The sequence below is a fragment of the Setaria viridis genome, chromosome 7 (genome assembly GCF_005286985.2).
Source record: "Setaria viridis chromosome 7, Setaria_viridis_v4.0, whole genome shotgun sequence".
NCBI lineage: Eukaryota > Viridiplantae > Streptophyta > Magnoliopsida > Poales > Poaceae > Setaria > Setaria viridis.
The window spans coordinates 13,307,926-13,380,014 of NC_048269.2; the positions used below are offsets into that span (position 1 = coordinate 13,307,926).

Consider the following 72,089-nt stretch of genomic DNA (forward strand, 5'->3'; position numbering starts at 1 on the left):
GTCCTGATTGTTTTTTTCAAGCATATTCGTAACTTAATGACTGGAAAATTAAAATGTCTTCGTTTAGAATCTTTAAAAGATTAAAGCCAAGATTAAAATACAAAACTGGCAGCACCCTGTGGATTACAGGGATGTTAAGGAAATTCCCACGCGTTAGGGTCACTACTAAAAAAGTCAACTTATAAGACGATTCATTTTTGTCATAGTAAAGGCCAATAACGTCATGGAAACATATCTGTGACGAAGCTATGACGAAATTCTGTTCGTTACCTATGTAGCGTCATAGCTGTTGCATAGTGACGATTTGGTGTATTTCATCATTAGTTGATCTTATAGTTGATCCCTGGTAGCATGATGCAACTTTTATCTTAGTTGATCTTCTATACATACAAGACATGGGTAGACATCATTGGGACATCATTTTTGTGCATGGAAAATATACATGCAACATACACTTTCCACAATGTTACACAAAATAATTAAGTACATAAAAGGGTCCATGTTTAAGCTGGCGTGCTACATGTGGTACCTTGTGTTTCCTCCTAACCTTGACCACATCTCCGCACTGCGGTTACTACGGCTGGAGACGTGCCAGCTCCTCAGCGAACACCTTCCTGAACTCCGGCATGGACTCAGGCTCCAGCGACAGGGCGAGCGTGACGGCGTTGTCCTTCCCTGCCGCGTTGAGCACATGCAGGAATCCACTGTAATACATGAGCGCCGGCCCCATGAACGCCGGAGCGCCGAAACCGAAGTCGGCGTCATGCAGCGACATGCCCATCCAGCTGATGGCACGGAGATGCGCCCGCGAGATGCCGCTCCTCGGCAGGTTCATCGTGTCCACGCCCTCCAGGTAGTCTACCAGTGACCGCGCGTACTCGTCACCTTGGCTGGTCGCCGCGCGCAGGCGGCGTGCGGCGTGGCCGACGGGGTTGCACACCACCTCCTCCACGGTGGCCGCCGCCGACGTGCGGATCACGGCGTTGCCGAAGTATCCTGGAGGGAGGGGTGGAGATAGGCGCGGGCGCATGTCGACCATGGAGTAGAGCCTCGTCTCCGCGTCTGGCGGCAGCGACCGTGCCCGGCACGCGCACTGCCACACGAGCGCGACCACTGCGCGGAACGTCGACGCGGCCTCGCACCGCGCCTTGAGCGCGCTCACCTGTGCTTTTGTCACCGTGATCAGCGTGCTCGCGTAGGTGGACGCGGTGGTGACGGCGTGAGGCGGCGGCGTTGGCTCCGGCTTGTACTCCGGGTGGTCGTAGAGCACCGTGGGCACCGGCCGCGCGCTGAGAAGTTTGTGATCGAAGCACGGCGGCGCAGGCGCATCGCCGGTGGAGCCGCGCGCGATGCTCGCCCACGTCTCGACGAAGTGCGCCGCGCTCCTGGCGTCGACGAGTGAGTGGTGCACCGCCAACCCGAGAACCATGCCGCCGCAGCGCAGGGACGTGACCTGAACTAGCAGGAGCACGCATGGCGGGGTCGGCGACAGCTCCCGGGGCACGAACAGGTCGCGCATCTCGGTGCACGGTACGAAGTCGTTGATCAGGTCGTTGAGAACGTAGTCGGAGCGTGCGGTCACGAAGACGACGCCCTCACCGGTGCAGTCGACCTGGAGGCGGCCGGTGGCGTCCAGCCCAAGGCGTCCTGCAAGCGGGTAGAACGGCACGAGCGCTTTGGCGAGGCTGTCCTTGATGATGTCGACCGCGAACACGCCAGGCTCGCCGTCCGGCCGGTAGAAGTAGACCGTGGGCGTGTAACCGCGGCGCGCCGCCAGGTCGAGGTTGGACAGCCAGACGGCTCCGGCCGGCGTCTCGTCAGCCGGAGCAACAAGCTCCGACGTCAACACCTCCACTGCGGCCATGGAAGGTCGTGGAAGTGCTGTGTGCTTCGTCTTCAGCTGTGTTGCGGTGTGTGCTGTGGTCTCTCTGAGCTTTTCGGACGTCCTTAATATATAGAAAATGTGAATGGAAGCATGGGTGAGCGAGGCACATTGCGCGCCGGGCGGTTGGTGGCGCTTGGCACCTTGCGGAAACTCTTAAAATTTGAGCTCGAGAAATTCATGCGTGGCACGCCCTGTTGTTGACTGTCGCAGGTTCTGTAGAGACACAAGTCATCCACGAGGTGATGCGGTATCAGCATCTCCTACTTGTAAACATTATTAAAAGGAATGAAATTGGTATCGGTATTATCCGTCCGTTGTTCGCCGAAGGAATTTAGACATTCAGATGGATAGTTTGTATTCGAATCCCCACATTTAATATATATTCGTGTCGTATCGTATACTCAAAGTTAGATATCTAAGATGTGAATAGAACGAATATCAATATTCGACACATCTTAGCACTATTCGTATCCAAATTCGATTCGAGAAACATAACTATCTATATTCATATCTATATATATCCATTCTATCCAATCCATTTTTATCCCTAATTATTACTGCTACAATTGGATATTTCTTATTATTACGTGCGAACACACGTATTTTACACAATTCAGAGGGTACTGGCGTATCTAATGGCAGCAATTGTCTACGTGTGGATCCATGGGTCTCGACAGACATACAGATGGAGAAAGGAGCCCAATAGCAAGATAGAGTTCGATGTAGCTCAGTTGTTGGAGTGTGCCTAGGCCGGCGGTGGCTTGTCGTATCTTTCTTCACTTCTAACGGGTAACGGCTACCTAATTGTATACATACAACATCAATAATATCATGCTATAACACTGACACCTAAAATTTAACATCTTCTCAGATCAGGCAATCCTTGTGAACTGTTCGATTTGAATCTGACGTTGCTCGTGTCATCTTCTTCATCAGTTCAAGCACTTCTTGAGTTGCAACAGTACCACACCGCACCCCTGCCTCCCACACTCATTCGGCCATCCTAAGTGGCATCCTCGCCTGCCGGAGCTGCCAGAGCTGCACCCGCCACTCTAACAACTTGTTTTTAACCACCTCAACCCCACCTCCCCAACCCAAAAAAATGGCAGCCACTGGACATTCTCCACCGCCCACGGCGTGCTGACAGTGCCCCACCTCGCAACTTCGCCCACAACCCGTCTCCTCTGAAAGTCTGCGGGCCTTCCACAAACTTCATTCTAAGCTCAGAGCACCCAACAACCAAAAAAACCTGAAACCCTAACACCCCTTTCGGCTACTTAGCCATTGCCGAGCTGAAATTTCGCAAAATCTCAGGCCTCTAATGTTTAGGAAATGTGACGTCAATATCACCCAAGCATCCCTCCTAAGAGACTATAATAATACAATTGTCATTCCTATTCGACTTTTAAGTTCAGATAAAATAAGCTTAAGAGGTCCTGCTCAGAGTTCCAGGTTTCATCAAGGATATTTGGTAGGATACAGTGGTTGTACCAAACTTCATGGCAACGGCGTAAAAGTAGAAAACATAAAAATAACAAGAGATGTGTAGATTCCTTAGCCGTGCACAGCCTCGATGATTTGATCACGTTATCTGTACAGAAGCAAGGTACGGGAATAAGGTTTATTCTTAATGACTCGTCTTCTTCATTGTCAATACTAGTCACCTCTATAATTAACTTATGAGTCCAAAAAAACAAAAAAGAATACTTCGTGTCAATACTTCCTAACTACTATTACCAACTCTCCGTGTATTGTCCTTCCGGTCCATGACATTGCATGTGCTATGCTTTTGTAGTCATCTCATCAAGTTTTAGCATCCACCTAACAAAGGTTAGACAGTATGTATAACCTACATCTGCAATATAGGTTCAGAAGAATGCTTTTGGTGGAATAGAGTGGCTACAAAACTGGGTGTAGCTGAGCGCCCTTTTTGTGTCATTTGATTTGATTATCAATGGAGTCAAATTTGCTTGGATAGTTTAAAGCATAGTCACTATCAGAGAACGGACTTTTATGGAACGGGATCTTCTTGCAGATTCAGCTTCCATGGTAGCTAAAACCGTAGAGATTCTTGTAATATTAGTTTGGCATTTTTTTCCCATCATAGTCGTCGTCAACTTTTTCTTCTTCAATCATCGAAACTAATTTTTGAATTTATATTCTTCTCAGGGGCAGAGTACGAATCTAATTCTTCCGAGGAGCATTTTTAAATTATTCAATCTAATGCCTTGCGAGGCCATAGAAATATTCTAGTGCTAATAATTGGCAGCTGCAGTTCCTTATTAAGTCTAGGCCCTTATGGTACATTGCAGGGTTGCATGAATAGTAATATTCTTGTTCTTGGCAAATGGGAACAATTCTGGGAAAGATTGACATGGCACTCTACCATTCCAGAGATCTTTCCGGAGCAGACAAGAATGCCCATCCTACAGTACCACACATGCTAACCCTTTGAAAGAATTCAGCAACTTGAGTATATCTTGTCACCAAAAGGAACCCTTCTTTGTATGATTTGGTAGCCTTCCATTACTGTAATGTTTTTTCCAAACCAGGTGCACCCAAGGAGTATCAACTTTATTGATGAAGAATTTATGGAGATGTTTATAAGCAGGGCCTCATTTTGGGTTTATAGCTTAATAACCCCTAGACCTCCCTCCGATTTGGGTAGACAGACCATTTCCCATGCGTGCTGTCTTTGGAGGGTTTTTGGCATTGACATCAGCTCCTCTCCACAGAGGCAATGGTTTCGGTACTTAACATGTTTGATGACAGTTTCATGCGTGAGAAAAGTGCACATGTAGAAGATGGCAAGGAGGTGAATACTGAGTTTGTTAGCTGGAGTCTACCCGCTTGGGACAGGAATGTTGAAGTGCTGAGTAATCTTCTTTCACATCGTGTGACCACAGGGAGAGAGTATTCAATTCTTGGTTTGGTGATGTTTGGGATTGTTAGTGACCATTTATAAGAGAGTTAAGAGAGTTGAGCTGTGCACGCTTAGAGAAATACTTTCTGAGGGGAAAACAGTAAATTAGTTTCCGTGGGTGAAACTTGTCCACTTGCAAGCACAATGTATATACTGTAGTTTCTACAAAGCACAATAAAAACATTGCATACACTACATACGGACCAACGTTCAATACCACGGGATTCAGATTCGGGTTCTGCATTATTGTTTTGGCTAGCTAGGTGCACTTCTTATTTTTGAAACAAAATCTTGTATATTTATGGCGAAAAGTTTCCGCGCGAAACATTTTTTAGAAGAATCATACCCACGAAACTCTCTCCCTCGCTGAAAGCTCTACTTTTATATGGAAGTATATATATGTACACACCATATATTATCTAATATATCTGCCTAACCCACTAACCTAGGTTAACAATAAATTACCTACATGTGGACCACATCATGTAGCTACGTTCAAGCCGGCCTCCACGACCAACCCCTGCACTGATCCGTGTAGCTCGGTACAAGCCGGCCTCCAGGACCAACCCCTGCACTGATCCGTGATGCATGTAAGTTCAAACCTCTTAGAAAATTTGGAACGCGCAAATGCAACTTTTGTCTTAATTGATCTTATATTCTATGTATACAAGACTTATGTAGACATCATTGAGACCCCCTCATCATCTATGTGAAAGAATCTTAATCGTATATATTTAGCTCGGAGAGTTGTTGTACTACTCCAGATAGGATGTGTCTGCATGATATTGTGGATCTGGTATTAAAATCCTCGTCACGTGACCCATCAGCAAGCTGATGAGGAATAACCTAATTCCGGCCATTTACCTTGCACACTACTACAAAAACGGTTTCAGGTGCGGATAGGTCACCCGCTCCTAGCTTTCGCAGCTATAAATAGCTGTTTGCAGGAGCGGGTAAGGTGTTCGCCCCTGCAAACCATTTCCGAAGGCAGGTGCCATTTGCAGGGGCGGGTCACCCCATTCACCCACCCCTAGTAATCGATTAAAAAATAAAAAAATGAACCGCTAGCCCCACGTGGAGCCTCGTCGCTGGGCCCTGCTAGAGAGCCGCATGCTGCCGGGGAGCCCGCACGGCACTAGAGGCCGCGCCGCTAGCCCTGTTGCCCGCTCCGCCAGAGATCGAGTCCTCATGGCTGGGGAGGTCGGGGAGGCCCCCACGCATCACCACTAGGGAGGTGGGCCCTGCGTGCTGCCTTTGGCATAGGAGGACGGGCCCCCACAAGCCGCCAGAGGCTGGGGAGGCTGCCACCACCGCTGGAGGTCGTCCTGCTACCGCCGCTGGCCGCTTCGCCGTAGGCCGAGCCCGTGCAGCCGGTGAGGTTGGGGAAGCCCCCGTGCGCCGCCACTGGCCGGGGAGGTGGCCCCCCATGCCGGCGTAGCCTCACTGTCGGGCGCTGGCACAACAGCTGGATGGAGCCGAGCTAACCGGCGGTTAGGGACGAGGAGGAGGAGGCATGGCGGGAGAGGAGGTGCGTGTGGTGGAGGAGGTCCAGGATGATTTTTTGAGGTTATCAACTACAAAGTTTTCTACCCTTTTAATATAAAGTTTATCTTCATCCAAAATTGTATGAAAAAGTTATGAATTTTTTTGCACGAAATAATTTCTAGGTGCGGTTCATGCCATCACCTGCACCTAGAAATGATTTTTAGGGGCAGTTGATGCCCTTACTTGGCCCTAGAAATTATTTTCAGGTACGGGTGGCGCCATCACCCGCCCCTACAATTGTTTCTCCATTTTTGTTTTTCTTTTATAATATATTTTAGAGCTATTAAATGATCCCAAATGCAAAAGTTATCAACTACAATGTTTTATGTTTCATTGAGCTCTACAATTTTGATATAAAGTTTGTATTGATTCGAGATGATATGAAAAAGTTTGTATTCAAAAAATACATCCATTAAACTCATTTATATTTACTCACATATATACTCATACATTCACATATACTTATACATTAACATATACTCACACATATCTTATTTATTATATATATCTTATTTATTATATATACTCGTGTCCATTTAGACCTCGTTGAGCGTTACAACTTTCATATAGAGCTCTACAAGTTCGATACAGAGCTTCTCATAGTCGAAGTCATTTGAAAGTTAAAAAATATTATTTTTCAAAATTAGAGAACTTATAATAATATTTTGAAGTATTATACAATCCCAAATTGAAAACTTGTCAACTTCAAAGTGTTTGGTCTTGTCGAGCTCTACAAGTTTGATATAGAGCTTCTATATAGCCGAGGTCATTTGAAAATTCAAAAGTTTTAGATTTCAAAATTAAAGAACTTATAATGATATTTTGAAGTATTAAACAATCTCAAATTGAAAACTTGTCAACTTCAAAATTTTAGGCCTCCTCGAGCTCCACAAGTTTGATGTAGAGCTTATATATAGCCGAAGTCATTTGAAACTTCAAAAGTTTTAGATTTCAAAACTAGAAAATTTATAATGATATTTTCAAGTACTAACAATCTCAAATGAAAAACTTTTCAACTATAAAGTTTTAGGTCTCGTCGAGTTATATAATTTTTATATGAAGTTTGTCTTCATCTGAGATCATATAAAAAAGTTATGGATTTATTTCCACGGGACCATTTCTAGGGGCGGGTATGTCATCACCTGCCCCTGGAAATCATTTTCAGGAGCGGGTGATGCCATCACTTGCCCCTAAAAATAGGAACCATTTCTAGGGGTGGGTCATCCCATCGCCCGCCTCTGAAAATAGGGGCTATTTTCAGGACCTGCAAATGTTTTTCCAAGGATCCACTCCTTTTGTAGGTGCGGGTGGCAATTTCACCCGTCCCTACAACTTGTTTTTTAGTAATGGCAAGAGCCAGCAGCACTACACGCAATTTTTTTTTGTCCGGCCAGCATTTTGATGGTCGCCACACGGCTAGGCCGATATATGGTGTGCCTTGTACATGCACTCGGATGGTAAAAAACATTAGTCACTTGTTTGTATATAGTGTAAGCCAAAAAGGGTCGGTGCTAACGAGATATTCCAAATGATAGAGAAAAGCACGTCTCCTGCTTATGATGCTACGTAGTATCGGAGTAGCATTATATCCTACTTGTAAACATTACTACTGCTGCAATTGGGTGTTTCGTATATACTGTTAAGTGCAACACACACGAACATGGCGTCATGGGAAACTACTCGCTTGGTCCTGCAGGCAGCAAATGATTTCTTGTGGGCAGCTTGGGTGAAATGCGTGGGCCTGTTGACTGCCGCAGGTTCTGCAGAGATATGTAGAAGTATCTCCTATTTGTAAACACAAATTTGACGTCATAGGCAACTACTCGCTTGGAGCTCAATTACCAACTACGTACAGGCGGCAAATGGCTTCTTGTGGGACGTTTTCCACGATCTCTAGAGTTCAATTGCCTAGCTAGAATAATGATTTACAGTAGGACTTGGTTGCCTCAATTATCAAGGTTGAAATTTGCACAGGATTAGTTCTAGCTTTTTTTTACGAACGGACTTATATATCTTATTCATATTAAGAAAAGTGTTAACCAATACAGAAAAACCATGTTAAAAAAGATAATCACAAAAAAATTTGGAAAACTATTCTTGTCCGATCAAATGCATCAATCGCAACTATGATCACTCTGCGTGTTGTTCCCATGACTTTTAATCTTGCCGGTGAAAAGGAAAGGAGTAAACAATAACCAATGATCTTGGAGATGTTTTGCCGTAAGATCAGTTTCGCCATTTCTTGTTTCCCTAACGTTGGACAGTCTTTAACGTGCTAGTGCTGGTGTGGTACGGCCTGTTCTGCACCCAAGTAAACAGCATGGCATTATCCTTCCTGCTACCTCCGCGAGGCAGGACGGATCCCCTGTAGCAGCGTCACTCAGGCTCCACTCTGTGCACCAGGCTCTAATTTATATCCCTTCACTTCTCAATATGAAGTTTACTTAACGACGATCCTCAATAATCTACTCCATTTTTTTTTCTTCAATATGTCCCCTCCATCGGCTCTTCTGTATAACAGCTCTTAAAAAGCAACACCATCTATTTCAACGCGGTATGATCCCACATATTGACATACATCCATTAATATTGCTAATGGATAGGTACGGTATCACCCAAGTATTACTTCTAAGAGACTACAATGCAGTTTTCACAAGTACATTTGGTACTGTACAGTAGTTGTACCAAACTTCATGGCAATGGTGCAAAAATGGAAAACACAAAAGTAGCAAAAGATGAAAAGAGAGCTGCAGACTCCTTAGCCACACACAGCCTTATTTAGTAGGATCACCTCATCTTCATTGTTGTTATTTTGACTTTAATATCACCTTTCTCTAATTAACTTTTAGTCCAGAAAAAAAAGGAATACATCCCTAACTACCATTATTACCAACTCTCCTTGTGCTTCTGTACCAGTCGTCCATGATTTTTTATGTGATTAAATGTATTATTCTTTTGTACATTCTCACCAACGGATCCACCTAACAAGGCTAGCTAGATAGTACAAGCTGCATTTGCAATGATTGGTTTAGATAGATGATGTTGGGTCGAGTGGAGTGACTACCAAACGGGTTTAGCTGAGACCTCTTTTAGTGTCATTTGATTCAGTTATTCATGGAGTCAAATTTGCTTAGATTTTAAAGTGTAGTCAATATCAGAAAACTGATTTAGTGATTCGGAGGATCTGCTTGCAAATTATTCCATGTTCGCTAAGAGGTAGAGATTCCTGTAATATTTGCTGGTATTTCTTCATCATTATCATCTTATCGCCATCATAATCTTCTTTCAACCAACAGAAGCAATTTATAATTTGACTTCATCTGAAATTTATAGAATTCTTTTTTCTCTTTAACAAAAGAGAAATTTTAGTGAGGTGCGGTTTATTAGCTCACTACTATAGAAGCTTCTGGCATGCTTCGACTTATCCCACTGCCCGCTATTTACAAGAAGTCATGGGTACACTTATTGATAGTGGGTCCGGCGGGCAACCGAGGTTCAACGAATGTAGAAATATGGAAGATATAAAACTTCCCACTTCGACGCCCACTTTCAAATAAGTAAAAAGGAAGAAGCGACTGGAGAGGCAGAGGTTAGAGTCAAAGGAGGAGCCACCATAGTCAAAGCCCCAGTTGCATCTTTCGTGTTCATCTACTTTACTAAATAAGTCTAGCTTCAAACATGTGTAGGCCATATAGTTACTCGCAAAAATAAAAACGTGTAGGCCATATAGGCGCCCAGCTGCCTTTCCTCGCAAAAGAGGATATATAGCGCTTGGGCATTTACCCTTGGTGCAGAACAAAAGACCCCTATATATGTAATTTCTACCAAGCACAATATAAAAGCTTTGAACAACAAAGGGACCAAGCAACCTACATCACAACCTGTGTCTCTGATAAGGTTTGCACATATTGTTTTGGTTATATGCACTTCTGATTTTTCTCATGGAAAACTGTATGCTTGTGGTGAAAATTTTCTCCACGAGATTCTCTTTTTCTCTTTACGAAACTGTACTTTAATTTTTTTTGGACCTATACATAGTGCTAACCTATGGTTTTCATCTCATAGCACCTATAACGCCACTAACTTATGGTTAAGAATAAATTGCCCTGCATATGTGTAACTAGGGACAAGCCGGCCGACTGGACCAACCCCTGCATTGATCCGTGATGCATGTAGGGAACAGTACTATGTCCAAACCTCCCTCGGAAGATTTGGAACGCATAAATGCATCTTTTGTCCTATTAGTTTATCTTCTATGTATATTATACTTATATTATGGAGTAAACATCATTGAGATCTATATATGTATATTAGTTCATCGTCTATGTTAAAGAATACTCCCTCCGTTCCAAATTATAAGTCATTCCAAGAATCTTGGAGAGTCGAAGTATCTCAACTTTGACCAAATTTATATGATAATATAATAATATTTATGATGTCAACTAAGTATCATTAGATTCTTTATCAATTATATTTTCATAGTATATCTATTTGATGTCATAAATCTTTATATTTTTCTCTATAATTTTGGTCAAACTTGGGATACTTTGACTCTCCAAGATTCTTGGAATGACTTACAATTTGGAACGGAGGGAGTATTAATTATCTTTAGCTCAGAGAGTTGTTGTACTCCGGATATATCGATGCTTTTCTACACGATACAGTGGGTCTGGTGTTTAAATCTTTATGTGACGTATCCGCAAGCTGCGTAATTAACTTAACTAGCCGTAAACCCGTGCATTCGCAGGGGCTAGCTATATAGTTAAGCAATAATATCAAATTAGTAAGAACACCACCTTTTTTCTTTGGAACAAAAATTATTCACATTAGGTTCATGTAAGCATAATTGAATTAAAAATTCTCCAGTATTTTATTGTTAGAACATGTCGACTTTTATGCGTGGGATAACCTTATTTTAGTGATGGATACAAACAAATATTTTGAACTTCATTGATCACCTGATATTTAAACTTTAATTTAGTTATTGTTAGACAAACATATATATTCTATCATGTAATGGGCAATTATATAATAGGAAGCAAATGTCACCGAAGAAATCATGAAAGTTTTGTCATTGCATATATATAAGTTATCCAAACTTATATAATAGTATTATAGCTTAATTATGAGCTTGCACAGTAAGCTAAGCGTGCATGTCTAACAATAACTAAATGTTGTTTGGCATGAACGCTCGCCGTCCAATGTTGTGCATCTTATTGCTCAAGATTGTAAGCTTTCTTTGTTAATGACACCTCCGTTTTATCTAAACAGAAAGTAAAGCACATGTTCCAATTGATTTGTTCATACGTTGTGTGCCTCGCAGCTTGCATGCCTTCACTCCATGGAATCCATCAAAGACATCAAGAATGTGCATGCATGCAAGAATCAAAGTAGTCCAACTTTCAAACTTCTTTGCCTATCGCTTGGGCTTTTCCATGCATGCATAACTCTATATGTCATACATGGATTTTTTTTCTTTTTATCTGAACCAACCAGTAAAATTTGGAGTCACGGTAGATACATGGCCGGATTTTGTCCCTCTGACTCTGACTGATGTAGAAATTTCTGAGACGACATACCAAAACCAACGTAAAGGTGCTGGACTCTCTTTGATACATAATGTACGTGGCACGTTTAGCATTTTAAATAACTAGCAAACATGTCCGTGCGTTACTACAGGTCTAAGGTGAAGATCTTAAATATTACATGTATTATCTATAAATAATATCCAGACTCTCTCTCAATGCATGAACTTTTTACATGCATTGATTCATGGCCTACTATATCAGTATGGTAATTTTAGAAGCACCTGTTGTGCAACGCAACCAAGGTAGCCATGCTTGATATTTTCACGAACATCTCATGCGCACGCAAGGCACGGTCTTGTGAATCCAAGCTCAAAATTTGCCAAATGCCAAGCCCAGCAGATTAACGCGCGAACTTATCCGTAGCAATAGCAAGCAGGACAAGAAGCACAATCCCAGACCTCCAGTGATCCAGTCAACCGGATTGCTCCACGCTGCCACTGAAGGTGACGGCGGTATAGTAGAAGGCCGCCGGCCGCAAAGGAGTGCATGAACAGGGAAGGCAGCTGGCAGCACACACGACAACGACCGCCAGCTGGAAAGTCTGATGAGTGCAGGGAGCACCCACGAACAGAATGCTGCATAATTTAGTATTTTCTATACCAGTGGACTCTTTATAAGTGGATAATTTTCCTTTCGACAGAAGGAACAAGTTTCTTTAAGGGTGGTTCAATGGGAAGCGGATAAAACTCATTCACTGGATGAGCTGGAAGCTCAACGTGAGTATGCCAATGACATGGAGAAACAAATCAAAGCTCTTGCACAGAAGTTACAATCAGCCGATGCGCGCTACAAGCAGAAGGTAAACATTGTCCTTGCAGCATTATCCCATTGTAAAGAGACCATCATCTTACATGAGGTCAACAAATATTATAATACCATGATGAAGCTTTGCAATTTTGCAGTACCCATACTTATAGGTTTTGGCTAATACAGTACATCCTTTTACTATTGAAACTTACCGACTTGCTGAAATAGCATGGTGCATTTGCTAGCTTGCAACATTTTTCTCTTTCATTGAATCGTCCGAGCTTTCCAGGTCACAGAAGAGAGGGATAAACTTGCTGAGATTACCACAGAGTTCAATAAGTTGACACAAAAAGTAAACAAGAGCGTTGAACTTGAGAAGAAGGTGCATGACCTTGAGCAGAAGCTGCAGGTAGCTTACTCTAAATCTGAGGAACAGGTAAGTAGAGACGTGCTGATGAAATCTCTTGGTTACCTTATATCTGATCATTTGTTATTGGCAACTAATCCCGAGAGTTCACCTTGGATTCATCAACAATTTCAAGAAACAAAATGACAAATCTCAGGGTGCTGACGCGGCCTCACCAAACCCAATCTAGCAAGAAGTGCCCCCCGTTCAACCATCATTCCTGTCTTCTTTTCTCCACCGAGCAAGCAATCCACAATAGCTAGCTTCTTTATTTTTCTTCCTCCATAAATGAGCAAGCAATGGCTCGAATCACCAGCACACCTTCTGCTCTGTTCTTCTGTCCACCAAGACAACAGCAGCAACCACCTACCAGTAGCTCTTCCTTCTTCCAGCCAGCAAGCACCAGGAGCAGATCAGGCACCCAGCAAGCTTTCTTCCCTGCAAGTGCAGCAGGAGTAGGAGAACGCTAAATCTATCTCAAAAATCCTCAAGATCCATTTGTTATAAAGATATCTGCATGCTTCAGCTTATCGGGGCTCCTCACTCACGAACATGGTGAGCATCTCGCACCTCCGGAATTTGCTTAACACAAAAAAAGCAATTAAAACAAGAAATAGATAGTCAATCTTTTCTTCAGGCAATACAACCAGGAACTGGTGTGCATCAGAGCTGAAGTAGAAGAAAGGGCATGGACCTGTGAGCTTTCTCCATGGTAGGCTCATCCTGATACCCTTAGCTCACCCGATAAATCTCGTTGTCCCAGGATAAACTTGACGAATCAGCTTTCTCATCACCAAATCAAGCACCTACAATGACCAAATCGAAACAAAACAAACCAAAACGGAATACATATTCACAAAATCGAACTGCAGATCAACCAAATCAATCTATGGATGCATCAAATTGACTGGGCTGCGATAACCTGGAAGGGAGGGCTCTGGGAGGTGAGGATGCCGGAAGGTGCAGCCCATGGATGTGAGGAGATGCTACAATCGCGCCGCACCTCGCCCTTGTGCTGCCATCTCCCTCACTGGGAGCACTGAGAAGAGCATTGTAGAGGACGCACGCGAGAGAGAGACGGTAGAGCGGCACTGCGACGGGAGAAGCGGCAGTCCACCGCTAGCGTCTCTGCTCCATCGCCACCACCAGAGCTTCCTCCCTCCACCAGCCCCCATTGCTTCCGCTCCCGGCGCTGCAGTCCGCCGGCCCCACCACCACCTCTCTCCACTTCACGTCCCACGGCCCCAACATCCCCTCCCTCCGCCTTGCGCCCCAGCGCCGCCAGCCCGCTGGCCCCCCGCTAGCCGCTTCCCACTCCTCTGCTCTGCGCGGCAGCCCGCACCTCCATCCCGCGCCGTCATCACCATACGCCCCAGGCCGGCTGGCCTCGTCCACACCGCTGGTCCCCTCGAGTCTGTTCCTCAGCGCACACCGTCGCCCTGTGCCCCAGCGTTGCCGCCCGCAAGCCTCGTATTCGTTGTCCACCCCCTCCTTCTCTTCCCGCCGGCCCACACCGCCAAGCGCCTGGTCGACCTCGTTGCCGAGGCCACGCGCAAGGGTAGCGCTTTCTGTTTTTGAAGAAAGGAGAAGCTTTTTCCCATTTAACCTCCTCCCTTCCCTCCTTTTTCCACCTGAGCTCCCCTCTATTCAGAATTTGGACTGCGGGTTGACTCCACAAAAGTTGAGGGGGACTTTTTTGCAAAATAACCACGACGGTTGGAAGAAAGAACCGCTTTTTTATATTAGGTATATATATATTTTGGCAAGTACTAACCAATGGCATGGTGGGTAATTTCAAGCAAACTTTTTTGCTAATCTCAGCCGTTGAAGTTTTTCTCAACAATAGATAGGTGGCTAGAAATTTTTCTTTTTCTCCAATTAACATGGGAATTTCTAGGGAGTCTATGATAAGTATAGATAGATAGATAGATGGAGCAAACTTTTTTTGTTAATTTCAGCTGTTGAAGTTTTTCTCAACAATAGATAGGTGACTAGAATTTTTTTTTCTCCGATTAACGTGGAAATTTCTAGAGAGTCTAGGTATAGATACATAGATGCTGGCCATCGAGCTAGCAAGCAAGCCTGCAGCAGCAGTACACGCAGTTTCTTTTTTTTTTCTGGCTAGCAAATTCACCAGAGCCAGACACCTAGGCCGACATATGTTTTTGCAGCAGCATCTCTTTCGATAGTGCATACACAAGGCGCATCGTTAATAAGCTTGGGAGGTAGGTGGAGAAAAAATTAACAAAGAAATTTTCTCCAAGAAAGAACAAATAAAGAAGCTGAATCGTCTGCATTGGCTGAGAAAGATTGTAGACGTTTTACCCATATAGCTGTCTGCTTAAAGATTCATTCGCACACCTTTCACACGATAGCCGTCGGTGTTATGAGATGACTGGCTTTTGGCGAGTGCTAGAAAGTGAAACCCAGAGGTTAATCTAGTAACGGCCTAGAATGTGAGGCATAGGTAGTGATCAGGACTCAAGACAGTGGTGGGGCGGGACCAAAAGACCTTTAGAGCCAGGTCGAACATAACAATTAGTAACAAGCTAGCAAGTTCACCCAAACATATCACAAACGTATCGACCCTTGTGATGCAAATTGGGAACATCGTGTTGGAAAGCCTTCAGGTATTCAAAGTTTAGTGGGAAGGCTCGGTGAGGGAGAAACAGTATGGGAGAATTATTGATCAATAGGCATATACACGTCGTCAGGTTTGAAGGTTGTTAGCTAGATGGAACAAATTAAATGTACAACTACCAGCTAGCGGCACATCTGCCCACATAAGGCTAGAAATTCTTGGGATTGGCACAAGTAGCACGCTTAAGGCTAGTATGATTTTTTTAATGCCATTCTTAATGGGGTTTCATGGGCATTAAATGTCAGCATTTTTTATGATGTGGTAGTGTATTAATGAAGAGGGAGGTGAAATGAGTTTCATTGGGATGAAACCCTGTGTACACTGTTTCCTAGACAGCTTGTGTCTTGCATGTAACCTAGTAAACAACAAGAGATGAAACTATGCACTGAGGGGAGGTGTTTCATCCCAATTTCAAACAGTTTTAGATGATGTGTCACTCTAGGTAATCGTGATAATGAAACTCCCACTAAGAATAGTCTAAGTGACTTTGAGTAGCAAGTTATGTACCATGTCACAAATATAGTAATATATCAAATTGAAGTAAAAGAATAAAAAAATTTACCATGTTTTCATTCATAGCATCCATCCACACTACAAAAGAAACTTTTGAAGTAATATTCTAGATATTTTAAAGGCAGCCTATGCTCCTGTAGAATCGCCAGGGGTATTACATATCTATCCATGAATTTAACCATTCTTTCTATACTAGCATATTCAACTTCATCTATAGCATATTCAACTTCATCCTTTAAAGTAGATTACATACTCACTTCTGGTCAAGGGAGGGAGGCTAGCGCTGGGCTGAGAGAGTGGATGTTCTAACAACGTCCGTCACGTTTATCATTTCAGAGGTGGTTGGCCTTGGTCGGCCCCAAGTCTTTATTACCATGACCTAGAGACCTTAGAGGTGACGTGCTTCTTTTGCCCGTCACTTTTCACATGCCATCTTTAATGTGTTTTATGTACCACACGCATGATCATTGCTAATATTATCTCGCAGACCAGTGCAAGAAACTTGTGTACTATCATCTGTTACTGTCATATATAGGCGATCTATGGTTTGGGTAGATAGGGAGTGGTGAAGAATGCAACAAGAAGAGGAGATGAAGCAGCATGATATGGCGAGGGTGACACCATGAGGTTCATGTGCTAGCGGAAAATGGACTGCACGGTGCTCGTCGTTTTCTCCTTTACTCTTACTGTCCGTGCTTGTGCTCGTACCACCACTGTGCTCTTGCCACCTAGCTGAGACGCAGTTCAACCGTTTAGTTGAACAATTTTAACATTAGTTTAGTCAAAACATGTTTTAGTGTTTCTTAGTTTGTTAGAAGCCTGGCTGCTGAACGCCTGGTTTGGTAGAAACTGAATTTCTTTATCGCTTGTTCCAAGTACAAAATAGGGCCAGAGATGCATGCACACATATAGAAAAGTACAATTCAAATACAGTTCCAGATACTAAGAGATGGTAAGCTGATAGGTAGAACTAATCACTTCCTGACCTTCATGGGAAATCTAGGATGTTCATATGTAGGAGTAGCATCATGGGAGACTTTACCGGGGTACCTCGGCAGATAATATGAACTCTTGCTCCAAGCTGTAGCATCTTTGGCTTAGTTGGTCTAGGCTACAGCCAGCGAGAGAAGCAGCATTATCTCCAGAAGACAGCAACTGCTGTAACTCTTGATCATCCCCTTGAGCAACTCGGGATAGCTTTGACCTTTTCACATGCAACGTGTGCAATGTCATCTCCACTTGCTTCATAGTAGGTCTCTCTTCACCTTGGAGCCTTAGACACATCTCTGCAAGGTGTGCAACACTGTTGATTTCTTCCTCAGTTGCTTCTTCACGAATTTGTGCAGTAACTATCTCTTTTATTGGCCTTGACTTCAACTCGCAGAGAAAGTAACTTGACAAGTTCTGTTTTGAGCCTGACTGAGTAGTAAAAATGGGCTCCTTTCTGACAAGCAACTCAACAAGTACAACACCAAAACTATACACGTCACTCTTTTGATTCAGTTGTCCAGTTCGGTAATACTCTGGATCTAAATAACCAAATGTGCCTTGTACATTTGTGTTAACATGGGTCTGGTCAATAGGAACTACCCTTGAAGCTCCAAAATCTGAAACTTTAGCAATGTAGTTTGCATCAAGGAGTATATTAGATGACTTGACATCACGATGGAAAACCAATACAGAAGCTGCAGAGTGGAGATAGCAGAGAGCGCCTGCTACTTCTAGGGCAATTCTTAGGCACTCAGCCCATGACAAAGAGAAATTGCTATCTGAACTTGAATGAAGAATATCATATAATGAACCATTGGGAACAAAATCATATACCAGCAATGGGACCTTGGTTTCAAGACAGCATCCGAATAGTCTTACGATATTTCGGTGGTTTATATGTGAAAGAATAATCACCTCATTAATGAACTGGTCGATTTCACTTTGTTCGATAGCCTTGGAACTTTTTATGGCCACCACTCGCTGATCAGCTAAGATGCCTTTGTATACTGTGCCATGTCCTCCACGACCTAGGATACGCGTTTGATCAAAGTTATGTGTTGCCTTCTCTAAATCTTCTAAGGAGAATATTTTTGTCTTGTCACTGGTATTTTCGTCCAATGATATTAATTGTTCTAGGAGAATACCTTGATTGTCCCGGAAATATTTCCTTCGTTGTTTCTTTTGCTCATCTCTTTTCCATTTAAGGACAATCAATACAGCACTTAAGCCCAGAAGAGGAACACCAAAACCAACACCAAGGCCGATCATGATACCTATCATATGCACAATTATTGTTCTCGATTTTTTTTCTGTTTTTTGAATTATTACGTGAAATCTATTGGTCACGAACTCACCTAGCAGAAGACGACTTTTTTGCCTGTTCGTTGGAGTGCACCCCATTTTGTTGGCATCATACTCTGTTTTATGAGGACATTTTGTGCAATAGAAAGCTCCTATAGTATTATGGCACAATCCTTCACAAATGCCCGGTATAGTTTCACACTCATTGATATCTGCATCCACATGTTAGTTTGTTACGACAAATCAATAAAAGCAAAACTATATATAAATGTGTAGAAATATATATGCACATTCTTGTGTGGGAATAACCTTGGCAACCGTTCCGGACATACGGGTTTCCGTGAAATCCAGTCAAGCATCTGCATCGATAGCCAAGATAACCGCTAAATTTTAAGCTGACACCCAAGCAAGTACTGTCAGCACTGACGCATGCATATGTAGCGCTATCCTCTTGCGCCTCTTGGCAGCTAAGATTGGCTACGACCCATTGTAATTCTTGAGTGCTTATTGAACCGGCGTAGATACTTTGCGTTTCTGCATAAGAAAATTCATCCCTATTTATTGTTTTAATTGTCCCTTCGCTGATATTGATCTGCTGTATTACGTCGTAAAGCGGACTAAGAAGCGCAAGTCCGGAGGATCTCATGTCGAAGCAACGGAGCTGAAATTGCTTCCTCGCATAGCAGCCTTCTTCTAGGCCAAATGGAAATGGAATGCTGATGTTCCCACATGATCTACCACAATTCGCCTTCCATTCAACAGGATTATACCCTGTTCATTGTATAGGAGGCTAGGTTAATTTATCAACCATGATGAATGCAACTATATTAAAAACTTAATGCGGCAATAATCAAAACTCCCATGTTTAAATAGTTCTGGAAGAAATAAAAATTATGTTACCTCGATCTCGGGAGCAGCCATCTGCGACATATGGATTGCCAGCATACCCGTTATGGCACATACACTGGTATGAAGGTGACATCCCGGAGTAGGCGTCAAAGCATCTGCTATGATCACTGACACATGCGTAGTTTGTCTTGTTAGATGCGGCATCGCAATTTATATTACGTCGATCCAGTACAATGCCCCACAAAAGCAGCATGTTGTAAGTTTCGACCCTGATTGTGTCCCATAGCAAACTCTGATTGGTGTGTTGCATTTCCCCTTTGGTCTTGCTTTTGCCGCGGTCGTACCTGACAAACTGGAGCTCCAAGGAAACAACTGTGCGGGAAAACATTGAACGGCAGCATCCAGTACCGTTGCACTGCTGCTTGGCAACGCTTTCCGGGATCCCATCGTTAGGGCAGTTAACTGTGCATATCAATTCCCTTGAGTTAACGCCATCTAGCAAATATATATCAAAGTCACAGCCAATGAAACTCAGTTCTATGACTCGTGTGCCAATAAAAGATCGTCCAGGTACTCTCCAAGACATGTTGTAGACATCCACGCCGGATCTCATTTGCCTGGAGTGCGAAATGGCGACGCGTAGATCTGTTATTTACCATGATCTATGAAATGAGGATTTGCTACTGGGGGAAACCAAGCACATGAAACTGAATTGTAGCCACAATAATACATGCTAGCATATTTTAATCTGCTTCAAGTGTGCTAACAAAACCCTACATCTATGTAGGAGATCGGTAACTAATGAACCAATTTCATGCACCAAGGACTCCAGCGTCCACCGGGCAGCAGGGAAGAAAGACATGTATAAATGTTAATGATGGTTTTTAGGCCTGACTTTCTGCACGGCATAAAATAATCTATAATTTTACTAGAGATAGGATCCTATTGAAGTTTGTGAATGCTACTGGAGATGTGATATTGCGGAGAAATATGTTGGCTCAAGCAATAAGTTGAAAAGCACAAAAAAAAGGAAGAATCCAAGAAATAGAAAATAAAGTAATTCTAACCTCAAAACAATCGTGGGAACATGATTAAGAAGCTTGCCAAGAGAACAAATTTGGCATGCTACTTATATCCATGAGGAATACAAGTCCATCAAGTGCAAGAGCAAGAAGAAGGGAAGACAAAGAACACAACCTCAAACACCAAGACCCACATGAATGCTTAAAAGAAAAGAGCACACCATACTTTCTCAAGAAGAAAAACCGACATGTCTACTAGGCTCGCAAGGACATGAACAATTTCTTTGACTATTGGTGCAATAGCTACTTTTTAGAGATGGGGCTATAAACACCCCCTGACATGAATAGTTTTTGGCTTAGGTGCTCATGTACACACACGCGATGCGCACGTAGGGACACACGGCGCATACACACACACAAATGCACATGTTCACGCACACTCACACACCAAGTAGCATTCAAGCCACCCAAGAGCTCAAGAGTTGACCAAGGCGGTTAGCACAAGCTTCTAGGCTGATTGGTTCTACATTAGGATTTTCGTACACCTTCCTAGAATGAGGAGAGATTATATCTCCTATTCCCATGTTTGTTATTGTTGGTGGCCTTAAATATCGTACTGACCACTAACATCTCGGTGATTAAAGTGGGTATAAATATAGTTTTATGCATTATTTGGTTTGACCTAACAAATTCCATCAATTTTGGTGGATTGAAATGTTTTGCAGGATTATGCTAAGAAATATGCAAGAGATAACACTACATGGAGCATATACAAGGATGTTACAACATGGACATAAGATGGCACCATTGGAGACATTGTCAAATGCTAAATTGGACATCACCATGTTGAAGAACAACTCGTCAAGATGAGTGAGTTGGATATATGGTTCGCCCAATTCAAAGTCCCAATGCAAAAGTTATGCAATTCGGAAGTTCCGACTATGCTGCGTTGAAGTAGCAGGCCAGCCAGCCCCACACTTTGCCATATCTCGCCACAAGGCAAATAGGTACCACCCCCCCTAATGGACCCCTATGCACTGGAGGAACGAGCAAATTCCAAGCCGAAGACCGAAAGGCTTCCACCAAGGATTGGATGGCCACAACTTAGAGCAATGTCAACAAAAAATTGTTGAAATGAGGTGTGGCTGATCTATTATGGCCATCCACCACACAATGGAAGTTGATTGGATGGCTTTGGTGGAAATACTAGGCCGGTCAGCCTACCAGCTTTGGTGAAATGGACTGGTCATTTTAGGAGAGCTAGCTAACCTCCTGTAGAAGCTAAATATATGTGGACCAAAGCAAGGTTGGAGAAATCATAGGTCAGTTAGCCAAGCATTTCGATAGAACTGCCTTCATCTTTCTCTAGTGGCAATCAACTGATGTGGGGAGACTTGAGGTGGTGTCTTTCTCATCCAAGGTGGCAAGAGGAGAGTGTTAGGAGGGGAAGATTCTCTTTGGATTCCAAGAGCATCTCCACTATCCCAAGCCACCTTCATACTATAAATAGGACTTCTCACCCTCATTGTCATTTGTACCTTCCTTCACCACTTCCCTGCCACTTTGGGAGGCATCCCTTTGGTTGGCGGCGTGGCGCTTTCTCGTGTAATTCAAAGGTTAGTTCCCGAGCTAGAGTCAGGAGCTCTCTTCGGTTCCAAAGTTACCTTTAGGAGTCTAGGTATGAGTTCCATTATATATTTACTTTCTTGTAACACTTTGCCTATTTAATACAGTGATCTTTTCGCATTTGCACCATGTCAAGTGTTTACATTCCGCAATCCATACTAATGCCTAGATTAGTAGTGGAATAGTTGTAGAGCTAAGTAGTGGGGCTATGCTGTATCATTCTCTTTCCATTCACGGGATCCCTTGTCCATGTAGGTAGCAAACCCTACCTATTTGCGAGTGCTCTCTGCCTTAGATCACGTTGGTTAGAGTAAGTGACTAGATTGGTGAGGCATAGTCTCTGGGCATGATAGTTACCGTTGGGTTGTGTCCTACCCCATGGAACTATTTTGGAGAGCCATTGGTGAGGTTGTGATAGCCCTATCCATCCTTTGTATTCCACCATGTTTGTGTAGTTTCATAGGAGTAGTAGTTGACAATTTAGGACTCCCTTCTCATCCCTTTTTGAGTCTTTTGCTAAGTCCACCAAAGTGAATGAAAGAGAATGCTAGTCCACATTCCCACTGTCTCTGGGTTCTATAGTAAGCGTATGTCTCCTTCGCTACTATAACTCTCGAGCAGTGCTATCATAGTCAACATTTCGTGCACCTTGGCATGAGACATAGGAATGATCCATCAAACCATGCTCCTGTCTCATTTACCTCCAAGCTATCTTTACCATTGTGATGAGATGCGTGTCGTTATCTTTCCCTACCTTCCATATCATTTATTTGGAATAGTTGATAATATCTAGATTAATTATAATCTAATATCCATTCCTCAATTGCTTCCCTTAGGAAATACAATACGCTGGAAATACTCCTAGGTGAAATGCTACAATGGTGTTTCATGTGCTTGCGAATTTATTCTAAAGGCTTAACAAACACCAACAGTTATGCAACAATCTCAAGGCTGGTGGCATTGAATGTCTTATGAGGTCCTCCAACTGCAAAATAGTGAAATTGCCATGAAGTTCGCATCAAACCTACGGATGGTAGCATTAAGGAGAGACTAATTTAGAGACGACTTGCACATAGGGAAGTTACTATAGCTACCATTGCAATAACCTAATTGGGATACATACCCTTATTGGCGGGGGTTGGGGGTTGGGGCTCTAACAAATTGTTGAGAGTGTGAGTTTTATGGTACATTTAAAAAACAGCATGTCTGATCACCTGTCTTCCCCTCTAATTTCTGCATTGCTTATTGTACTTTAAAATCTGCAAATCACCTTTCTTAGAATTCTTTCATGACGATGCTTATAAGATTAGAACATAAGGTGTAAAGGTTTGATGTGGTAAAGGGTATGGTAGCACCGCAAAGAACCTTAGTGCACATCTCGATAGAAATTATGTAGGTTCTAATGCAAAAGATATAGATTCCTTAGATTGGTAATTCTCCATTCTTATGGTATCTTATCCCTTCAATGTCTCGGTCAGAATTTATGGCCACTATGGCCCGCTAGGCCATAGTTGAGTTTGGTGATCGGTAACAACATAGTCACTAGGATTAAGATGTTTGTCTAGTAATGCCTTGTTAGGCTTTACTAGGATTGTGTGTGCAGGTGCCATGTAGACATTGTGGAAAGCAAGAAGCAATATGGTGTTCAAGGCGAGAATACTGAGCCCTCTTGTGGCGGTGATCCACAGGTTGCTTATGTATCTCAAGTACTGGAAGCCACTCCAGAAGGCGAAGGACGAGAACTTGTGTGGCGAAGATTATTAACAAGATTGCCACGGGGTTGCAGCTATCTAAGTTTTGGAGTGTTTTTTTTGTCTCTGCTGTTTCTGCTGATGTTTGCATGGCATTGGGAGTGCTTAGCGTTACTTGAGGTGGAGCTCCAGTTGACATTTGGTTTGTCGCGCGGCCTGCTGTGCTGCTTTGTTTGCTCTGAGTGATGCAAAGGTTGTAAACCCGTGTTCATTCGACCTTTTTGTAAACGCTCTGTTAGACAAGTTATGGCTGCCAACTAACAAATTGAAGCCGCACTTTTAGCAAAGTTTGACAATAATATATATCTATGACAAGTGAGGTATATGGCTAAGAAACTGTGGGCAAACCGCAACAATTGAAGTGAATCAAAACAATAGACTAGGAATCTATGATAGGCCTAACCTCAGGCGTGGCAGTGTTTGGCATGAAGCAAACTGATGGGCCAGTAGCGTGTTTGGAACACGCCCAACCGCGCCGCGCCTAAGGTGTGGTGAACAAAAACATTTGCCACACCAGCATGGAGCTGCGGAGCACACAAATGAACTAGCTGGCTGCAGCGTCTCCGCAGCACGCCTAACACCATCGTGCCAAGGCTGCAGTTGCGGCACGGCAAGGTATGGCATGCTTAGGCATGAACCAAACACAGCGTAAGTCTTTGGTCAAAAGTTTATAGTCAAATGTTAAAGTTTGACCAAGGCCTTGTTCAAAACATGAACATTTTGACCAGCGGAGGGCGTAGGTAGGATGTTCGTTTGCCGCTGTAATATGCAGAACCATACTAGTATGTCTATGTGCGTACCAGGTCCGTCTGAACCGCTGAAGGTATCTGTTGTACCGATGTCGTGGAGGACCTCCGTGTCACCGTCCCTGAGGAAGAGCCTGGCGGGCTGCGTGGTGTTGTTGCAGATGAGCTCGAAGTCGGGGTCCCGGAAGCAGCCAGCGCCGATGCCGAATGGGTACGTGAAGCTCAGGTTGCCGCACGTCTTGGAACAGCCTGCAAGCGAAGCCGTAGAGGGAATGGTCCCTCTGCTGGATCCTTGCGACGCTGCAGACACAAGTAGAAGCAGAGCAGCCAGCAGCAGTGCATCAAGAGCAAGGAGGCCCATCATGGCCCCGTCTACGAAGCAACAGCTCACTGGCGACTAAAAGTGATCGATGTGGTTGATGCCTTGATGATGCTCACGTAACTGTCGAACCGGAATTTATAAGTCTCCCAAGAACACAGCTGTGCAGGATAACCTTTTTCTTGTCTAGTGTCAAGGAATTAGGAAGGGAACGGTCGAATGAATGTGTCTACATCGATAGATTGTATAAAACAAATATAAATCTTATCTTTCTTGGCTCATACACTGCATGAATTTAGTAATTTGCCATGTGGCACGCATTCGTGCACTTGGATGCTTGGTCTGGTCTGATATGTCGTCATGGTCGGTGCAGGATTAGAAGATGCTTAACTCAGGTCAACCGTCAACTACTTGCAGGACTATTCTACTGCTGCGGCAGAAGCTTACTCGCTGCTGAATAAATCCATGGCCCCTGCCTGTCATCTTTATTGTTCTGTACGTCAACAACAACTCCTATTACACGCTGCTTTGATGAATTCCCGGTCTACTATGATACTCAAAGTAACACTGCTTCGAAATTTCCCAAAGCACTAGGATAACCAAGGCACACTGCTACCGAATTTTTCGTAGTAGAGCACTAGCTAGGATAATCAAGACATGGCAATCAAAGCAGTTGGATGCTTGCAGCCTGGTCTGCTATGTCGTCACTGCTCATCCTAACACAACAAAAAACTAATCGCCATGAACCTTTGAAAGTCATGCCTTTTGGGACCTACTACAGGTTTCTTTACCAAGATATAAAAACTGCAGCCTTCGTTGAAAAAAATGACCACGCATGTCCCAGGCAGACGGATTAAGAAGTACTCACTCCGGTCCAAAACTAAGTTTATTCAAGTTTGGAGGTCTAATATTTTTAATTGTTGCCATAAAGAGTTTATAAATCACATAGATGATATAATAAAACTGGTGTCCCACTATATTTATTATATGAAACACTTACTATATACAACATTTTTTACAAAAATACCATAAACTTTTATAAATGTTATTAGTCAATATATCATATATACCAGAGAGGCAGAGACTGCATCAATGTTCTGATTGACTCCAATTGAGATACGAGGGAGTAGGAAAACAGTTGCCGAGGCTTGGAAGTTCCAAACTAATAATGTTCCAAACTAAAGGACAAGGCTGGTTGGTAGGGTTAGTATTTGGGGAGGTAACTTGATGTTGTGTGGGAGCTGTGTATAAAGGGTATGTGGCTTAGCCACTATTTGTGATCCCACCATAAGATGAATAATGGGACATCCATAGCAAATAGGAGTGGAGGATGTCAAGCTTCCATCGGTGATGGGCTTTGAGACTTTGATATGTACCTTTAATTTCTTAGACCGGAAGTACTCAGCCCTAGAATCTGAACTAGAACAGTACCTGGATGTATCCTTCACTCCACGTATCTAGTAGTTTAATATTTTCAACTGGTGGAAGCTTAATGCAGTTAAGTTTCCAACCCTCTCTAAATTGGCCCGAGATATCTTTGCCATTCCTATGTCCATGGTGAGCAGTTGCAGCTACATACTCTCTGTTGGAATAGGAACGAAGTCACATGCTATAAGATTACAGAACCTCTCTTCCTCCTTGGATCGTGGACACACTTTTGTGTTTGCTAAACACTTGCTCCAATACTCACCATCAGCCAACGAGTTGCCAAGTTCTGCAATAGTTAAGGCCAAGGATCATAAGTCACTTCTTCTCTAAGCATGTCTGAAACTGCTTGGAATGAAATGTGAACGAGATACATTCTGCGATCTTCAACTATTGTGATGGATCCATGAAGCCTGTAACACAAGATCGATGCAACCCATGGACCATCCTACGCAAAAAAAACCTAGAAACCATAACCAATTTCACAAATCGAACATTTTCCTTAAACCTTAAAGAAATGCATGAGAGACGCACCCACGTTAACGGTGCTGACTTGTGGCGTGTGGGAAGATGAGTCCACTGAATCCTGAGACCCGGAAGGTCCACCACTCCCACACAGGTGCGATGACCCCTATCTCGATATAAAAACTTCTGTCACCGGTGACCGAAGTCTTGGGGCTAGCCTGCTAGGGCTCCAGCTATCACTGCCAATCCTCTTGGCGGAACTTCCTTCATAAGTGCCCATCACCGCCCATCTCCAATACACACAACGAGCAAACCGATCCCTTTTCTCGGAAGAGGATATTGCGGTGAAAAGGACAAGGCTGGTTGGTAGGGTTAGTATTCAGGGCTGTAACTTGATGTTGTGTGTGAGATCAGTATAGGGGGTATGTGGCTCAGCCACTATCTGTGATCCCACCCTAAGTTGAATATTGGGCCCTCCATTGCAAATTGGAGTGAAGGATGTCCAGCTTCCACGGGTGATGAGCTTCTAGACTTCGATATGTACGATTCATTTCTTGGATTGGAAGTATCCCTAAAAATCTGAACTGGAGCAGTACATGGATGAATCCTTCACTTCACGTATCAAGGAGATAAATATTTTGAACTGGTGGAGTCTTAATGCAATCAAGTTCCAACCTTCTCTAAATTGGCCCAAGATATCTTGGCCATTCCTATGTCCATGGTGAGCAGTTGCAGCTACATATTCTGTATTGGAATAGGGACGAAGTCACATGCTAGATGATTGTAGAAGCTCTCCTTCTCCTGGGATCATGGAGACAATAGTTTTGTGTGTGCTAAACACTTTTGCACTGGCCAAGGTCTCAAGGATCTAAGATTATTGTGGTCAGTGCTTCCTTTGTGAAACATGAATGCTATTAATTTATCTATTGTCTATGAGTTTAGTTAAGTGTAGATAGGTGATAGGACGAAATTGCGACCTATTCCGGTATTTATCTGGTAGGAGCACTTTTGTTTACATAAACACACTACCAGGAAAATGACTTTCCATCCCCCACATAGATACCGGGTCCAAATTTCATAGCCGTTGGAGGCCTTTTAGTGTACCTGGTGGTGTTACCACACGATACTAATGCTTCTTGAGGTACTAAAAGTCATCTTTAGTACTAGTTGGCATTACCACTCAGTACTAAAATGTTCTCCACGGGTTACTTCAAAAGGAAAGCATCTTTTACCCAGTGACATGTGCTGTGTAGGTGAGATAATAAGGAATGTTATGTGAGACAAGAGTTCCCAATATTGAACCCCACACTCTGCGCACATGCATATTTTGCTTGAAAATTTGCGTGACTCGTGACATGTGCCGTGTGTGAGCCTCCCCGGGATTTTAAATTTTTTTCGACCTTTTAGTACCAGTTGGAGTTAGATGTTACCAATTACGAATCCGGTACAAAATAGGGGTTTGGAATCGGTACTAAATGTCGACTCTCTAGTAGTGACAATAACATCCATGTGTTCATTCTAACGTGAGTCATGCTTATTTTGCCGATCATAAAATATGTTTATAACACACTATCAGATGGCGGCACGTTCCTGACGGCCAAAAACCATAAGGAAAGCCCCGAAAACTGCTAGGAATATGATTCCCAATGACCGTTAGGACACGGCCAACAGGAGCAGCTAGACAGGAAAGACACTGTTTCCCTGATGGTTGGCCGACAGGAAATAATTCCTGACGGTAGTTCACAAAGGTTTAGAGCCCACCAGTCAACCGCGTCTCACGTCATATTTACCATCAGGAACATACCCCGACAGGAGTTACCTTTGTTTTTTCTGACATATCATAAGTCAGAAACTTGGAACATACCCGGACAGGAGTCAACCCGTTGGCAGCAACATGTACATAAGAAAACAAAAGAAACAGTAAGGTATTGCATCTGCTTACTTGGTTGGGCATAAAGGTTTGTTGCATCTCTGCAGGTATTTCCATTTCAAACTTGTAATAAAGTGCCTGCAAAGAAGACGAAGTACCTCAAAAAGAAAAAGAAGAGGTAGACAAAGTATGTAAATGGCCTTATCATAGAACCACGTAAATAGCACATTTAAGAGAAGCAATGAATTGCATGAAACCATTTGCCTTGTCTGGCATCTGTTTAGAGCAATGCTGGAAACAAACCAAAATGAAATGACTCTCCGTAGTCTAGAAATTGACATTCTTGTTACTACCTAGCTACATGTACATTACTAAAATGTGCAGTGCTTTCTTCATAGAAAAAGAATAAAGAAGCAGCATCCTAAAGTCATAAATCGACAAGAGAATAAAAATCACCACTGCAAAAATTCTCTGAATAAATTACCTTCCTTATATGTAAAATGTTCCTGTATCTAATTGCATTATAAAAACTCCTAGCTGAGTGAAAAAAGGAAGAATAAACAATTAAATGCACTAGCAATCAAATTGATAAATTAAGTCTTTCCTACAATCTGAACCCAAAGCATACATGCTATGCCGATGACACTAGTTGCCGACTTAATATGAGAAAAGGATAAATATTTTGGTAGTTGCAATCTTTTCACAGAACATATTGAATTTTGTAATCATGATACAGATCACTCAATTACTAACCCAAAGATCACTACAAAATGTCTTAGGTTTCAGTTATGGTGAGACTGCAGATCCCTGCTTGCTGCTGCCTCAGTACTTGCAAAACATAAATGGTACCATATCGCATTCAAGCCTGTATTGTCAACTGCTGCCTCAGCACTTGCAAAACAGGAAAATAAACAAGAAACAAAATTATCCATCGGTACTGTGAACTGACCTTAGAATTTTGGCCGACCTCATGATTTTTGGTTGAACGGTGACCTCCCTCCTTTGCCTATTGCGGATTTCTCCCTTTGAGCCTCTTCTGGATCTCCCCGTGAGATTCTTGTGGATCTCTCCATCTGACTCTGATCCCCTTTTGCATCTCACCGTGCGCCTCTTGTGGATGTCCCTTGCACCTCTTATTAATCTCAATGTGGAAACAACGGCGTGTGGGGCATCGCTGTGTTGGGATGCGACAACGCATGGGGGTGGCGGTCAGGGATGCCCTTGATGGGTGGCGGTGACGCCGGTGGGATGAGGCTGCAGCGACAATGGTGGGATGAGGTGGCGGGTGGATGGATCGAACACAAATGCATGGGGCGGCGACGGAGTGGGTATGGTAGCGGGGGACTGAGGGGTAGGTGGGGGAGGCGATTAGGGTTGGGAGGGGATAAGGCTCCAGCTACTATGCATCGCAGGATGGATTGGAGCCTTGGAGGCAATATTTTACAAACCAGTGGTCAGATGTGGGCCCAAAAAAAGCTGACATGGCATTTTTTTCTTCGATTCTTGGAGTTGCGATTTTTTCTCACCCGCTACCGGTTTTCCCATGCAGCTGGGGCCTGAAATCGGGGCTTCTTAGGAAATCCCGTCAGTTTCACACGATCGTCAGGAACTACACATTTATTCATGTCGGTATTTCAGGTTCATGAGGGTTTCTACAAACCGAAAGAAGAAAATGTAGTATTTCCCATCAGTTTTGCTCGGCTGATGACAGGAAAGAGGTCTGGCTCCAAGCAGTTCTCAAAAAACCGACGGGAACCTCCTGTTTTCTGGTAGTGACAGGAAATGATCCTTTCGTGAAGGATCATTCCATATCTGCGCTTTGATCATGCTTAATCTTCTGTGCCGCATACACTGAATATTATATTTGTGAAATGTTTACGTGGTGAAGCAAGTGATTAGTTTTGTAGTACCATCCACCAGTTGGTTTAGTTCAGTCTACTATTTTTGTTTGTCTATAATGTCGCACGTTACACGTTCTTCAACATAGCAGCCCCTCTCCCGTCAAGGCCTAAGGTCGTGTTTGTGTTAGCTACAGCTTTTGAGCTTTTCTAAAAAGCTGGTGCTCGCTTTTTGTCTTGAAAAGCCAACACTAGCTTTTAGAAGATGTGATTAGCTTTCTGAGCTCAAAAAGCTACGAAAAGCTGGTAAAACTAAGCTTTTCAGGGTTTTTATATATATAAAGTTAGCTTTTCTGAGCTTGCAGCTTTTTGGAAGCTACACGAAAAGTTCGCTGTTTGTTTGAGCTTCTGGCTTTCCATGCTAAAAACCTTGGATACCTAGGTCACGAGCGGTGTCGAGGACCACAAAGTCCACGGGGGACAATAGAACCTTGGATTCTTCTGGGAGGTTTTCTACCATCCCTTTGGGCACTACTAGAAAAATCACCTCTCGTTCCGAGGCTTACCACTGGTCAACTTACTAATGTTAGCATTAGTACCGGGCCTAACGGATAGTCCTCGAGTAGCCCCCCGTGACCCCCTTTAGTACCGAGTGGAGCCTCCACCCGGTACTAAAGGCCCTAAGGCACATTAGTACTGGGTGGGGGCTCCACCTGGTACTAAAGGCCCTAAGGCACATTAGTACTGGGTAGGATTCCCACCTAGTACTAAATCTCCCCACCCCCCGCGCGCGCACTGCCTCCTCCTTATCCGTTAACTCCTCCTCCTCGTTATCCCTTCCTCCTCTACACACTGCCTCCTTCCTCCCTCTATCTCTCTCACATCTCCCCATCCTCCTCTACTGTCTGCCCTCCCCTCCCCTCTCCGCTCACCTCTCACCAACGGTGAGGAGCAGCGGCGGGGCGAGGTGAGGTGGTGGCGGCGTCAGCGGGTGGCGGGGCGGGGCGGAGCAGAGGTGCGGAGGCGGAGTGGTGGGCGAGGTGGAGCGGCGGGGCAGGGTGGGATGGCGGGGCTGGCGGCGGAGGGCGATAGGCGGGCGACGGTGGGTGGGAGGTGGAGCTGAGGTGGCGGGCGGGGCGAGGCAGCGACGGCGAGTGGGTGACGGGCAGGAGGCAGAGTGGAGGTGGAGGTGGGGCGAGGCGGCGACGATAGGCGGCAGGAGGGGCGGCGGGGTGAAGGGTGGCAGGTAGGACGGAGGCAGAGGTGGAGACGGAGCGGGCCGGCGGGTGGCGGGGCTGGTGGCGGAGGGTGGCAGGACTGGCAGCGGAGGGGGCCAGCAGGGCGGGGTGGGCTATTAAGGGCGACGGTGGCGGGGCGACAGGGCCGGGCGGCGAAGGGTGGTGGGGTGGCGGGGGTAGGCAGCGGAGGGGGCCGGTGGTAGGGGGAGCAAGGCCAGCGGGATTTCATTTTTTTTAATTTTTTAATACCCTTTAGAACCGGTTATCTCAACCGATACTAAAGGACCCCCCATAATACTGATTTGCTAGTACCGGTTGCACAACCGGTACTAGATGGGGTTCCTAACAGGTACTAGAGGCGTTTTCTCTAGTAGTGGGGGTAGTGAATCATTGAATGGGCCAGCTGCAGACGTATCATGGTATGGGAAAGACTGGGGTAGTTATTGTGTCAAAGATAACCTTGGGCAGGATGTTGACACTTGCACCAAGGTCGCAGAGGGCTTGATCAACGTGGAAGTCCTACATTGAGCAGCTGATCGCCAGGTACCCTAGTTCTTCGTTCTTGACTGCTAGTTCCTTCCATGAGTTTCTTCATCGATGCCTCGGTCTTCCTGCATGGTTAGTAGCGGGCAGGTTCTGAAATAGGTTACCCCATCTAACAGAGACTGCACTATCATTCTCTGGTTGCCCCGCGATTATCTGAGTTCAGAAATGGGAACATCATCAGCAATTTGAGCTAATTGTGTCTCTATCATTTTATTTAAGCTCACTTGATTTTTAAAAGCTAAGGAAAGACTTTCAATTTTAACATTGATGGTTTCCAAAGTTTTATCATTGGCAGCAAGCCTTTTAGAAAAGGATTCATTGATTTTTTTTTCTTGGCCAAAAACAAGATCTTTTAGGGAAGGTTGGTTTGAGTTGTAATTCGAATTGTAATTACCATTATTGTTACCTCCCTGATATGGTGGGCGCGACTGGTTCCACCCTTGACCTCCTTGTGGACGGTACCCGTTGTTGTTGTTGTTGTTCATGTAGGCGACATCTTCATGGGTCTCGAGGCAGCCGTTCCCCGAGTGTCCTCCATTTCCGTAGACCTTACACGTGAGGTACGAGTCCAAGGCTTGAACAAGTTTGAGCATGAGTCCTTGGGTCTTCTCCAATTCGCCCATGCGCTTGAGCAGAAGATCTAGCTTAGTGGCTAGCATGCCCATTTCCTTGACGGTGTGCCTGCCCCGCGTACGAGATCTGTTGTACTGATCTGTTGTGTTGTTCATCATAGTAAGAAATAGGGAAAGGCACTCACAATGGCATCCTTCGCTTGCTCATTAAAACCTGACTTGCTGCTGCAGTGGGTGTCCTTTAAAATATCAATCGCAGTTGGTGGCGCATCCTTAAATTAGGTTTGCTTGTGAAATTACATACAAACAGAAAAGTAAATAACTGAAAGCATGTGAAGAGTTATTTGTAGCAGCAGGATAGTAGCAGCAACACAGTTAATAACAAAAAAGTAAATTACATACAGCAGACAGTATTTTCCATGCAATAAGCACCATTTCTGGACACATACAACCTCTAGTATCAACTAAAAATCACAAAAGTTTGTAAAGATGCAGTGATTTATCTTACCATGACATAGCATTGAGCAACATAGCTCCGAGATCATGTCATCTGGTGGTACTGAACTAGCTCACAACTATCTTTGTTTTTCAGACATTTTTCCTATAGAAAGACAAACATTAGGGGACAGACAATCCATATATTCTGTAAGGCAACAATTTTGATAGATATTAAGGAAGGGTACCTTGTGCTTTGGGTTAGACCACATGTCCACGAGTTGTTTCCACTTCATATCAGTCATAGTGGACAGAGGTGAAGTTGTTCTCACTACATTTGCTGGTATGCCATTGAAGTATTGCTTCTTCAGCTTGTATCTCATCTGCCGCTGTCCTTTTTTGAGCAAATCAGAAAATGCATCTTTCACCAGGACAACATCTTTGTTAATGGTGAATTGACTCTAGACAAGAGCATGCACATATCGTTAAACGTCATTCACATGATGTTCTGGGAGTGTGCGGCAGTGGCAGTGGTAGCAACAGCAAGCAGTATAAACAAGTGTCAACTCTAGATTATGCAGCACTATATGATAGAATAATTTGAATATAGAGATAGACAAAGTCTATGATCAGCAAGAAAAAATACACAACTTTCTCTGGCTTCTCACGGTTTTCAACATTGCCATCAAACACCTTGCTCCTCCTCCATGGATGGTCCGTAGGAAGGAAACGCCGATGGCCAATGTAACATATCTTATTCCTTATCCTTTTGGAGCAAGGGTTTTTGTCACAATGCACACAAGCATAATAACCTATTGTGACTCTACCAGACAATGTGCTCAAAGCAGGATAATCATGAATGCACCATATTATAGCAACATGTAAATCAAACTTCTTCACTAAGTGCATCAACAGTAGGGACGCCTTTCCAGTGGAGGGGATGGAGAACTCATGAAGAGTCTTCTCGGCCATAGCCTTAGGAGCGAATGGTGCTGGAATGACGGGTTTGGTTGCCGAAAGAACAATCTAAGCAGGGACGACTCGACGTCGTACCCTTTTCACAAGATGTTCCGGGTACTCGACGAAGTTGGTCAGCAAGTCGAAACCGGTCATACACTACCCTATTTGCATCCATCAGGAGAAAACAAAGACAAGTTAGCTTGTATAAGCAATGGTTATACCTTAGTCATAGAGCCAAGAACATGTATTGATAAATCTTTTAACCATTGCCATCCCTAGCAACTGTTGGAGGTATGCCCTAGAGGCAATCATAGAGATGATGATATTCCATTTGTATCCATGATTTGTATGTTGTGTTCATTGAATATCCATTGAAGGCTACTTGAATTGATTTGCAATTATGTGAATTGTATGTGAAACTCTTTACTTGTATGGTTATTCTAAAGTTGTCCCTAGTCGGGGTTCATGTGAGGACACACATGAATATTAGACTAGCACATGTATTAGTTGATGACTATGTTTCACAAGTCATGGACATGGAGATGTTGAACTAATAATGTGGACACATGTGGAGACATGTGCTAGGACTGACCCAACACGAGAAGTAGTTCTCTCTTTAAACAACATATACGCTTTGTCCATAGACCTGAGATTGTCGCATGTATTCTAGATGTGGATCGACCTACTTAGGGGCTATCAAACGCTACGCCGTAACAGGGTAGTTATAAAGGTAGCTTTCGGGTTTGTCAAGAAGCATGCTATGAGACATGGTCAATCAAGATGGGATTTGCCCCTCTCTGATTGAGAGTGATATCTCTGGGCCCCTCGAGTGATCGGATCCGAAAATGCATGGCCATGCTACGTACGGTTAAGAGTTAACCTACAAAGGGATTCCGAATCACAGGATCGAGAAAGAGCGGTCGGCTTGAAGCTAAACCAAATATCGTGAGGCAAAGGGAATAGCATGTATATTATGTTGTGATGGTTCGTCTGATATGATCTTCGTGTGCGTATAGGAGTTGGCACGTCTTGCTAGAGGCCGCTACCGACTATTGGGCCGAGTAGGAGTACTCGGGCCATGTCTATACGTATCCGAACCCATAGGGTCACACACTTAAGGGGCTGGAAGCCCAATTCGGATCTGATCCGAGTTGGATTAGGTTTAGGAGTACTGATGGGCCTCGGATCCAGAGGCCCATCAGGAACCTCTATAAATAGAGGGGTGGGGGCGCCCTAGGGTTTACACCTTTTTGGCGAAACACACCTGACGCGCCTCCCACGCCCTCGCCTGTTGCAACTCGCGGATCTAGCAATCCGGCTTGCGACGCTTCCTCCCTGCACGTGTGGATACCTTGGAGGTGTTGCGCCTGCAGCACTTGGATGAGTCGCCGATGAGCCACGACGAGCCGACGACGAGCCGCGGTACCGGAGGCGATCTTGCTGTGCACGTGGACGAGCTGCTGAGGAGCTGCTGGACGTGATCGACTACGTACGACTACGTTGATCGACTACGTACGACTACGTGATCGTCTTCACTGCATCGACGCATATCTACATCTTCCGCACCAGTAGTGCGTCGAGTGGTAATCCCGTGATCCTTATACGGCAGTTCTTCCTGGTTATACGCGGTAGAAATTTTGATTTGCGCTAGTGTAGCCTACCTCGTATCCCGACACATGCTACGTACGGTTAAGAGTTAACCTACAAAGGGATTCCGAATCACAGGATCGAGAAAGAGCGGTCGGCTTGAAGCTAGACCGAATATCGTGAGGCAAAGGGAATAGCATGTATATTATGTTGTGATGGTTCGTCTGATATGATCTTCGTGTGCGTATAGGAGTTGGCACGTCTTGCTAGAGGCCGCTACCGACTATTGGGCCGAGTAGGAGTACTCAGGCCATGTCTATACGTATCCGAAGCCATAGGGTCACACACTTAAGGGGCTGGAAGCCCAATTCGGATGTGATCCGAGTTGGATTAGGTTTAGAAGTACTAATGGGCCTCGGACCCAGAGGCCCGTTAGGAACCTCTATAAATAGAGAGGTGGGGGCGCCCTAGGGTTTACACCTTTTGGCGAAACACACCTGCCGCGCCTCCCACGCCCTCGCCTGTTGCAACTCGCGGATCTAGTAGTCCGGCTTGCGACGCTTCCTCCCTGCACGTGTGGATACCTTGGAGGTGTTGCGCCTGCAGCACTTGGACGAGCCGCCGACGAGCCACGACGAGCCGACAACGAGCCGCGGCACCGGAGGCGATCTTGCTGCACGTGGACGAGCTGCTGAGGAGCTGCTGGACGTGGACGTGATCGACTACGTACGACTACGTTGATCGACTACGTACGACTACGTGATCGTCTTCACTGTATCGACGCATATCTACATCTTCCGCACCAGTAGTGCGTCGAGTGGTAATCCCGTGATCCTTATACGGCAGTTCTTCCTGGTTATACGCGGTAGATTTTGAATTGCGCTAGGGTAGCCTACCTCGTATCCCAACAGTGGTATCAGAGCCGTAGCTGCTTAGTTTTGGATTCGGGATGTGTGCATATGGAGATATGCGAGTTTCAATAGAGGGATATTGATTTTAGTGGGAGTAGATTCTGTTAAAATAGTTTAATGTGATTTGCTCTATCATGGATACGTTTGTCTTAGTGTATTTTGCATTACTTTGTTGTAGATTAAATGGCACCTAGCAGCACTACACCGTTTGCTTTGCGTTCGGTCCTTGAGAAGGACAAGTTGAATGGAACAAATTACTCGGATTGGATCCATAACCTGAGAATTGTTCTCAGGGCTGAGAAAAAGGAAGATGTTCTAGACAACCCACTACCAGAAGAACCTGCTGATGATGCACCCGCTGCTGCTAAGAATGCTTACAAGAAAGCATGTGATGCTAACCTCGAAGTAAGCTGCCTTATGCTTGCTTGCATGGAACCCGAGCTGCAGATGCAGTTTGAAACAAACCATGAGGCGCACGATATGATCGTGGTGCTTAGAGACATGTTCCAAGCACAGGCCAGGACTGAAAGGTTCAATGTGTCTAAGGCCTTTGTTGAGAGCAAGCTAGCAGAAGGCGCAGCAGTAGGACCACACGTAATCAAGATGGTTGGTTACACTCAACGGTTGGAGAAGCTGGGCTTCCCACTGCGCCAAGAGTTGGCCACTGATTTCATTCTTTCGTCTCTTCCACCTAGCTATGGGAACTTCATCTCGAACTACCATATGCATGGGACGGAGAAGGGTCTGAATGAGCTGTGTGGCATGCTTAAAACAGCAGAGGCTGACATCAAGAAAAGCGCTAGTACCAGCCATGTGATGGCTATACATAACAAGCCTAGCTTTAAGAAGAAGGGCAATTCTTGGAAGAAGAAGGGCAAGGCTGGAACGTCCAAGCCAAACCCACCGCCCAAGGTTAAAGCTGGACCTGGACCTGCTCCAGACAAAGAGTGCTTTTACTGTCATGAACTTGGTCACTGGAAGAGAAACTGCAAGCAGTACCTAGCTTCCTTGAAGAATGGCGGAAGTAAGAGTACTTCTACCTCAGGTACGCTTGTTATTAATGTTATAGACAACATATTTCTCGCTGATACAATTATTAATTCTTGGGTATTTGATACCGGATCGGTTGCTCATATTTGCAATTTGATGCAGGGAATGATAAGAAGTAGAAGCGTGGAAAGAGGAGAAGTTGATTTCCACGTGGGCAATAATGCAAGAGTTGCTGCGTTGACCGTCGGGACGATGCAACTCCACCTCCCGTCAGGATTTATTATGGAGTTGAATAATTGTTATTTTGTTCCTAGTTTAAGTCGAAACATTTTGTCTCCTTCATGCTTGATGAAGGATGGTTATTCATTTGCGAGTGAAAACAATGGTTGTGTGATCTCTAAGAATAATATGTTTATGGCTTTTGCACCCATTGTGAATGGATTATTTTTTTAAATCTTGATGGTTAACATGTCTGTAACGTAAGTGCTAAAAGGCCTCGGCCTAATGATTTGTGTCCTACCTACTTGTGGCATTGTCGTTTGGGTCATATAAGTGAAAAGCGCATGAAGAAGCTCCATTCTGATGGACTTCTAACTTCATTTGATTTTGAATCATACGAGACATGTGAGGCTTGCTTGCTAGGCAAGATGACCAAGACGCCTTTCACAGGATTTCCTGAGAGAGCAGTAGACTTGTTGGAACTCGTACATAGTGATGTATGCGGACCAATGAGCACGATGGCTAGAGGAGGATTCCAATACTTCATAACTTTCACTGATGATTTTAGTAGATATGGCTATGTCTACTTGATGAGGCACAAGTGTGAAACCTTTGAAAAGTTCAAGGAATTTCAGTATGAAGTTGAAAATCAGCGTGGCAAGAAAATTAAGGCCTTACGATCTGATCGTGGAGGCGAGTATTTGAGCCACGAGTTTAACGATCATCTAAAGAGTTGCGTAATTGTTCCACAACTTACGCCGCCTGGAACACCTCAGAGAAACGGTGTGTCCGAGCGACGTAATCGAACTTTGTTAGACATGGTTTGATCAATGATGAGCCAGTCGGACCTACCGTTGTCATTTTGGGGATACGCTCTAGAAACAGCAGCTTTCACACTTAATAGGGTACCACCTAAATCCGTAGTTAAGACACCATATGAGATATGGACTGGAAAGGTTCCTAGTTTGTCTTTTCTAAAGATTTGGGGATGTGAAGTGTTTGTCAAGCGACTTCAGTCGGACAAGATCACACCCAAGTCGGATAAGTGCATTTTCGTGGGATATCCAAAGGAAACTTTGGGATATTATTTCTACAACCGATCAGAAGGCAAAGTGTTTGTCGCTCGGAACGGGGTTTTCCTAGAGAAAGAGTTTCTCAAAGGAGAAAAGAGTGGAAAGACAGTGCATCTTGAAGAAGTTCAAGATGAGCCGATCGGGCAAGAATCAATGAGTGATGCTAACGTAGCAGAACAAGTTGAGATACCCATGGCAAGAGAAGCACCGCCACAACCACGAAGGTCGGCAAGGCACCGCGAAATGCGGGAAATATTATTGTTGGACAATGATGAGCCTGCGACATATGCAGAAGCAATGATGGACCCAGACTCCGAAAAATGGCAGAGTGCCATGCAATCCGAAATAGAGTCCATGGGAGACAATCAAGTTTGGAACTTGGTTGACCCGCCTGATGGTGTTAAAGCCATAGAGTGCAAGTGGATCTATAAGAAGAAAAAGGACATGGATGGAAATGTTCACATCTATAAAGCACGACTTGTCGCAAAAGGTTTTCGACAAGTTCAAGGAGTTGACTACGATGAGACCTTCTCGCCCGTAGTGATGCTTAAGTCCATTCGGATTATTCTAGCTATCGCTGCATATTTCGATTATGAGATATGACAGATGGATGTCAAGACAGCTTTCCTGAATGGAAACCTAGCTGAGGACGTGTATATGATACAGCCCGAGGGTTTTGTCAATCTGAAAAATGCTGGAAAGGTATGCAAGCTTCAGAGATCCATTTATGGATTGAAGCAAGCATCTAGGAGTTGGAACATTCATTTTGATGAAGTGGTCAAAGGGTTTGACTTCACCAAGAACGAAGAAGAGTCTTGTGTTTACAAGAAGGTTAGTGGGAGCTCTGTAATATTTCTAATCTTATATGTGGATGACATATTACTGATTGGAAATAACATTCCTATGCTTGAGTCCGTAAAGACTTCACTGAAAAATAGTTTTTCGATGAAGGACTTAGGGGAAGCGGCATATATTCTGGGCATTAAGATCTATAGAGATAGATCGAGAAGGCTTATAGGTTTAAGCCAAGATACTTACATTGACAAAGTGTTGAAGCGGTTCAGCATGGAAGAGGCAAAGAAAGGGTTCTTGCCTATGTCACATGGCATACATCTCAGCAAGACTCAGTGTCCTTCGACTGCTGATGAGCGGGATCGCATGAGTAGAGTGCCATATGCCTCGGCTATTGGATCTATCATGTATGCAATGATAAGTACTCGCCCAGATGTTTCATATGCGCTAAGTATGACAAGCAGACATCAATCTGATCCAGGTGAGAGTCACTGGACAACGGTGAAAAACATTCTTAAGTACTTGAGAAGGACTAAAGATATGTTCCTCGTCTATGGAGGTGAGGAGGAGCTCGTTGTAACAGGTTACACCGATGCTAGTTTCCAAACCGACAGAGATGATTCAAAGTCGCAATCAGGATTTGTGTTCACGCTAAATGGTGGTGCTGTTAGTTGGAAGAGTTCCAAGCAGGAGACGGTGGCCGATTCTACGACAGAAGCCGAGTACATCGCGGCTTCAGAAGCCGCGAAGGAAGGTGTTTGGATAAGGAATTTCCTCATTGAGCTTGGTGTGTTCCCGAATGCGTCCAGCCCATTGAATCTCTACTGTGATAAGAATGGGACAATTGCGCCAGCAAAGGAGCCAAGGAACCACCAGAAGAACAAACACGTAATGCGGCAATTTCATCTCATTCGAGACTTCGTTAACCGGGGTGAGATCAAGATATGCAACATACACACGGATCTGAACATTTCTGATCCGTTGACAAAACCACTCCCGCAGGCTAAGCATGATGCGCATGTAAGAGCTATGGGTATTAGGTACCTTCTAGATTGACTCTAGTGCAAGTGAGAGACTGTTGGAGGTATGCCCTAGAGGCAATCATAGAGATGATGATATTCCATTTGTATCCATGATTTGTATGTTGTGTTCATTGAATATCCATTGAAGGCTACTTGAATTGATTTGCAATTATGTGAATTGTATGTGAAACTCTTTACTTGTATGGTTATTCTAAAGTTGTCCCTAGTCGGGGTTCATGTGAGGACACACATGAATATTAGACTAGCACATGTATTAGTTGATGACTATGTTTCACAAGTCATGGACATGGAGATGTTGAACTAATAATGTGGACACATGTGGAGACATGTGCTAGGACTGACCCAACACGAGAAGTAGTTCTCTCTTTAAACAACATATACGCTTTGTCCATAGATCTGAGATTGTCGCATGTATTCTAGATGTGGATCGACCTACTTAGGGGCTATCAAACGCTACGCCGTAACAGGGTAGTTATAAAGGTAGCTTTCGGGTTTGTCAAGAAGCATGCTATGAGACATGGTCAATCAAGATGGGATTTGCCCCTCTCTGATTGAGAGTGATATCTCTGGGCCCCTCGAGTGATCGGATCCGAAAATGCATGGCCATGCTACGTACGGTTAAGAGTTAACCTACAAAGGGATTCCGAATCACAGGATCGAGAAAGAGCGGTCGGCTTGAAGCTAAACCAAATATCGTGAGGCAAAGGGAATAGCATGTATATTATGTTGTGATGGTTCGTCTGATATGATCTTCCTGGTTATACGTGGTAGATTTTGAATTGCGCTAGGGTAGCCTACCTCGTATCCCAACAGCAACGGCACCAGAAATCCTTGTTGGTATTTCTTAAAGTTACGAATAAATTTGCAAGCGCATGGATATACCATTGTAGCATTTCACCCGGAGAGTATTTAGGGTATCCTTATTTATATTTTTCCCAGAGGATGGTATTGGTGTAAAACGATTTATCAGATACATATTCAGGACAATATGCTTAAGTAATAGAAAAGATCATATAGGGGTAAGCCAGGATAAATATATGAGGGTAATGTGACACACAAGCCAATCTCATGAATAAAGAATAAATGAAGAAACCTAAGGTTAGCAAGAGCAAGGCATACAAGAGGTCCTACTAGCATCTATCTATACTATCAAGGGTCATACAAGCACATGATTAGAACTATATCTAAGCATACGACATTACAGGGAGAAAATACCCATCCCTGGTCTGCCAAGGCAAGGTATCTTTTAGAACTCCTACACCATACTCGAATGTGGGGGACTATAAGGGACGGACATGGATCTCACCACCTGCCGCCTACCGCAACAGACCATGGGCACAGTCATATTCGATGGATCCCAACGCACCTGAGCACCATGCTCATACGCATGATCACTACTCAAGCCCCTCCGGAACCCCGACCATGATGATCGACATGCATAGAACTAGAGCAAGCCCAAAGGCACAATGAACCAATGCGGTAATGTAGATTTAGCCTAAGCATATGAGTATAACTTGATAAAGCAGAAGACATGGCAAAGCATACTACTGAAATAGCATAACAACCATATTCTTTGTCCCTCTGACTGATATAGAAATTTCTGAGACGACATACCAAAACCAACGTAAAGGTGCTGGACTCTCTTTGATACATATTGTATGTGGCACGTTTAGCATTTCAACTAATTTTGGCAAGTACTAACCAATGGCATGGTGGGTAATTTCAAGCAAACTTTTTTTGTTAATCTCAGCCGTTGAAGTTTTTCTCAACAATAGATAGGTGCCTAGAAAATTTTCTTTTTCTCCAATTAACGTGGGAATTTCTAGAGAGTTGGTGATTAGTACAGGTGCAGATAGATAGATGTCGGCCATCTAGCTATGCTAGCAAGCAAGCCTGCAGCAGCAGTACACGCAGTTTCTTTTTTTTCCTAGCCAGCAAATTCACCAGAGCCAGACACCTAGGCCGACATATGTTTTTGCAGCAGCATCTCTTTCGATAGTGCATACACAAGGCGCATCGTTAATAAGCTTGGGTGGTAGGTGGCACTGGTAGAGAATTGGCCTTTAGTCCCGGTTGGTAGGGTGCATATCTCTCGAAAATCCATCCGGGATAAACCAACCGGGACAAAAGGGGGGGTCTTTAGTCCCGGGTCTTTTAACCGGGACAGGCCCTTTAGTCCCGGTTGGTGACACCAACCGGGACTAAAGGGGACCCCTTTAGTCCCAGTTGGATTTCCCAACCGGGACTAAAGGGGTCCCCTTTAGTCCCGGCTCGATTCCAACCGGGACTAAATGGCGCTTGCATGGCACTGCCGTGACGCCTGAATTTTTCATGCATGCATCACGTATACGTAGTACCGTGGCCCTTTTAATTTGTTAACCTTGTAGTTGAGATTTTTTTAGAATGAAATCAACTAGTATTTAAACGAATGGGATTTGTAATTATACAATTACTATATATATACACAATCATTATACACAATTCAACTAGCTTAGTACAAATCGATCATAATTAGCGCGTATTATATATACAAATAAATCAAAGTATCTTCCTACAATCTTCCCGTCGTGGTGTTGCTGATCGGAGTGTCTAATTGTCGTCCATCGTAATAAAATTCTCCTTTTGGATTTACCACCTCGTCCATTATGAATCCAATGAGACCTTCACATATTGCCGCTACTCTTTCTTCCTTCAACAGTCCTTGTTGAATATTTAACATCTATAATTTGGAAATTTGTGAATGTTACATGAACAAATACATATAAGGAGCTAGAAAATAATTAACTAGTAATAGTTTTATTTTACGTATTTTAAAGTTGTGTGGCGTCATCTTCGGTCCCTTGGGTCCCAAAAAACTGTGCATGTGCTCACAGATGTAGTAGCCACATAGATTATTCCCGGGTTCCTGTCTTAAGCACTTCAGTGCAGAAAAAAATAAGTTATGAAATATTCGTGTTATACAATGTCATAAATGTGCAGACTGCATACGTACCGGGAAGTCTGTGTTCCATGTAAGTTTTTCTTTGAATGGACCTTTGTGTGTCCTTATGAATTGTTTCCATGTGCTGCGGATTAGAATAATGAATGATATAGTGTAACAGGGATAAAATTTAGGAAATAAATTTTTGCATAGAGATAAAGGTCCAGAATTATTACAAGCCTAGCATGTCTTGCAATTCTTGGTAGTCCACCGGATCTTTCCTTAACGAATCGAAGATAGTGACGTGGCTTCTTTCAGGCTCAATTATAATAAGGATCCAGTGGAAGTTGCGTGCGTAAAAATGTTCATGCATATTAGAGCTAACTAACATGTAGAGATAAGGAAAAAGACATCGAAAGTAGACGGTATACACACACTTACTTGAAGTTGTATGGAAGTAGTATGAAATCCTTGAATGTTTGTTTGTGTAGGAAATTGTATATTTCCACAAAGGTTTTTTCCGGCGCTAATTATATCTGTTGTTGGTTAACTACAGATGGATCCATGAAGCCTATATGTAGGTACGCATCTCGGCGGCATGTCTGAATTAGCATCCTACATGAAATGGAAGATGAAGTTAGTACGGTGACGCACGCCAAAATTTACATGTAGAGATAAACGGACACTTACAGAATCCAAGCGCTGATCAGAGAGACGTCCAGGGCATCATGATGGTACACTTCATATATATCCTTGAAGTCTAGCCACAGCACTTTCTCCCCTTCACTGTGAAAATCTATCGGTTTTACCTTCATGCCGATCATCTCCCTCGAGTCGGCGGATGCCATCATGTACCATTGATGGAATTCGTACATCTTTGTTGATAGCTTCCGTACCAATGAAGGCTTTACTAGAGGTTTGCCTAGCTCATAAGGCCACTTCGGCTCAGGGGGCGCTGTAGTTGGCGTCTCAACTTGCCCTATGCATTCATCAAGTCCCAGACCTATTTCTTCCATGAACTTCAATATATTTGCTTGTTGATCCAAGGGCATTGCTTTTACCCGTTGAGCATCTTTTTTTGATAAATGGCTGAGGTCGGGGACTGGACCGCTGGAAGATGACTTTCCTTTCCTTTTATCCTTTTCATCAGCCTTTACTAGAGCCCGTTCATAGTTTGACAAGAGTGGTATCCTTTTCTTGGCTCCTTCTTCCATCCTGATAAAAAAGTTTAAATCTCGCCGACTTACTGGCGGTGGCTCCATCTCCCTTGCCTTTTTTTCTTCGGCTTGTTTCTTGAACCACTCACTGGCCTCTCGTTGGATTTCTACCCACTGTTCTTCATGAGACATTGCCTCAAAGCGTTCCTTACGAGTCACTTCAGGCTCCTTTGTTTTCTTCTTTCTCTGTCTTTGCTTGGGAGGCGGTGCTCGTGACTTCTTTAGTGGTGCTGCAGGTTCCTTCAAGGGGGCCGCTCTTGGTGCCGGCGACGGTGATCGGGGAGGGGTGTTGTTATTGTCGTCGTCGCTCCCAGCACCAGGATGTGGTGGAGATGGAGACCTTGATATAGATGGAAGGGACGGTTCTGGAGCAGGAGATGCCGGTCTCGAGGTATGAGGAGAAGGTCGTTGCTGGGGATCTACGGGGAGCGGTCTTGAGGTCTGAGGAGATGGCTCCGTGCCGGGAATAATGATGTAGCGTTTCTTCCATAGAATGATCCCATGAAGCGCATCTGCCAATGTCTTTTCCCCGTCGCCTCCCGGGAAGTCGAGCTCTAGACCTTCATACTGGGGATCAACTATTTGCTCTACGCAGACGCTGGCGTAGCCTGTTGGAATGTCCATGCCATGACTGCTCTGCCCTGCCAGGGTTGCTAACGCACTCCCGTACGCTACCTGTACATATAGCAGAAGTAAACAAGTTGAACTCCGATCTCGAGGCCTGGATCAATTGACAAGATTGCATAAATATTATGTATAAGTATACCTTAATAGTGAGGTTGCCGACCGGTGCATGCAGCTCACATGAGGTCCGTTGCGTGATGGCATCCACGGGGAACCGTTGCTCCTCCACGGGTAACCTGGGCGTCTGCGCATCGGGGACCCCTGTAGAAGCACAACTGCTCAAGAGGCGTTGAGAAGGGCTGGCGGTGTTAGGATTCGGCATTGCTCCAGATTGGGCCAACTCCGCAACTGCGTGGGCCACCCGTCGATTGATTTCATCCATCATTCTTTGTTCTAGCATCTGCCGCCAGCTCTCCTCGATCTGTTCCTTTCTTCGCTTCCGGCTTCTGTAAGAGGCGCTGTCGCCTCGGAAAGCGAACTTCCACGGAACCACCCCGAACCCTCGGCAACGTCCTGGGTGCTCTGGATTACCGAGGGCCAATGTGAGCTCATCATTTTCTCGGTCCACCTTCAACCTCCCAGCCTTAGAATCTTCAATGTTCTTCATGAGATGTTCGGCCTTCTCACGTATTGTGTCATTAAAAATCAACGTCCCATCCTCTTGGCTTAGGGAGCCTCCATGAGCGTAGTACCAATTTTTTGATCGTTCGGGCCATTCAATAGTTGCAGGTACGATTCCCTGTTCGATCAGATCTTGTTCCATCTTCCTCCACTTGGGAATTGCTGAGCCATACCCACCTCGCCCCAAATGATGGTGGTAGCCCTTCTGACTACCATTTGCTGTGTTGGTCGTGATCTTTTTCACACCTTCTTCACTCCTCTTATATTCAACAAATGCATCCCAGTGGTCCCTCAACTTTGGCCACGCGTTGAAGTCTGGAGTTTTGCCCTTCTTGATGTAGTGGGTATCCAGCATCTTCTTGAATGTCTGGAATTGAGTAGCCATCTTCTTAAGCGTCCACGCTTTGACATCCTTCTCACTATATCCTTCGGGGAATGTGAAATGTCTCTTCACGTCTTCCCACAGCATATTCTTTTCTATCTCTGGAAGGGTGTACGGATTAGTGCTTCTGCCCTTCCATTCTCTGATGCTGATAGGCACGTTGTCCCGGACGATTGCCCCGATTTGACTCACGTACTTCTTTGCTACTTTCTCGGGAGCAACCGGCCTGCCCTCTTCTGTAACTTCCGTGATGACAAGCCTCCCTTCCATCACCTTTGTATGACCTCGGGTCTTCTGCCCTTGTGTCGATCCGGAGGGCTAACAGTTCAAGATTCGTTAATTAGTACGTAGTAGTAACGGTGGCGTGAAACAATACAAGAATGGTTGTATATACCTCGCCGGAACCTTCCGCCACGGCAAGTTGTTGCTGCGGCTGTTGCTCTTCATTCCCATCGGCGGACATGTTGAGGAACATGTCCGCCTGGGTGCCCTCTTCATCCATGTATGATAGTGGAACATTGTCGCCACTACCATCACCAGCGATTATCTGCTCCATGATATACCTTGCGGTCTCATCGTCTGCCATTTCAACTATTGATGGAAACATACATGGAATCATACATGACAGTCATAGAAATCGTCTTACTACAAATTTGTACAAAGTCCTACAAAGTCCGGAATCATACATGTATCTAATAAAATCATAAAATAACATGAATCGTACAAAGTCCGGAATATTTATACAAATTTCTACGAATTTTGACGAATTTCTACAAATTTCTATGAATTTCTATGAATTTCTATGAATTTCTACAAATTTCTACGAATTTTTATGAATTTCTACGAATTTCTATGAATTTTGACGAATTTCTATGAATTTCTAACAATATCCACGTGCGGTGCCTAGGTTGTGACGCCGGCGATCAGGGCGGCGGAGGCGGGATGGCGGCGATCAGGGCGGCGGTACGGCGGAGGCGGGGACGGTTCACCGGAACCACGGGCGGTGCCTACTAGGTTGTGACGGCGGCGGTCAAGGCGGCGGTACGGCGGAGGCGGGGACGGTTCACCGGAACCACGGGCGGTGCCTACTAGGTTGTGACGGCGGCGGTCAGGGTGGCGGTACGGCGGAGGCGGGGACGGTTCACCAGAACCACGGGCGGTGCCTACTAGGTTGTGACAGGCGGCGGGACGGCGGCGATCACGGCGGCGGGACGGCGGAGGGGACGGCGATGCATCCTACGAATTTCTAACTTCATTTTCTAACTTAAAAATCTAACTTAACAAACTAACTAAAAAATCTACGGTACAAATATAACTTAATTTTCTAGCTTAACACTCAAAATTAGAAATCTATCGTAAAAATATAACTTAATTTTCTAACTTAAAAAAAACCCTCCCGGCGCTGCCGGCCGGCGCGGCAGCGGACCTCTCGCGCGCAGGGCGGCGGCCGGGGCGGCGGGACGGCAGCGGCTGGGGCGGCGAGGACGGCAGCCGCCGAGGCGACGAGGACGACGGCGGCCGAGGCGACGACGACGGCGGCGGCGTAGGCGGGACGGCGACGAGACGGCGACGAGGGCGACGAGGGGCGACGAGGATGGAGCCGGTGGCCGGAGGCGACGAGGGGGCCGGGGGCCGGGCGCGTCGACGGACGAGGAGGGGATCGAGGCGGGCCGGCCGGGGGACGACGACGGCGCAATGGGGGACGACGACGGCGGCGGCCGGCGAGGGAGGCGGACGGGCGGCGACGGCGGAGAACGCGCGGGAATTGGCGAAAATTTGGCTAAGTGTGTAACTGGCGGGGGGTAGAAGGGAGTACAGTGCCTTTTAACCCCCCCCCCCTTTTATCCTGGTTCGTAATGGCACCCGGGACAAAAGGGCATTTTGTCCCGGGTCCCGTCACCAACCGGGATAAAAGGGGGGGGGGGCCTTTTATCCCGGTTGGTGACGGAACCCGGGACAAAAAGGTGCCCCCGCCAGGTGGGGCTGGGAGCGTACCCTTTTGTCCCGGGTCCCGTCACCAACCGGGATAAAAGGCCCCCCCCCCCTTTTATCCCGGTTGGTGACGGGACCCGGGACAAAAGGGTGCCCCCGCCAGGTGGGGCTGGGAGCGTACCCTTTTATCCCGGGTCCCGTAACCAACCGGGATAAAGGGGGGGCCTTTTATCCCGGTTGCAGTTGGCAACCGGGATAAAAGGGTACGTTCGGGCGGGAGACGAAACGTACCCTTTTAATGGCAACCGGGATAAAAGGGGGGCCTTTTGTCCCGGTTGCTGTTAACACCCAAGACAAAAGGTCTTTTTTCCTATTTTTCTTCTCCCGCCTATTTTTTGGAAATGGATTTTATTTTATCTTTTCACTGCATTTCAGGATGAAAAACAAAACCTTCACAGATTTTGTACATGCAAAAATATATTTAATTAACGAGTAAATTGACAATAAGTATGAATTAATCATTAATTCTATACCAGTTCATTTAGCCTGTAAAATATTTATTTTACTGCATTGCTGTGATCAAGAAATTATTCAATTAAATTATTTCAATGCGCAGAAAAATCCATGTTAGTATGTGGCTAAAAAATCTTCACCTAACAAATTTAATAACACATGAAATCATACATAGGGTAAATTACAAATTGTATCAATTAATACACAAAGGTCATGTACATTTAACGCATTACAATACAATGTTGTAAAATTTCTTCTTCACGAAAGTTCCTTGATCATGATCGCGGCGTAAGTACGGAGCCTCTTCTTTGGATAGCAGGATGCTTGGATCAACTTCAACGGCGAATGGAGGCATGCCATCAAACTGATCATAATCATCTGATTGGTCTGTTTTATCCTCGACTCCCACGATTTTTCTTTTACCTGGAAGAACTATGTGGCACTTTGGCTCCCATGTCTCTTCTGGATTCCTCTTGGGTTTGCTGCACATGTCCTTCACATAGAACACCTGATGCACATCATTGGCAAGTACGAATGGGTCATCACTATATCCAGTCTTGCTCAGATCTACTATTGTCATTCCGTACTGATCTTTGGTGACGGCAGTTAGCTTCACCCAATTGCAAAGAAATAGAGGGATGTACAGCGGTCCGTATTCGAGTTCCCATATCTCCTGTATGAAACCATAATACGACTCCTTGCTATTATTTCTGTCCATGGCATCTATGCGGACACCACTATTCTGGTTCGTGCTTTTCTGGTCCTGGGCTCTCGTGTAAAATGTGTAACCATTTATCTCATAGCCTTGGAATTTGACGATTGTGGTAGCAGGTCCCCTGGCTAACCAGGCAAGCTGTGGGTGAATCTCAGAGTTACCCATAAGTTGTTGGCGTAACCAGGAGGGAAAAGTTTCCATGTGATGACGGGTAAGCCAAGCATCGGATTTGGTCGGGTTTTTTGAAGCTACCATCTGCCTGTGCTGCTCGATATACGGAGACACAAAGGATGACTGTTGTAGAACAGTGTAGTGTGCCTTGTCGAACAAATCAGTGTCATTGCTCAAACTTGATTTCCTTCCAAGGGTGCCCATTCCTCGGAGCCTCCCCTCGTGGCGTGAAGTTGGAACCCCAATCGAGTCAATTGAATCAATAAAATCAACACAAAACTCGGTCACCTCCTCTGTTCCATATCCCTTGGCGATGCTTCTTTCTGGACGGGCACGATTAAGAACATAGTTTTTTAGGACTGCCATGAACCTCTCGAAAGGCCACATATTGTGCAGGTATACAGGTCCGAGAATACCAATCTCTTTTACTAGGTGAACCAGTAAGTGCGTCATAATATTGAAGAAGGATGGTGGAAATAACAACTCAAAACTGACAAGACATTGCACCACATCGTTCTGTAGCTTTGATAGCTTGGATGGATCGATTGCCTTCTGCGAAATCGCATTGAGAAACGCGCATAGCTTTACGAGCGGCAACCGGACATTTTCTGGTAGAACACGCCTCGGTGCAATCGGAAGCGACTGGGTCATCAACATGTGGCAGTCATGAGCCTTGAGATTTGTAAACTTCTTTTGTTTCATATTTATTATTCCCTTTATATTCGAGGAGTACCCAGACGGGACCTTCATACTATTCAAGCATTCAAACATGCTATCCTTCTCTTCCTTGCTGAGAGTGTAACTGGCAGGACGTAAGTAGTGCTGTCCATTATCTCTCTTTTCCGGATGTAGGTCATCTCGTTGCCCCATGGCTTTCAGGTCCTGTCGTGCTTCCAATGTAGGAATCTTTTGAGGTTCCATAAACACCCATGAAGCCTAGCACGTTCACGCAAAGATTCTTCGTCGGGTGCATCACGTCTATTGCGTTGCGAACCTCTAGGATTTCCCAATAAGGTAGCTCCCAAAATATTGACTTTTTCTTCCACATGGGTGCATGTCCGTTATCGTCGTTCGGAACAGGTTGGCTACCAAGTCCCTTTCCGAAGACTACATATACATCCTTCATCATCTCGAACACACGCTTTCCATTACGGTGTGCAGGTTTTTTACGATGGTCTGGCGCCCCTTTGAAATGCATCCCGCTCTTTCTCAGCTGGTGGTGAGCAGGGAGAAATCGATGATGACCCATATAGACGACCTTCTTACAGTGCTTCAAGTACATGCTGTCTGTGTCATCTAAACAGTGGGTGCATGCCCGATATCCCTTATTTGTCTGTCCTGAAAGGTTACTCAATGCAGGCCAATCGTTGATGGTTACGAACAACAGTGTTCGTAGATTAAAGATCTCTTGTCTATCCTCATCCCACACACGTACACCTTCTTCCTTCCAGAGCTGTAAAAGGTCATCAACCAACGGCCTTAGGTACACGTCAATGTCGTTGTCGGGTTGTTTTGGGCCTTGGATAAGCGCCGGCATCATAATGAACTTCCGCTTCATGCACAGCCAAGGAGGAAGGTTGAACATACAAAGGGTCACATGCCAAGTACTATGGCCACTACTCAACTCACCGAATGGATTGAATCCATCAGTGCTTAAACCAAACCTTATGTTCCTTGCTTCACTTTCAAAGTCTGGGAATGTTCTATCAATTGATCTCCACTGTGCCCCATCTGCGGGGTGTCTCAGCATCTCATCTTCCTTACGGTCTTCTTTGTGCCATCGCATCAACTTAGCATTCGCCTTGTTCCTGAACAAGCGCTTCAAGCGTGGTATTATAGGGAAATACCACATCACCTTCGCGGGAACTCTCTTCTTGGGAGACTGCCCCTCGACATCACCAGAATCATCTCGCCTGATCTTATACCGCAGGGCTTCGCAGACGGGACAAGCATCCAATTTCTCGTATTCATCACCACGATAGAGGATACAGTCATTAGGGCATGCGTGTATCTTCTGAACATCCAATCGGAGAGGGCAAATAATCTGTTTAGCTTCATATGTTGTGGACGGTAATTCATTATTCTCGGGGAGAATCTTCTTGACAATGTTCAACATCCCCTGAAATGCCTAATCGGACACACCATTTTTTACCTTCCATTGCACAAATTCTAGTGTCGTACCTAGTTTTTTATGGCCCTGCTGGCAACCTGGGTACAACAATTTTTGGTGATCATCTATCATGCGCTGCAACTTTGCTGCTTCCTTCTCAGTTTCGCAATCTCTATATGCATCTCGTATCACCTGACCAAGGTCATCAGTAGGGTCATTTTCTGCAAACTCATCTTCATCAGCCTCGCCCATTGTAATACCTGCAAAAACTTGGCCTGCAACCCAGTCCGGAATGGTGTCATCTTCCTCCTCCTCCTCGCCATCTTCCATTACAACCCCTAATTCACCGTGCTTGGTCCAAACCAAATAGTTAGGCATGAAACCGTCTGCATTGGTTGAGAAAGATTGCAGACGTTTTACCCATATAGCTGTCTGCTTAAAGATTCATTCGCACACCTTTCACACGATAGCCGTCGGTGTTATGAGAGGACTGGCTTTTGGCGAGTGCTAGAAATTAGAAACCCAGAGGTTAATCTAGTAACGGCCTAGAATGTGAGGCATAGGTAGTGATCAGGACTCAAGACAGTGGCGGGGCGGGACAAAAAAACCTTTTAGAGCCAGGGCGAACATAACAATTAGTAACAAGCTAGCAAGTTCACCCAAACATATCACAAACGTATCGACCCTTGTGATGCAAATTGGGAACATCGTGTTGGAAAGACTTCAGGTATTCAAAGTTTAGTGGGAAGGCTCGGTGAGGGAGAAACAGTATGGGAGAATTATTGATCAACAGGCGTATACATGTCAGGTTTGAAGGTTGTTAGCTAGATGGAACAAATTAAATGTACAACTACCAGCTAGCGGCACATCTGCCCACATAAGGCTAGAAATTCTTGGGATTGGCACAAGTAGCACTAATGACATTCTTAATGGGGTTTCATGGGCATTAAATGTTAGCATTTTTGATGATGTGGCAGTGTATTAATGAAGAGGGAGGTGAAATGAGTTTCATTATGATGAAACCCTGTGTATATTATTTCCGAGACAGCTTGTGTCTTGCATGTAACCTAGGAAACAACAAGAGATGAAACTATGCTTGAGGGGAGGTGTTTCATCCCAATTTCAAACATTTTTAGATGATGTGTCACTCTAGGTAATCGTGACCATAAAACTCCCACTAAGAATAGCCTAAATGACTTTGAGTAGCAAGTTATCTACCATGTCACAAATATAGTAATGTCACAAATATAGTAATATATCAAATTGAAGTAAAAGAACAAAAAATTTAACCATGTTTTCATTCATTGCATCCATCCACAGAAACTTTTGAAGTAATATTCTAGATATTTTAAAGGCAGCCTATGCTCCTGTAGAATCGCCAGGGGTATTACATATCTATCCATGAATTTAACCATTCTTTCTACTAGCCCAGCCATCTCCATCGAAACATAGCATGTCCATTCATTCATCCATATATAGCATTCATCCTTTCATCTGTAACATATATATTAATGCATTCTTCATGAACATATATGTTCATAAGATTCATCTATAGCATATTCACCCTAGCATATTCAACTTCATCCATTTATCGCTTGTTCCAAGTACAAAATAGGGCCAGAGATGCACACATATATAAAAGTACAATTCAAATACAGTTCCAGATACTGAGAGATGGTAAGCTGATAGGTAGAACTAATCACCTCCTGACCTCCATGGGAAAACTGGGATGTTCATATGTAGGAGTAGGATCATGGGAGACTTTACCGGGGTACCTCGGCAGATAATATGAACTCTTGCTCCAAGCTGTAGCATCTTCGGCTTAGTTGGTCTAGGCTACAGCCAGCGAGAGGAGCAGCATTAACTCTAGAAGACAGCAACTGCTGTATCTCTTGATCATCTCCTTGAGCAACTCGGGATAGCTTTGACCTTTTCGCATGCAGCGTGTGCAATGTCATCTCCACTTGCTTCATAGTAGGTCTCTCTTCACCTTGGAGCCTTAGACACATCTCTGCAAGGTGTGCAACACTGTTGATTTCTTCCTCAGTTGCTTCTTCACGAATTTGTGCAGTAACTATCTCTTTTATTGGCCTTGACTTCAACTCGCAGAGAAAGTAACTTGACAAGTTCTGTTTTGAGCCTGACTGAGTAGTAAAAATGGGCTCCTTTCTGACGAGCAACTCAACAAGTACAACACCAAAACTATACACGTCACTCTTTTGATTCAGTTGTCCAGTTCGGTAATACTCTGGATCTAAATAACCAAATGTGCCTTGTACATTTGTGTTAACATGGGTCTGGTCAATAGGAACTACCCTTGAAGCTCCAAAATCTGAAACTTTAGCAGTGTAGTTTGCATCAAGGAGTATATTAGATGACTTGACATCACGATGGAAAACCAATACAGAAGCTGCAGAGTGGAGATAGCAGAGAGCGCCTGCTACTTCTAGGGCAATTCTTAGGCACTCATCCCATGACAAAGAGAAATTGCTATCTGAACTTGAATGAAGAATATCATATAATGAACCATTGGGAACAAAATCATATACCAGCAATGGGACCTTGGTTTCAAGACAGCATCCGAATAGTCTTACGATATTTCGGTGGTTTATATGTGAAAGAATAATCACCTCATTAATGAACTGGTTGATTTCACTTTGTTCGATAGCCTTAGAACTTTTTATGGCCACCACTCGCTGATCAGCTAAGATGCCTTTGTATACTGTGCCATGTCCTCCACGACCCAGGATACGTGTTTGATCAAAGTTATGTGTTGCCTTTTCTAAATCTTCTAAGGAGAATATTTTTGTCTTGTCACTGGTATTTTCGTCCAATGATATTAATTGTTCTAGGAGAATACCTTGGTTGTCCCGGAAATATTTCCTGCGTTGTTTCTTTTGCTCATCTCTTTTCCATTTAAGGACAATAAATACAGCACTTAAGCCCAGAAGAGGAACACCAAAACCAACACCAAGGCCGATCATGATACCTATCATATGCACAATTATTGTTCTCGATTTTTTTTCTGTTTTTTGAATTATTACGTGAAATCTATTGGTCACGAACTCACCTAGCAGAAGACGACTTTTTTGCCTGTTCGTTGGAGTGCACCCCATTTTTGTGGCATCATACTCTGTTTTATGAGGACATTTTGTGCAATAGAAAGCTCCTATAGTATTATGGCACAATCCTTTACAAATGCCCGGTATAGTTTCACACTCATTGATATCTGCATCCACATGTTAGTTTGTTACGACAAATCAATAAAAGCAAAACTATATATAAATGTGTAGAAATATATATGCACATTCTTGTGTGGGAATAACCTTGGCAACCGTTCCGGACATACGGGTTTCCGTGAAATCCAGTCAAGCATCTGCATCGATAGCCAAGATAACCACTAATTCTTAAGCTGACACCCAAGCAAGTACTGTCAGCACTGACGCATGCATATGTAGTGCTATCCTCTTGCGCCTCTTGGCAGCTAAGATTGGCTACGACCCATTGTAATTCTTGAGTTCTTATTGAACCGGTGTAGATACTTTGCATTCCTCCATAAGAAAATTCACCCCTATTTATTGTTTCAATTGTCCCTTCGTTGATATTGATCTGCCGTATTTCGGAGTACATACTAATAAGCTCAAGTCTGGAGGATCTCATGTCGATGCAATGGAGCTGAAATTGCTTCCTCGCATAGCAGCCTTCTTCTAGGCCAAATGGAAATGGAATGCTGATGTTCCCACATGATCTACCACAATTCGCCTTCCATTCAACAGGATTATACCCTGTTCATTGTATAGGAGGCAATAATCAAAACTCCCATGTTTAAATAGTTCTGGAAGAAATAAAAATTATGTTACCTCGATCACGGGAGCAGCCATCTGCGACATATGGATTGCCAGCATACCCGTTATGGCACATACACTGGTATGAAGGTGACATCCCGGAGTAGGCGTCAAAGCATCTGCTATGATCACTGACACATGCGTAGTTTGTCTTGTTAGATGCGGCATCGCAATTTATATTACGTCGATCCAGTACAATGCCCCACAAAAGCAGCATGTTGTAAGTTTCGACCCTGATTGTGTCCCATAGCAAACTCTGATTGGTGTGTTGCATTTCCCCTTTGGTCTTGCTTTTGCCGCGGTCGTACCTGACAAACTGGAGCTCCAAGGAAACAACTGTGTGGGAAAACATTGAACGGCAGCATCCAGTACCGTTGCACTGCTGCTTGGCAACGCTTTCCGGGATCCCATCGTTAGGGCAGTTAACTGTGCATATCAATTCCCTTGAGTTAACGCCATCTAGCAAATATATATCAAAGTCACAGCCAATGAAGCTCAGTTCTATGACTCGTGTGCCAATAAAAGATGGTCCAGGTACTTTCCATGACATGTTGTAGGCATCCACGCCGGATCTCATTTGCCTGGAGTGCGAAATGGCGACGCGTAGTTCTGTTATTTACCATAATCTATGAAATGAGGATTTGCTACTGGGGGAAACCAAGCACATGAAACTGAATTGTAGCCACAATAATACATGCTAGCATATTTTAATCTGCTTCAAGTGTGCTAACAAAACCCTACATCTATGTAGGAGATCGGTAACTAATGAAACCAATTTCATGCACCAAGGACTCCAGCGTCCACCGGGCACACTACGGGAAAGCTAGAAATTGCCGAGTGTATTTTTTTTGCCGAGTTTTTTTTTTCGAGCACTCGGCAAACAAGCTCTTCGCCGAGTGTTTTTGGGGCTTTGCCGAGTGCCCCAGGCACTCGGCAATGTTCCTGTCTCCCGTAGTGGCAGCAGGGAAGAAAGACATGTATATTGTGGTGTTTTACTCTCTGTCATTGTAGCATTACGTTTCCTTTTTTTAAGAAACATAACCCCGATGTATCTAGATGTGCTTTTACCGTTCACAATATATGTGGTTCCGCATATTATGTTCATGATAATACTGTCTTTTTACGGCTATGTGGCACTGCAAAAACAGTTATTAAACTTTTCAAAAAAGAACAAGCAGTAAGTAAACTTTACATGCATACTTTCAGATGTGATACTTGCTAACTTTCTGACTTCAACCATAAGTTCACGAGATCCAATCCAATAATTTATTACTAGTTATATCTTTAATTTTTATAAAAACCATGCATGCATAGTAGCATATTCTCAACATCTAATAACCGACAAATTCTTACACGAGGAAGTTACTGTATAGCGCTCTGAGGACCAGTACGACAGAAGGAACACTTGATTTTGGGTTAAGATGTGATCGATTCAATTTTGGGTTCATTTTAATTTGTTTTCTAATCCGATGTGATAGATATTGATGTGGTGATGACTTGAGTACATACACTTTCCTATTATTACTTCAGGTTATGCGCTTGGTACAAGCGCGCATAGCACTCTAATCTGACTAGTTAAACTTAGTTATCACCTGTCATGTTTATATTTTTTGTGCTATCTACCTGTGCAATTGTTTGCGTGTGTACTATGTATGGTTGTATGCGTTATATTGAGTTGGACGTTTGAAGTGGTTGATACATGTGTCAGTGTTCCCAATTTCAATTAATGATTCCCAACCATAATCGACATGTTCCAAGTTGAATTATTTCGTTTCCGACATCCCGTATATCTGATTTTGCTTTCCCAACCTGGCTCTCCCGACTTTGTTATTCCCGTTCCCGAATAAAAATTTGAAAATGAAAGTGGTTCAAGTCTTTTCCCAATCGTTCCTGACCGTTTTTCATCTCGATGAGTGATTAACGTTCCGTTGAAATGGTTTGACGGCTTCTTCTATGAGCATAATTCAATTATGTTAAGGGTGCTTATGTTTAAGACTAAAACCAGGTTGGTGAAGGAGTTCATATGGAACATGGTGTAGAAATATTGCCATGTTGGCTTATGATGTCTATTGTTTAGGTGGAATATGTCGGTCAATGGGAAGAAAATAAAGTCCAAGCAGAGGCTTGGGGTGTGGGGTTATGGATAAGGATGTCAGGTGAAGTCGTCTCTGAACCAGGGTTCCAAACCCACTACCACAAGAAATGGTCACTACTATTCTCGATGGTAGTTTCATGAGCAATAAATGAGCTGCAATGTAGGTAATTGTAATGACATGACACATTATTTATAAGGTGAGAGAAGAAACAAGTCTCATGCTGATGAAACCATGTGTATACTATTTCCAAAATATTTATATCTTGCATATAGTTTCGGAAACAACAAATAAATGAAATAATGCATTGTGTAGTACATTTTATCTATGAACTAAATCCACACATGTTTATGTGGTATTTTTGGAAACGTAAATATGAAACCATACATTGAGAATGGCCTAATACCAAATGGCATTCAAAACTTATCTACAATATAATTGTTAATGATGGTTTTTAGGCCGGACTTTCTGCACGGGCTAAAACTCCTTCAAATATAGTCCAAGATATACAAATGGTGTTTTAAGGAATATGTCTGTGAACATTGTAGATGGTTTTCTATGTAAAAAGTGTACTGGTATATATAATCATTACACATTGTTTTTTTGGGTAAAACATTTTGGGATGTACAGTCATGACAGTGTCTTTTAAAACTACTTTTGTACTAAAGTCATTGGGCGGTATTTCAAAAATATGTTAGTAATTCATAACATAAATTAACATTTATTTTTTAATTAAGTTGACTTTGATAATACAATACGATGGATATATCATGCCCACCCACATCTCTAAGAAATTTATTTATGAAGTGTTTGCAAAGTTTTTAGCCCCAGTGACTGGAACCTAAACCATTGTCGTCTTCATCTATGTAGTACTGCTTAAGATGCTACAATTATGGAAATTCCATTTTGACCAGGCCTAAATCTTTTGCAAATAATCTATAATTTTACTAGAGATAGGATCCTATTGAAGTTTGTGAATGCTACTGGAGATGTGATATTGCGGAGAAATATGTTGGCTCAAGCAATAAGTTGAAAAGCACAAAAAGAACAAGGAAGAATCCAAGAAATAGAAAATAAAGTAATTCTAACCTCAAAACAATCGTGGGAACATGATTAAGAAGCTTGCCAAGAGAACAAATTTGGCATGCTACTTATATCCATGAGGAATACTACAAGTCCATCAAGTGCAAGAGCAAGAAGAAGGGAAGACAAAGAACACAACCTCAAACACCAAGACCCACATGAATGCTAGAAAAGAGCACACCATACTTTCTCAAGAAGAAAAACCGACATGTCTACTAGGCTCGAAAGGACATGAACAATTTCTTTGACTACTGGTGCAATAGCTACATTTTAGAGAGGGGACCATAAACACCCCCTGACATGAACAATTTTAAATGCTGGATGCTCGCTTATGTGCTCATGTACACACACGAGTGGGCACACACGAACACATTGTACACACACACAAATGCACATGTGCGTGCACACTCACACAGCAAGTAGCATTCAAGCCACCCAAGAGCTCAAGAGTTGACCAAGGCAGTTAGCACAAGCTTCTAGGTTGATTGGTTCTACATTAGGATTTTCGTACATCTTCCTAGAGTAAGGAGAGGTTATATCTCTTATTCCCATGTTTGTTATTGTTGGTGGTCTTAAATATCTTACTGACCACCAACATCTCGGTGATTAAAGTGGGTATAAATATACTTTTATGCATTACTTGTTTTGAACTAACAAATTCCATCAATTTTGGTGGTTTGAAATGTTTTGCAGGATTATGGTCAAAATATGCAAGAGACAACACTAGATGGAGCATATACAAGGATGGTACAAATGGACATAAGATGGCACCATCGGAGACATTGTCAAATGCCAAATTGGACATCACCATGTTGAAGAACTTGTCAATATGAGTGAGTTGGATATATGGTTCGCCCAATTCAAAGTCCCAATGCAAAAGTTATGCAATTCGGAAGTTCCGCGACTATGCTGCATGGAAGTAGCAGGCTAGCCAGCCCCACACTTTTGTCATACCTCGCCACAAGGGAAATAGGGACCCCCCCTAATGGACCCCTATGCACTGGAGGAACGAGCAAATTCCAAGCTGACGACCGAAAGCTTCGACCAAGGATTGGATGGCCACAACTTAGAGCAAAATCAACAAAAAATCATCGAAATGAGGTGTGGCTAGATCTATTATGGCCATCCACCACACAATGGAAGTTGATTGGATGGCTTTGGTGGAAATACTAGGCCGGTCAGCCTAACAGCTTCGGTGAAATGGACCGATCATTCTAGGAGAGCTCGCTAACCTCCTCTAGAAGCTAAATATATGTGGACTAAAGCAAGGTTGGAGAAATCATAGGTCAGTCAGCTAAGCATTTCAATGGAACTGCCTTCATCTTTCTGTGGTGGCAATCAACTGATGTGGGGAGACTTGAGGTGGTGTCTTTCTCATCCAAGGTGGCAAGAGGAGAGTGTTTGGAGGGGAAGATTCTCTTTGGATTCCAAGAGCATCTCCACTATCCCAAGCCACCTTCATGCTATAAATAGGACTTCTCACCCTCGTTGTCATTTGTACCTTCCTTCACCACTTCCCTGCCACTTTGGGAGGCATCCTTTGGGTGGCAGCGTGGCGCTTTCTCGTGTAATTCAAAGGTTAGTTCACGAGTTAGAGTCCAGAGCTCTCTTCGGTTCCAAAGTTACCTTTAGGAGTCTAGGTATGAGTTCCATTATATCTTTACTTTCTTGTAACACTTTGCCTATTTAATACAATGATCTTTCTGCATTTCCACCATGTCAAGTGTTTACATTCCGCAATCCATACTAATGCCTAGATTAGTAGTGGAATAGTTGTAGAGCTCAGTAGTGGGGCTGTGTTGCTCTTTTCATTCACAGGATCCCTTGTCCGTGTAGGTAGCAAGCCCTACCTATTCTGCGAGTGCTCTCTGCCTTAGATCACGGTTAGAGTAAGTGACTAGATTGGTGAGGCATGGTGTCTAGGCTTGATAGTTACCTTTGGGTTGTGTCCTACCCCATGGAACTAATTTGGAGAGGCATTGGTGAGGTTGGACAGCCCTATACATCCTTTGTATTCCACCATGTTCGTGTAGTTTCATAGGAGTAGTAGTCGACTATTTAGGACACCCTTCTCATCCCTGTCTGAGTCTTTTGCTAAGTCCACCAAAGTGAATGAAAGAGAATGCTAGTCCGCATTCCCACTGTCTCTGGGTTCTATAGTAAGCGTATGTATCCTTTGCTACTATAAGTCTCGAGCAGTGCTATCATAGTATCCATTTCGTGCACCTTGGCATGAGACATAGGAACAATCCATCAAACCATGCTCCTGTCTCGTTTACCTCCAGGCTATCTTTACCATTGTGATGAGGATGCGTACCGTTATCTTTCCCTACCTTCCATATCATTTATTTGGAATAGTTGATAATATCTAGATTAATTATAATCTAATATCCATTCCTCAATTGCTTCCCTTAGGAAATACAATAGGTTGGAATACTCCTAGGTGAAATGCTACAATGGTGTTTCGTGTGCTTGCGAATTTATTCTAAAGGCTTAACAAACGTAATGAGATCACCAAATTTATCCTAGGTGAAATGCTACAATCTCAAGGCTCTTGTGGCTTTGAATGTCTTATGAGGTCCTCCAACTGCAATAGTGCAATTGCCATGAAGTTCGCATCAAACGTACGGATGGTAGCATTAGGGAGAGACCAGTTCAGAAACGACTTGCGCATAGGTAAGTTACTATAGCTACCATTGCAATAACCTAATTGGGATACATACCCTTGGCGGGGGTTGGGGGTGGGGTTGGGGGTTGGGGCTCTAATGAATTGTTGAGAGCGTGAGTTTTATGGTAATTAAAAAAAACAGCATGTCTAATCACCTGTCTTCCCCTTTAATTTCTGCATTGCTTATTGTACTTTGAAATCTGCAAATCACCTTTCTTAGAATTCTTTCATGATGATGCTTATAAGATTAGAACATAGGGTGTAAAGGTTTGATGTGGTAAAGGGTATGGTAGCACCACAAAGAATAACCTTAGTGCACATGTTGACAGAAATTATGTAGATTCTAATGCAAAAGATTTAAATTTCTTAGATTGGTAACTCTCCATTCTTATGGTATCTTATCCCTTCAATGTCTCGGTCACTACGGCCCGCTAGGCCGTAGTTAAATTTGGTGATCGGTAACAACATAGTCACTAGGATTGAGATGTTTGTCTAGTAATGCCTTGTTAGGCTTTACTAGGATTGTGTGTGCAGGTGCTATGTAGACATTGTGGAAAGCAAGAAGCAATATGGTGTTCAAGGCGAGAATACTGAGCTCTCTGGTGGCAGTGATCCACAGGTTGCTCATGTATCTCAAGTAATGGAAGCCATTCTCCTTCTGAAGGAGAAGGACGAGAACTTATGTGGCGGAGATCATTAACAAGATTGCCACGGGGTTGCAGCTGCCTAAGTTTTGGAATTTTTTTTTGTCTCTGCTGTTTCTGCTGATGTATGGCATTGGGAGTGCTTAGCGTTACTTGAGGTGGAGCTCCAGTTGACATTTGGTTTGTCGCGCGGTCTGCTGTGCTGCTTTGTTTGCTCTGACTGATGCAAAACTGGTAAACCCTGTGTTCATTCGACCTTTTTGTAAACGCTCTGTTGGACAAGTTATGGCTGCCAAAAAAAGTGTGACTAACAAATTGAAGCCGCAGTTTTAGCAAAGTTTGACAATAATATATATCTATAACATGTGAGGTATATGGCTAAGAAACTGTGGGCAAACCGCAACAATTGAAGTGAATCAAAACAATAGACTAGGAATCTATGATGATACGCACTAGTAGAGAATAGAGTTTCCATCCAGCGGTTTTAGTTCCGGTCGTTTCTAGACCCGAGATTAAAGAAGATTTAGTCCTAGGTCTAAATTTTATAGTCTCTCGGAACCCTTTTATTCCTGGTTGATGGTTCCAATCGAGATAAAAGTGGAGCTTTTACTCCCGGTTAGAGCTACCAACCCAGATAAATGAGCACGGAACCTATTAGTCCCAGCTGGTGGCTTCAACCGGAACTAAAAGATCCCTTTAAATCCCGGTTGGAGCAACCGATTGGGACTAAATATTTTTACCGTAGGCAGTCCCTCTCTCTCCAACTTATCTTCTCTCCTCCTCTCCCTTTCTCCCTTATCTCCTCTCCTTTTCTCCTTTCTCTCTAGGCACAGGCGTTATCTCTAGGCGAAGCGCGTGGAGGGGGGCACGAGCGGCCCAAGCCGCACAGCTAGCGCAGGAGCGCACAAACTGGCGGGGCACGCGGTGGCTAGGTCCGCCTCCCGCAGCCGGCCTGCTAAGGGCATTGGGGCGCCAGCGGCTGTGGCCAAGGCCATGGCCAGCAGGGGTGCGGCTCCCCACGGCACGCGACCCAAGGTAGGAACACGGTGGGGGGCACGAGCGGCCGGGGCCGCACGGCTGGCGCGGGAGCGCACGGGCCGGCGGGGCATGCAGAGGCCAGGACCACCTCCCGCGGCTGGCCTGCTAGGGGCGGCAGGGTGCCGGCGGCCGTGGACAAGGCCATGGAGCGGCGCGTGACCTGGAGGCATGGCGGCCGTTGCGGCCCAGCCTCCAGTGGGGGTGCAGCTCGCCGCGGCGCGCGGCTGGCGGTAGGAGCGCGACGGTGGGGGGCACGAGTGGCCGGGGACATGCGGCAGCCGGGCCCGCCTCCCACGGCCGGCCTGCTAGGGGTGGCGGGGCGCCGGCGGCCGTGGCCAAGGCTATGGAGTGGCGAGCGGCCTACGGCAGGAGCATGGCGGTGGGAGCACCTGGGGCCACGCGGCTCACTTTTTTTATTTTTAACCTTTTTTGTCCCGGTTGGTGTTACCAACCGGGACTAAAGATTAGGACCTTTAGTCCCGAACGATTAGTCGGGATTAGATTTTTGAGACCTGAACTGAAGCCCAGTTTTCCACTAGTGACACCTAACCTCTGGCGTGGCAGCGTTAGGCATGAAGCAAACTGATGGGCCAGTAGCGTGTTTGGAACACGCCCAACCGCGCCGCGCCTAAGGTGTGGTGAACAAAAACATTTGCCACACCTGCATGGAGCTGCGGAGCACAAATGAACTAGCAGGCTGCAGCGTCTCCGCAGCACGCCTAACACCATCGTGCCAAGGCTGCAGTTGCGGCACGGCAAGCTATGGCATGCTTAGGCATGAACCAAACACAGCGTAAGTTTTTGGTCAAAAGTTTATAGACAAATGTTAAAAGTTTGACCAAGGCCTTGTTCAAAACATGAACATTTTGACGAGCGGAGGGCGTAGGTAGGATGTTGTTTGCCGCTGTAATATGCAGAACCATACTAGTATGTCTATGTGCGTACCAGGTCCGTCTATGCTGAAGGTATCTGTTGTATCGATGTCGTGGAGGACCTCCGTGTCACCGTCCCTGAGGAAGAGCCTGGCGGGCTGCGTGGTGTTGTTGCAGATGAGCTCGAAGTCGGGGTCCCGGAAGCAACCAGCACCGATGCCGAATGGGTACGTGAAGCTCAGGTTGCCGCACGTCTTGGAACAGCCTGCGAGCGAAGCCGTAGAGGGAATGGTCCCTCTGCTGGATCCTTGCGACGCTGCAGACACAAGTAGAAGCAGAGCAGCCAGCAGCAGTGCATCAAGAGCAAGGAGGCCCATCATGGCCCCGTCTACGAAGCAACAGCTCACTGGCGACTAAAAGTGATCGATGTGGTTGATGCCTTGATGATGCTCACGTAACTGTCGAACCGGAATTTATAAGTCTCCCAAGAACACAGCTGTGCAGGATAACCTTTTTCTTGTCTAGTGTCAAGGAATTAGGAAGGGAACGGTCGAATGAATGTGTCTACATCGATAGATTGTATAAAACAAATATAAATCTTATCTTTCTTGGCTCATACACTGCATGAATTTAGTAATTTGCCATGTGGCACGCATTCGTGCACTTGGATGCTTGGTCTGGTCTGATATGTCGTCATGGTCGGTGCAGGATTAGAAGATGCTTAACTCAGGTCAACCGTCAACTACTTGCAGGACTATTCTACTGCTCCGGCAGAAGCTTACTCGCTGCTGAATAAATCCATGGCCCCTGCCTGTCATCTTTATTGTTCTGTACGTCAACAACAACTCCTATTACACGCTGCTTTGATGAATTCCCGGTCTACTATGATACTCAAAGTAACACTGCTTCGAAATTTCCCAAAGCACTAGGATAACCAAGGCACACTGCTACCGAATTTTTCGTAGTAGAGCACTAGCTAGGATAATCAAGACATGGCAATCAAAGCAGTTGGATGCTTGCAGCCTGGTCTGCTATGTCGTCACTGCTCATCCTAACACAACAAAAAACTAATCGCCATGAACCTTTGAAAGTCATGCCTTTTGGGACCTACTACAGGTTTCTTTACCAAGATATAAAAACTGCAGCCTTCGTTGAAAAAAATGACCACGCATGTCCCAGGCAGACGGATTAAGAAGTACTCACTCCGGTCCAAAATTAAGTTTATTCAAGTTTGGAGGTCTAATATTTTTAATTGTTGCCATAAAGAGTTTATAAATCACATAGATGATATAATAAAACTGGTGTCCCACTATATTTATTATATGAAACACTTACTATATACAACATTTTTTACAAAAATACCATAAACTTTTATAAATGTTATTAGTCAATATATCATATATACCAGAGAGGCAGAGTGTGGCGGAACCACCTCGGATTAGCTTGATTAAGCAGGGTTAAATCGCCTAATATGCGACACTCCCGCCTAAATCGAGTTAATACGAAGTGCCGTCGGATTTCATCCGATTTAACCACTTAAACAGGATCGAGTTCAGCAAACCCACACGAAGGTGAGCGGTTACAGAAAACGCAACAAGTCCACTGAGTTGAACAAGTTTTACCCCATTAGTTCGGCCATGAAATCCAACATCAGAGTTTTACAAGATTTCAAGAAAACAACAGAGAAACACTAGCGGAAGACTTCGTCGGTGTCGGATGTCCGGGCGAGGCCAGCCAGAACATCACTGAGTCCTCCCCTCGCCGTCCGAGGAGGGGTCCCACTCGACCGTCCAGCCAGGCGGGAGCTGGGGCGGCCAAGCACCAACCAGAGAGGGGTCGGACGAAGCAACTTCACCTGAAAACAGAAGCCACAACAAGGCTGAGTTGCTAAGCTCAACAAAACTTAACCGATAGGAGTAGGGGCTACTCCTCCTTCTAGACATGCAAGCTGTTTGGCTGAGGGGTTTGTTTGCCAAAAGCACTAAGTAAAACCTATTTTCAAGTTTTAGCTCTGGTTCTACGTTCATTTACTAGTCTAGGTTGTGCAACCTATTCTAAGCATTCATAGAACCAAACAAGATGTGAAGATATAACAACAACATTGCCATCATCATATTCCTTATTTACTCAGGCTGACATAGCGATCAAGCAATCTCAAACTGTGAGAGGCAGACGAATCGATTCGAATTCTTTAACCATGCATGGTGAACCTAGCCTCACGACATCCGCGCACCCGGAGGGCGCTTCCTGTGTCGGCCTTCCCCATCAATCCCCTAACCCGTGTCGGGCCCATTTCCTTTGGTGCAAGGTTCCACAGACCCAGCCTCTGCCGTTCTGTGACCACGCTTGCCACCACGTGCGACAACCAGCAGGGGAAACTCCGTTCCAAGAACAATGGGGCGATCGGTCACGTCTAGGTTCAATCCGGTACTAGGCTTCCTCATCCCATACTAAGTATGAGGCTACTACTTTCAAACACTTGATCACAAACACCACCACCGTCGGGCCTTAGCAAGATTTCATAGACAGACGGGGCGACCATCCGACCACCAAAGAGTTACCCAAAACCCTGCCCCGTCCATCGTCCTTATAGTTATAACAGGAGAGTAAACATGCAACTCCTATAACTCGCGAGTGACAGGAAATCACTCGGCTTTTACCGTTTTTCCTAGTTAAGCAATGCAGCTACTCGGTCCAACAGCTAGTGCTCAGATCATGGGTCGCTGAGTCATGCATCTAGGATTTCACACAACTCCTATACGTAAATGCACAAGCATGATACAGAAGGCATGCGCAAGTCTGGTAAAACACATAGGACTTTCATGCAACCGGGGCTTGCCTTCCAGCAAGGAGGACGGGAACTGCTCGACTTCTGGGGCGACTTCGGCTTCGGAGGACAGGAGCTCGGCTACAGCTTCCTCTTCTGGCACTGGGTGAAGCTCGTAGAAACCGTCGGCGAGGTGCAGCTCTACACGAATGCAATGCAGGGGTTAGTATAGACGGTTAGTTCAACAGCAACACTGGCTCGTCTGAGCCCAGAAACGCGCGACAAAGAGCAGGAGGTTATGGTGGTTCGAGAGCTGATGATGATCAAAAGGTAAGGGTAGGAGGGGAACTAGTGGTCATATCCTTGAACTAGAGGATGTGATAACTGGGGGAGTCCTTAGACGCAAGCGCTGAAGGGTTCCCAAGTTTTACACATACACCCTCGAGTTGAAGAAAAAGATCACAGCCAAGCCCTAGGGCGAGGCGGACAAGGGTCGGCAGAACAGACAGGGTCGGGCGAGATGGAACTGGGGTCGGGTGGGTAGGAGGGGTCGGGCGAGGCGGACTGGGGTCGGCAACTCACCTTCTTCCTGAAAGGAAAGCGTGGGGTCGGAAAGAAGCAGACTTGGGCGGAGGGACTAAAGCTTCGAGCAAGGGCTAAGACTAGCAATGCTCCGGCAGCGGCGCTGCTTCTTGCGGATCACAAGAGAGCTTGGACGCAACACGGAGGAGCAAGATGCTGGTGACTTGGAGAAAACTGAGGGAGAACTGAGAGAAGAACTCCTCAAGAACTGGGTGGGTGGCGCTAGGAGCTTGAGCAGGGAGCTAGAGAAGGCTAAAGGCAACAAGTGCGGAGGGAACTCCGGCGACGGGGGCATTCCTTTTATAGCTGCTGGAGCAAAGGAAAGGAAACGGCGCGGGGAGAGAGAAGGGAAGTAGCGCGAAAGCCGGGGAGAGGCAATGAAGTGCTCTGCCGGGGCGGCGATTGAGCGAAGAGGGCGGTGGTGCAGAACTCCGGGGGTGACGCCAGCAATCATGGCGTTCTGCCGTCAGGACGGCGTAGGAGCGGGTAGACTGGTGGTTGAGAATTGGCGGAAAGCGGGCGTCGTCGTGCGGAAGATTTGATAGAAGTGACCGGCTTAACGGCGCCAGAATCGAGGGCGCTCGGGTGAGAAGACAGGCGGACGCGGGCGCAGGGGAGAGCGCGGAACAACAGATTGTCGGGCGGCTTCTGACAGAGCGGGGAAAGGAACTGTCGCGGCTGCGGTCGGGGTTGGCGGTGGAGGAATCGTCGTGTAGCGGCGACCGGGCGGCGCAACTGTGGCTGAAGGGACGGAAAAGACGGGCGACATCGGGCTCTGGGGCCGGGATCTGGCAGCGTGATGATGGGCGCGGGAGGCGAGGCTCTGCAGAAAGGGGTGCAGAGGGCTTCCGCTGCCATTGGGGAAAAGGGGGCGCGGGAACCCACTCGGTTGCTTGCCAGAGACAAAACTGAGCGGCCGACGTCGGAGAAGACGAGCCACGCGGCAGGAAGACTCTGAAGCAGCCATGCAACTCGAGTGCGCCTGTCGCGGGGGATCTGGAAAAGATCTCGCGGGTCCACCGGTGGATAGAACAGACGTTTGAGGAAGGCTTAGCAGGATCCGACGGTGGGCTGAGCTTGCCGGGGTCGGGATCTGAGCGAAGCGGGGAGGGGTCAGGTCTCAGGGGTCGGGATCGAACTGAAGGCTGAGCACTTAGGCGCGGTAAAAAAAACACAAGGTAGATGACTATGATCAAGGGCTTCGATTAAGATTAACTCGGAAGATTAGGGGTCGGTCGTCACAGTCTACCCCTCTTAAAAAGAATCTCGTCCCGAGATTCAGAGATCGAGGGGGTGTGCTGTCCTTACCTCCTTGATGGGATAGAAAACTTGGGAAACGCTTGTTCAGATACTCGTCCGTTTCCCATATTGCTTCATCCTCGGTGTGGTGTCTCTAAAGGATCTTGTACATCTTTACCACTTGGCGTCGGGTGTAGGTCAGGTCGGGCTCTACCTGAAGCTGTCCTTGCTCTATGATTTCTGCTGGAACTCGGACACACTTCTTTAGTTGAGACACATGAAAAACATCATGTATGGCTGATAGCTGCTCTGGGAGTTGGATCCGGTAAGCAACGGGTCCACATATCTCCACAATCTCATAAGGGCCAACATAGCGGGGAGCTAACTTGCCTTTTACTCCAAACCGTTGCACTCCTTTGGTCGGGGAAACTCGAAGGTACACCTGATCACCAAGGTCGAACCGCAGGGGTCTTCTCCGCTGGTCGGAGTAACTCTTTTGTCGAGATTGGGCGGCTTTGAGATTTGCTTGAATTACCTTCACTTGCTCTTAGGCTTCTGCCACTAAGTCAGGGCCATAGACCTGTCTTTCCCCTGGTTGGGACCAGTTCAAGGGTGTCCTGCATCTTCGGCCATACAGGGCTTCAAACGGTGCCATCTTCAAACTGGCCTGGTAGCTGTTATTGTAGGAGAATTCCGCTAAAGGCAGACACTTGTCCCAATTCTTATCATAGTGGATAACACAAGCTCTTAACATGTCCTCAAGAATCTGGTTGACTCTCTCGGTTTGGCCATCGGTTTGAGGATGATATGTTGAGCTTCGGATGAGCTTGGTGCCCATAGATGCTTGTAGCTGCTCCCAAAAACGTGCCACAAACTGAACTCCTCGATCAGAGACGATGGTCTTGGGTACACCATGTAGGGAAACTATACGGTCGAGGTACAACTCTGCATATTGCTTGACTATGTAGGTAGTGCGAACAGGAAGGAAATGTGCCGTCTTGGTCAGACGGTCCACTATAACCCAGATGGAATCATACCGTTGAGTCGTAAGGGGTAATCCAACTATGAAGTCCATGCTGACGTCTTCCCACTTCCAAGAGGGAATAGGTAGCGGCTGCAAGGTTCCTGCTACCTTCAAATGACTGGCCTTGACACGTTGACAGGTGTCACATTCTGAAACATAACGAGCTATCTCTGGTTTCATTCCACTCCACCAAAAGGTTTGACGGAGATCATGGTACATCTTATTGCTGCCAGGATGGATCGAGAACTTGGAGAGATGAGCTTCATCTAGGATTTGCTTCCTTAACTCGGGGTCGGCGGGCACTACTAGTCGGTTTCCGTAATACACACCTCCCGTTTTGTCCTGACGGAATTGCTTATATCCTTCATCCTTTACTGAGATCTTACTGATGATCCGTTTTATTTCTTCATCCTTAACTTCTGTTGACCGAATTTGGTCCTCCAAAACTGAGTCAAGGATGATGTGACCAAGGGTTCCACGAGGGATAATCTCCAAACTTAGTTTTCCCATCTCGTGACACAGGGTTTTGGTGAAGGCTGTTGACAACAAGCAGTTGCAATGGGGTTTGCGGCTGAGGGCATCGGCTACCACATTGGCTTTGCCAGGATGATAGTGCACTTCCAACTCATAATCCTTTATCAACTCCAGCCATCTTCTCTGACGCATGTTGAGGTCGGCTTGAGTGAAGATGTACTTGAGGCTCTTGTGGTCGGTGTAGATGTTGCAGTGAGCTCCCATTAGGTAGTGCCTCCATATCTTCAAGGCATGTATCACTGCTGCTAACTCAAGGTCATGTGTCGGGTAGCTTAGCTCATGAGGTCGTAACGCACGTGAGGCATAGGCAATGACTCGGCTGTCTTGCATAAGAACACATCCGAGTCCAGTGCCAGAGGCGTCACAGTATACGTCATACGGCCTAGAGGGGTCGGGCTGGGCCAAAACTGGGGCGGTGGTCAGCAAGTGCTTCAGGGTTTTGAAAGCTTCTTCACACTTGGTGTCCCACACAAACTTGACCTCTTTCTTCCGCAACTCGGTCATCGGCTTAGCTATCTTGGAGAAATCCAGTATGAAACGCCGATAGTAACCTGCAAGTCCAAGGAAACTCCTGATCTGGTGTACTGAGGTAGGAGACTTCCATTCCGTGACTTCTTGTACCTTGCTGGGATCCACGGCGATACCATCCTTGGAGATAGTGTGTCCCAGAAACTTGACACTATCTAACCAAAACTCACACTTGGAGAACTTGGCATAGAGCTGGTGATCTCTCAGCCATTGGAGAACTGTATGAAGATGGTCGGCATGCTCTTCCTCGTCCTTCGAGTACACTAGGATATCATCAATGAACACCACTACAAACTTGTCCAGCTCGGGCATAAACACCGAGTTCATAAGGTACATGAAATAGGCGGGTGCATTGGTGAGTCCAAAGGACATGACTAGGTACTCGTACAGTCCATATCTGGTAGAGAAAGCTGTCTTGGGTATGTCGCAGGGTCGAATCTTTATTTGGTGATAACCAGAACGAAGATCGATCTTGGAGAACACTTTTGCTCCGGCTAGCTGATCGAACAAAACATCAATGCGTGGCAGCGGGTACTTGTTCTTGACTGTCACAGCATTGAGGGGTCGGTAATCCACACACATACGCAGACTGCCATCTTTCTTCTTCACAAACAGGGCGGGGCAACCCCAAGATGAGGTACTGGGTCGAATGAAACCTTTTTCCAACAGATCATGCAACTGGGTCTTCAACACGGCTAACTCGGCGGGTGGCATCCGATAGGGTCTCTTAGATATCGGGGCTGTGCCAAGAACCAACTCTATGGAAAACTCCACTTCTCTGTCAGGTGGCATACCCGGTAAATCTTCTGGAAACACATCAGGATACTCACAAATAACAGGGAGGTCTTCTAGACGGGCTCCCAAGAGAGGGTAAGCACAAGGAGTCGAAGACTCAGGATGGGTCAAGGATGGGGTAGAACTGCCATGAGAGGGTGAGCTGATGTAAAGAGATTGGGCTGATGTATCTAAAACAACATGATGTCGGGCCATCCAGTCCATACCAAGGATGACATCTATGCCTTCTAGGTCAAGGATGATAAGGTTTTCCTTGAAGAGGGTGGGGCCTAGCTGGAGAGGTACAAGAATAACGACCTGATCCGACGTTATCCTTCCTTCAGGAGTGGTGATCACATAGGGTTCCTTAGTGTGA

General features: G+C 45.0%; 3 protein-coding genes across 9 annotated transcripts; all 3 read right to left on the bottom strand.

Moving 5' to 3' along the window:
* Nucleotides 1-352: 352 nt before the first annotated feature.
* LOC117865333 (hydroxycinnamoyltransferase 4) lies at nt 353-1,942 on the bottom strand. Its single transcript, XM_034749500.2, has one exon. The coding sequence runs from the start codon at nt 1,862-1,864 to the stop codon at nt 575-577; it is 1,290 nt and encodes a 429-aa protein (XP_034605391.1). The 5' UTR covers nt 1,865-1,942; the 3' UTR covers nt 353-574.
* Nucleotides 1,943-17,086: 15,144 nt separating this feature from the next.
* Nucleotides 17,087-25,026, bottom strand: LOC117863241 (wall-associated receptor kinase 5). 6 transcript variants are annotated; one of them, XM_034746868.2, is made up of 7 exons: nt 24,589-25,025; nt 19,441-20,034; nt 18,850-19,311; nt 18,594-18,752; nt 18,384-18,512; nt 18,154-18,266; nt 17,685-17,855 (listed from the first exon to the last, which is right to left on the bottom strand). In XM_034746868.2, the coding sequence occupies exons 1-7, from the start codon at nt 24,896-24,898 to the stop codon at nt 17,835-17,837; spliced, it is 1,788 nt and encodes a 595-aa protein (XP_034602759.1). In that variant the 5' UTR covers nt 24,899-25,025; the 3' UTR covers nt 17,685-17,834. The 6 variants fall into 6 exon arrangements, with proteins under 6 accessions (XP_034602755.1, XP_034602753.1, XP_034602756.1 ...); XM_034746867.2 differs by having other exon boundaries at nt 17,685-17,861; XM_034746864.2 differs by having other exon boundaries at nt 17,087-18,266; nt 24,589-25,021.
* Nucleotides 25,027-53,498: 28,472 nt separating this feature from the next.
* Nucleotides 53,499-64,717, bottom strand: LOC117863141 (wall-associated receptor kinase 5). Of its 2 annotated transcripts, none has more exons than XM_034746738.2 (5): nt 64,339-64,717; nt 55,883-56,476; nt 55,349-55,807; nt 55,093-55,251; nt 53,499-55,011 (listed from the first exon to the last, which is right to left on the bottom strand). In XM_034746738.2, the coding sequence occupies exons 1-5, from the start codon at nt 64,643-64,645 to the stop codon at nt 53,786-53,788; spliced, it is 2,745 nt and encodes a 914-aa protein (XP_034602629.1). In that variant the 5' UTR covers nt 64,646-64,717; the 3' UTR covers nt 53,499-53,785. The 2 variants fall into 2 exon arrangements, with proteins under 2 accessions (XP_034602629.1, XP_034602630.1); XM_034746739.2 differs by having other exon boundaries at nt 55,883-56,448; nt 64,339-64,473.
* Between the last annotated feature and the right edge of the window lie 7,372 nt (nt 64,718-72,089).

What these genes read in the sequence shown, in the direction of transcription:
- LOC117865333 (XM_034749500.2), bottom strand. Translation starts at nt 1,864, where the DNA reads ATGGCCGCAGTGGAGGTGTTGACGTCGGAGCTTGTTGCTCCGGCTGAC.
- LOC117863141 (XM_034746738.2), bottom strand. Translation starts at nt 64,645, where the DNA reads ATGATGGGCCTCCTTGCTCTTGATGCACTGCTGCTGGCTGCTCTGCTT. An exon ending in TGGCTGCTCCCGTGATCGAG is followed by an intron (nt 55,808 to 55,882) that starts GTAACATAATTT and finishes TACAATGAACAG; the next exon opens with GGTATAATCCTGTTGAATGG. An exon ending in TGTCCGGAACGGTTGCCAAG is followed by an intron (nt 55,252 to 55,348) that starts GTTATTCCCACA and finishes ATGTGGATGCAG; the next exon opens with ATATCAATGAGTGTGAAACT.
- LOC117863241 (XM_034746862.2), bottom strand. Translation starts at nt 24,898, where the DNA reads ATGATGGGCCTCCTTGCTCTTGATGCACTGCTGCTGGCTGCTCTGCTT. An exon ending in CAGCGGTTCAGACGGACCTG is followed by an intron (nt 20,035 to 24,588) that starts GTACGCACATAG and finishes GGTAAATAACAG; the next exon opens with ATCTACGCGTCGCCATTTCG. An exon ending in TGGCTGCTCCCGAGATCGAG is followed by an intron (nt 19,312 to 19,440) that starts GTAACATAATTT and finishes TACAATGAACAG; the next exon opens with GGTATAATCCTGTTGAATGG.